Here is a 72,089-nt window from a genome sequence, read left to right on the forward strand (position 1 = left end):
AAGACATTGGCTGTTGGTGTCTACTTGACACCCCTTGTCATATATGTCCCTGACTCTTGGTGGCTCAATGACACCCCATCCTCGATCATATGGCCCTGGCTGTTGGTGGCTCAATGACACCTGTCCCCATAAGACCCTGGCTGTTGGTGTCTCCTTGACACCAATGCCCATAAGACCCTGGCTGTTGGTGTCTCCTTGACACCCGTCCCATAAGACATTGTCTGTTTGTGTCTCCTTGACACCTAGCTATCCCCATAAGACCCCGGCTGTTGGCGTCTCCTTGACACCTGTCCCCATAAGACCCTGGCTGTTGGCGTCTCCTTGACCCCGTCCCATAAGACCCTGGCTGTTTGTGTCTCCTTGACACCCATCCCCATATCACCCTGGCTGTTAATGTCTCCATGAGACCCGTCCCATAAGACCCTGACTATTGGCGTCTCATTGACACCCGTCCCCATAAGACCCTGGCTGTTGGTGTCTCCTTGACACCAATGCCCATAAGACCCTGGCTGTTGGTGTCTCCTTGACACCCGTCCCATAAGATATTGTCTGTTTGTGTCTCCTTGACACCTATCCCCATAAGACCCCGGCTGTTGGCGTCTCCTTGACCCCCGTCCCATAAGATCCTTGCTGTTTGTGTCTCCTTGACACCCATCCACATATGACCCTGGCTGTTAGTGTCTCCTTGACACCCATCCCCATATCACCCTGGCTGTAAGTGTCTCCATGACACCCGTCCCATAAGACCCTGACTATTGGCGTCTCATTGACACCCGTCCCCATAAGATCCTTGCTGTTGGTGTCTCCTTGACACCTGTCATCATATGACCCTGGCTGCTGGTGTCTCCTTGACACCCATCCCATAAGACCCTCGTTTTAGTGCCTCCTAGACACCAATTTCCATAATACCCTGGCTGTTGGTGTCTCATTGACACCTGTCCCCATAAGACCCTGGCTTTAGGTCTCCCCATAAGACTGGTTGTTGGAGTCTAAGCTTTGACACTCTTCCTCATAAGACCCTGACTATCGGTGTCTTATTTACACCTGTCCTCATAAGACCCTAACACCTAAAACTAAACCCAACTAGAGCCCAAAAATATTTCAAGCTATATATATAGCTGTACATACTTAACGGGCATGTAAATCATTATTACATCAATTATGAAAATATGAATAACACACAGCACAAATGTCAAGGCATGAAAGAAGAGCATCAGTGACCAGGTAGCTCAATTGGTAGAGCATCCGGCTAGTGTTCGGAGGGTCCCGGGTTCGAACCCCGCTCTAGCCGCTACATTTTCAGGGCATCCAGTTGACCCTTGACTTTCAGCAATTTCAGAAGTCAAATCACTATTTCTGAGAAATCTGAAGGGTCAAAACATATGTCAAATAGACATGTCCCTTCAAACCCAAGAGTCAGATCTCAATTTGGGGAGTCAAAAACATACTCTCAAGGGTCTACTGGATGCCCTGATTTTCTCCTCTCCTGTTACATTTCTTATTTTGCTTTGGTAACAATTCAAGAATCACCATAACTCCCTGTTAATGCCTAATATATAAATGCTGACTCACAATAAAAAATTTAAAAAAAAAATATCAAAAAATAAACAAAATTTTATATCCTCATGCATGTACCATAATAAGGAATTCAATAAATTACATGTACAACAAAAAAATTAACACTGCATGAAAAGAGATCAACGGCGTAGTTGATGAAATTGGATGTCGTTATTTTGTTAAATTTAATTTCATGTAATTCAGATCCATATATTTGATTGGCATTAGATCTAGAACAAGCAATATTTTAATTCACATGATTACAGAATAAGCATTTTGGATTGTATCCATTTACATGCTTTGTATGCATATGCTTGTATAGTTAAAGATATTGTAATGAGAAAGAGGAATTACACAGTACTTTCACATAAATAGTGATAAAATTGTCAAAATCCAAGTTGGCTGCCTGTTGGCCATTTGTTTTCATCATTATAGTTTCAAAATTGATCGCCAATGCCAAGTATTTATCTTTTGATAAGGGACCAATCACTGGGAACAAACTTTCAATCAAAATAGATATCATATATACCATATACATGTGTAAAAGTTCAAGGAGAAGTAGTGTGCAGCCAGCCAGGATCGAACCCGCGACCCACGGCTTACTGGTCCCCAACTCTACTGACTGAACTAAAGGGAAATTCCCCCTAGCCCGAAACTAGAAGGCGACCATACAACTATGTACAGTATTTACAATTAAAACCCTGCCCGCTACACATGGAAATAAATTACAGGACCAGAGAACCTTATAATGGATGATCATTGAAATTACCAATCATCAAACAATACCAAGCAATCAGTTTTAAACAGTAAAACATGCATGTCCATTAGATTGGGTTTTTTTCTGGAAGGAAACAAGTTAGCATCAATTTTTCACAAGACTGACAAATGTGCTGCATCTATATATAAATGTACTAGAAGTATATATTTCACATGTCCAAACAAATTTTTATTCCTCAATGCACCCCCACCACCATCCGGACCCTATACCTTTAGCCCACTGTGTTCACCCCATACACTATCTTATATCCGTAAATTGTAACTCAAATGTAAAAGGAACGTGTCTGTGTTATTAAATAAAAAAAGTACAGGCTCTATCACTCGGCTCACAGAGCTTGCTTGATTTTGACACAGGAGGTAGAGCCAGGGATTCAGGCCCCGGATATGACGCGACAGGTGCACGTGGCATTACTGGTCAAGATGTATGTGATTGCATGGGCAATGTAGCGGTAAATGCAAAATGCAGATACAGAAATGTATGCAGTTAAAAATGAATCAAAGTTAAGATTGAATGCAAGCTGAATAAGCGGATATATATATCTTTTTAAATAACATATTAATAAAATTATATATTCCTTATTCAAATGCAGTCTTATTATCACCAAAAATGATTCAAACTAGTATAAATTTGTTATCCGAGCTAAAACGCATTAGCGCGTTAATTAATTTCACCAGCAGTTTTACAGCATGAAAACTATGCCACTTATTTTTCTTAAAGATATTTCATGTTTTCCATGCTCTTTTATACCCATACAAATTTATGGCATCAACAAAATTGACTTACCAATATTTATTTCTTATCTCTCAATAAAGATAAATTATTTATGTTAGCAAATTATTCATATCCATAGATCAATGAAGATATTTATGGATATGCATATCGTATATTCATTTGCAAACAAACACATTTAAGTGTAAAAATTTACATAAAATTGATTTGGACTAGTGCAGTTACAATCTAGTCTATATTACAAACAGTCATTCTTAATCCCAGCAGATCCCAGGTATTATACCTCATCAATTATCATACAAAACCCGAATATATGAATATTAGTTATGACAGTAGCAGCACAGGGGCTCTTTACAAATTACAGGATATACAAGATGGGTTGCACATAAGTGCAGGGATATGTACGACCCATTAGTAACGAACCCCTGTGGTTGCAGCGGGCCGATTCACTCGCTCAGTACCGGATTTGTACTGTTGCACAAAACATGGTTTAATGAAAATTGCTGTAGCAATATGATATGACACACACATGTTACACCAGAATCGCATGCATACAATGAAGCTGTCTATTACTGTTCTTTTTTTTCTGCCGAAATGTGTACTTACCTTCGCTTATTGTGTACGGGCAAACAGCTGTCTGCTATGTTTTGACATGTGTTTGTAAGTGGCGCCACCTTGTAATACACACACTAAATCTTGGAATGCAACACTCGATTTGATTGGTTCAAAGTATTCCATGTAACCAATCAGAAATTGTTTTGTATAGGAAGTTTGTAGTTTGATCATGTGATATACAAAATGGCAGACGTCTGAAGTGCACAACAGATTTTGGTACATCTGTTTAGCTTAGTATTTTTGTTACTTGTAGATATTGTCATGTAATTCTAAAACAATGGTTAAAGTGTACAAGTGCCATAATTTCAAGTCTCAAAGTGTTGTTCCAGTTGACGGCGAACCAGTGGCAGTGTTTTCATCAAACAGAGAGTTCATCTTATATGCAGACTTAAAAATTTTAAATAAAAATTATCAAAAACTAAATAAAATTTCATTTTCTTATGTGCCATAAGGAAATCAACAAACTACATATGTATACATCAACAGAATTAAACACTGCATGAAAGGAGATCAACAGTGTGGTCAATTGGATGTTGTTATTTTGTTGAATTTGATTTCATGTGATTCAGATCTTTATTTGATTGGCATATACATTAGAACAAGCAATATTTTCACATTATAGACAATAAAAAAAAGCAGTTTTGGATTGTACCCTGCATTTACATGTAAATCTATGAAAGCTTTGTATGAATATTATTATATATAAATTGTAACGGGAAAGAGGAATTATACAGTACTTTCTTATAAATAGTGATAACATTCTTCAACTGTAAAAATTCAACATGGCTTCCTGTCGACCATTTGTTTTCATCATTAGTTTCAAAATTGATCCCAATTGCAAGTATTCATCTTTTTTATTAAGGGACCGATCACTGGGTACAAACTTTCAGTCAAAATAGATATCATATACCTGGCAATAAATTACAGGACCATGGGTGATCATTGAAATTACCAATCATCAAACAATACCAAGCAATCAGTTGTAAACAGTAAAACATATATAGCATGTCCATTAGATTGTTTTTTCTGGAAGAAAAGAAGTTATATATAAAGCATCAATTTTTCAAAAGACTGACAAATGTGTTGCATCTATATAAATGTACTAGAAGTATATACTGTATTTCACATGTACATGTCTAAACACATTGATTGGCATATAATTTTTATTCTCCAATGTACCCCCACCACCATCCCGACCCTGTCCACTGTATATATATGTGTTCACCCCATACACTATTTTATATCCGTAAATTGTAACTCAAATGTAAAAGAAAGTATGTCTCTGTATTATCAAATAAAAAAAGTACAGGCTCTAAGTCTATCACTCAGCTCACAGAGCTTGCTTGATTTTGACACAGGAGGTAGAGCCAGGGATTCAGGCCCCGGATATGACGCGACAGGTGGCGTTACTGGTCAAGATGAAGTATGTGATTGCATGGGCAATGTAGCGGTAAATGCAAAATGCAGATATGGAGTTAAAAACAAAACAAAGTTAGGATTGAATGCAAGCTGAATAAGTGGACGTTTTTTTCAAATGACACATTAATAAAATTATATTCCTGATTCAAATGCAGTCTTATTATCACCAAAAATGATTCAAACTTATATGATTTTGTTATCCATGCTAAAACGCATTAACACATTAATTTATTTCACCAGCAGTTTTACATTTAACTACCAGCATGAAAACTATGCTGTTTATCTTTTTTAAAGATATTTCTTGTTTTCCATGCTCTAACAAATGACTTACATGTACCAAAATTTATTTTTTATCTATAAATAAAGATGAATTATTGTTTGCAAATTATTCATATCCATAGATCGATGAAGGTATTTATGGATATGCATATCGTATATTCATTTGCAAACAAACACATTTAAGTGTAAAAATGTACATAAAATTGATTTGGACTAGTGCAGTTACAATGTAGTCTATTACAAACAGTCTACATTCTTAATCCCAGGTGTCTACAATATATACCTGACCAATTATCATACAAAACCCGTAATTGAATATATGAATATTAGTCATGACAGTAGCAGCACAGGGGCTCGTTACAAATTATAGGATATACAAGATGGGTTGCACATAAGTGTAGGGATATGTACGACCCATTAGTAACGAACCCCTGTGGTTGCAGCGGGCCGATTCACTCGCTCAGTACCGGATTTGTACTGTTGCACAAAACATGGTTTAATGAAAATTGCTGTAGCAATATGATATGACACACACATGTTACACCAGAATCGCATGCATACAATGAAGCTGTCTATTACTGTTCTTTTTTTTCTGCCGAAATGTGTACTTACCTTCGCTTATTGTGTACGGGCAAACAGCTGTCTGCTATGTTTTGACATGTGTTTGTAAGTGGCGCCACCTTGTAATACACACACTAAATCTTGGAATGCAACACTCGATTTGATTGGTTCAAAGTATTCCATGTAACCAATCAGAAATTGTTTTGTATAGGAAGTTTGAAGTTTGATCATGTGATATACAAAATGGCAGACGTCTGAAGTGCACAACAGATTTTGGTACATCTGTTTAGCTTAGTATTTTTGTTACTTGTAGATATTGTCATGTAATTCTAAAACAATGGTTAAAGTGTACAAGTGCCATAATTTCAAGTCTCAAAGTGTTGTTCCAGTTGACGGCGAACCAGTGGCAGTGTTTTCATCAAAACAGAGAGTTTTTGTGGCAACACAACAATGTGTTATCGAGGTTTTTGTACTCGACGAACACGATCCTTCTGGGTCAAAATATTTGAAGGCAAACTCGTTTTCGACGGAGGCACCGATCGAGCAGCTATTGTATAACGAAACAGGTACATTTATCCACTGCATAACAGGTCCACGCTCATTTATACGCAAAGTCCCAAAATGAGGTGTACAGTTGAGTGTAAGCTAACCGTTACACCTAGTGCACTACATTTAAACTACAGGTAAATTAGTAGGTAGTGCACTACACCCTAAGAGGTGATGAACAGCAAAAACCCCATACAGGTAATGGGTAGTACCCAAGGCTACCTGTACTGTATATATAAGGCTATCTAGCAGTTATATTCAGAACTCGTCAGCTGAAAGGCCGTAATAGCAGACGTAAAACCCATAAATAAATAAATGAAATTCAGAGTTATTAAAAAGGTTTTGGAAGTTTAGTTTGATGTTATATTTCAACCTTTCTTTTCTTGTTAATTAACTAAGTTAAGACAGATTTACTCTATAAATCCTTTAACTAAGTTAAATTGTTCAAGCCAAGTTTCATTTATCTTTTGGTACTTTATATTTTGTATTGATTAATCAGTTATATATTTTACATGTGTAATTCCAGTAAGTTTGTTTTCATCACATGAAAGTATACAATTAAACATTTGAAAACAAATCGTTACTTGAACATTTTCAATTTGATACATTTAATTTATATTGTAGTTTAATTTCAGATTAAATTAAGCAGCATATTCATAATTTCATTTTTGATGTGATATTATGCTTATTAAAACCTAATTCAGCCCATAATATATGTTGTACATTCTATGTGTATACATCCAATGCTTAAAGTCAGAAACCTGAACACATAATCAAATTAATTAAACCTTGATGTAACATGTAAAGAAAGAGATTATTTGAATGTACTGGAATTGATCATAACAGTTCTACATTTCAAAATTTTAAGTTTATAAAAGGTATATGTTACTTGTACAAATATGTTATATACACATGTGGACCTTAAGCCAAAGTTTTTTTGAACAGTTCACGCTAACATGTTTTTCCATATTGTTTAAAAACAAAATTTTGGGATACATTTTGATCAGCATTTAAGTGTTTCCCTATTGCAGTAATAAAATTATTAATTGTTCTTTACCTTAAAATGTATAACTGAGGAGGATTTTACCTCTTCTTATAATTAAAGACAATCAGCATATAAACTTTATTTATTGAATATCTTTACTGTGAAGAAAAATGTATACAAAAATTAATTATTTTTTGTTGATTCGCAAAAAAAAAACTATAAATTTTTGAAAAACATCCACAGGTAGATACTATATATGGGTAGTGTTAGATGCTAATTACAGGTAGGTAAGGCAGAGGAGCCTGGCACAGCATGCTATAGATGGACCCCTGGGGGGAGGTTATTGTGGGCTTGACAAAACTATAGCCAGGTGTTAAAACAGGCATACCTTAAGAATGATCCTCATTTGATACATATATATATAGGTAATGTCTTATGGAGGTCCATAAGGTGGTGGTAAGGTGGGGTTTGGGCCCTGGGGCCCAGGTGGCCATGACAACAGGCATGTCCTGAGAGTACCAATTATACATACAGGTACATGTACATAACTTGTAGTGTAGATAGTATATGTCTGAGACTTACAGAACATAAATGAGAATATACGGAACTTCTGATTCTTGATTATGTACTATGAAATGATTTCATGGTTGAATTAACAGATATTAGTAAAGTAACATTATATTGAATTTTAGAATATTTTTGTCTGATAAAATAATAAATATTAAAATATATGTACATATACAGTGTACTTGAGAAAAAAAATCTACATACAGTCATCAAGGCCTATAAGGTAGAATTAATCATGAATATAAAATGTATATATATTAATTACAGCTAAAAAAAAATGAAAAAGCATCAAAATTTTGAAATCAGGAGATAAACCTTAATTTTACACTATAATCAGAGACCTATATACTAAATTAATATAGGTCTCTGCTATAATGAAATCTTTTTAAAAAAAAATAATGATAAAAAACCCCACTACAAATCCAATTGATAGAGTTTTAATTTCTCTTGTATAATATATCATATAAGAACCAATTTTATTTTGAGTTGATATTAGATAAAATTGTATCAACATTTAAATATACCTGGTAAAGTCAGGATGGCAGATATAATTCAATTACAGGTATCTAACACAGGTGTCCAGTGGCACTGTCCATTACCTGTATAGGGGGATTTGTGGTCACACCTGACTGGACGTAGTGCACTACTAGTTTACCTGTAGCTTAAATGTAGTGCACTAGGGTGTAAAGGTTAGCTTACACTCAACTGTAGCTTTTATACGCTTACTACGTACAACTAGCCAAAATAACTTAAAACTTCTTCTCTTTTTTTTTCATTTTTTTTTCTTCGTCCAAGTCGTTTATATTTATAGTCCTGAAACATCATACAAATATAAAAATAAATTTATTTGCACATGGGAAAGCACCACTGCCAAAAATTGATGAATACTTCCGTTGGAACAAGATCAAGTTTTTAAGTTAAACTAACACTTTCAGTAAACATCTTTAAGTACAATTTTATTAAATACCCTGTCATCAATCAATTTCGCTAGTGAATTATTAAATATATTGCAAAATTTACTAGATAAATAAATTTTGCAATGTTAAGTAACAAATCCATACTCCAACTGGCATATAAAAGGTGAGTTTGCGTATGATACAATGCATGTTATTTTCTCACTGGTTTGGAATGGGGCATTTTTGTTTCATTTTGGGAAGAAAATTGATGAATTGTTAAAGAAGTTTTCAGGAATAAACGGTCAATTTTGGGAATTTGGCTTAAATACAAAATACTTTCATTTGGGAATTGAGCCTATTAATGGCCCCCAAAAAAGCCCTGCAATATATATTTACTTATGAATTTGAAATGACATATGCTATCATATTTAAGTACAGTGTATTATCACGCTGTCTTTGCAAGTGTACAGTTTGGAATGACCCTTACACAGGGGCCGCGGTGGCCGAGTGGTTAAGGTGTCCCGACACTTCAACACTAGCCCTCCACCTCTGGGTTGCGAGTTCGAAACCTACGTGGGGCAGTTGCCAGGTACTGACCGTAGGTCGGTGGTTTTTCTCCGGGTACTCCGGCTTTCCTCCACCTCCAAAACCTGGCACGTCCTTAAATGACCCTGGCTGTTAATAGGCCGTTAAACAAAAACAAACAAACAAAAGACTGAATCACAACGAATTATCTTCGGTAGACATTGTACAAGTAACCCTAGGACGTTAAACAAAAACAAACCAAAACCCTTACACAGTGTACATGTAATTGTCTTATAAAAAAACTTACCTGTTAATTAATATTTGTTGTGCTTATTCTGTTTTAGGTTGCTATGTTGCAACAATAGAATGCAAGGTGTCCAGGAGGCAGACATTTTATTCAGTGAAAATCTATTTAAACTGGGATGTGTGTACTGAAGACAGTCGTCCAATAGCCCATGTTCGTCTAGCTGGGGGAAATCAGAGTATAAAACCATCTAACACTGAATGCATTTGGATGGATGTGATTGACATTCCATGTAAACAAAAAGTTTCTTGCATATCAACATGCAGCAGAACCGGTAACCTTGCTATTGCTTCTGAAGAAGTGATATTCCTATATCATCTAGTGGAAAAAACGGTGCCAAATTCCGACAATACCTTTTTGGATGTTGTGCTATTTCTTCAGCTAGACTGGAGCATTTCTGTGAATCAGGTCTCACTGTGTGAGGATTTTGTAGGTGTTTTATCAGAGAAAGAAATCCAAGTCACACGGATTTTGTATTCGGATAAACCCTATGGACAGTTTGCAGTTGATGAAGCTGAAACTAACCGACCATCTAGAAGTATCAGTACAGAGAGTTTTCGAATAGCAAACAGGAAGACTTCATCCTCAATCATTAACCCTTCTTTTTCACATGAAAGAGATTCATCCGTTGTCAGTCAGTTTTCAAATGTAGGATCGCGAAGTTCATCAACTCCAAGTCCTGCTCTTTCTAACTCTTCAATCACAAAATCTGTAGCGGATTCTTTCAGTTGCATTCTTGATGATGAAAACTTTGTTCATTGGAAATTTGAAGAGTCAGATTTGCCTAGAAATGAGCCTTCAGGTTAGTGTCTTAGATGCATGTATATAAGTTAGTATTTAAGCAATAATTTTCAAATTGCCAATTTGTAAATTTAAGACATCTAGAGAAATATTAGTTATGAATATTAAGGGAGAATTATGAAAAATTTCTGAAAATCTAACAGATCTGTCTTAAATACATCTCTGATATTTTCTATATATTGTAATATGTTTTATTGTAATGTAATGCTATGATGTCTACAGGTATATTCAAATGATCCAATCTAGTATTGTTCTGACTGGAACTAGTTAAAGCAAAAGACTGTTGTTACTTCATTTTCATGAACAGATGGCTATTATAATTACTTTTGCAGGTAATAAGAGAAGACAACTCTTCCGTGATAGCAAAACTGTTCATCTGAAGGGGCTCCAAGATTTGTTGTGTAGGGATCTCCTATTGGCTGACCCTCCAAAGGTCAAAGATTTGAGAGGTATAACTAGTATTCTACGAATGAGTTGATGTGACAGTGCATCATAAATTTATCTAGTTTGAACTTTATTGCCTATGATATAAGTAAAAAAAAAAAAAAAAAAAAAAAAAATTTGATAACTAAATGAAACTGCCTAGGCCAAACCTTCCTTAAGATTGGGCTCTTAGTCAGAGACTCAGTTTGTTCAAGGCTCAGTTGATAGAGCTGTATATATACCAGATCACACCGGAGACCTGACTTTGAGTGAGTCCTGTCCAGAAATGCTTTTTTACCTATTGCAATAACTTTATTCCTCAACTTTTGTATACATGATTAATGATTTCTGTATCATTCTTTTAACATTTTGAAATTCCAATTTGCAACTATTACATTAATTTTGATTTTTCAACAGCCAGCCTTGAAGGTAAGAATGGTATATAGCCAATAGTTGGATGTGGAAATTATATATAGGCTTAAGTTTGCATTTAAATTTATTGTATACATTATAGTAGATTTTGCTGCTTTGATATTAATTGCCTTCATGGTTTACCTGGTCAGCTAGACTTAAATTAAGATTGTGGATTCTTTCTGTTGGATTCCATGGACCATTCTCTAGATGATTCTCTGCTTTTCAGTGCCGACCCAATTATGAAAGCAATTTCAATCTTTACATTTAGACATATCTTGGTATTTGTTGCTTGTAATTACAGAGCAAAACTACTTTTGGCTCGACTGCATGTTAAATTTGCATCTTGAATATGCTTTTCATGCTTTTTAGGCTGTGGTTATATAGATATGTAGAAACATCATAATGGTATCTCTTTATTAAAAGCTTTTGCATGAAAATAATGTCCAAGTTAATTGCATCTTTTAATATCCTCAGATTGATGCCTGAATTATTGTATACTTAACCAGTTTCATTATATAACCGTATATACATGTACATTTGCATATATATTTTTACTTTTGAAAACAAATAAATTTAGTTGAATGATTATGATGATTGATTTATTAGTGAGATCAAAATTCAAAAGAAATTGATGCATTATATATATTTAAATTTTTGGGAAAAAGCGTTTGAAAAAAATGTATTAGAACCAGGAGAATCTTCAATGTTGTAAAAGGAAATGAAGTTGTCTAAAAATGTTCTGGAGGAGAAAGGAGTTTTATTACATTTTTACCAGTGAAATATCAAAAATTATTCATTCTATAAAAGTGATATTTTTCACTAGTGAAAAAAATCACTTTTGCTGATTTGACCAATCAAATTAATGATTAGAAAATACCAAAATAATTGACCAATCAGAAAGCCCGACATATATGTCAGCACCTGGACAGGGGAAACTACTTTTTTGTTTACAAATTATCGCTGTAGGCCTAGTTAGCATACGGGGTAGGTTTTTCGTTGATAAAAAATGTAATAAACAGAATATCTAACAGTGTCTTCAGTAATACCAAATATATTTCACTCGTGTGGCTAATATTTTGATATTTTTCACTCGTGCTGCGCACTCGTGAAAAATATCAAAATATTAGCCCCACTCGTGAAATATATTTGGTATTACTGAAGACACTGTTAGATATCCTCTATGTACTTTGACTACTGTTATACATATTACGCACACAAGCAAACTTGAACTGTTTTCATAATGAAACTTAATAATTCATGTTTAATTATTTGAACGATGTTTTAGGAGGTGGTCACGTGACCTTTGGGGAGGTGAAGGTTGAGACTGTTCTGTATAAACGGTGGAACATTCAGGATATCGATGGCGGCTGGCGACACATACAAATTGTTCCCACATATGTGGCTAGTAAGTTTCTAGTACAATACTTCATTTCAGGTGACTGATAATGAATATTATAATTATACTTGTACAAAATTAATATATTATTATCTAAGATTTTGCATGAATTTAGTAAAACATAAATTTATGAAAGGTATATGTTTGTATTAATGGTTTGATAGACATAAATATATATTATACTAAATTCTGTACAGTAGTAGAGGCCACAATAGCTCGGTTGAGAGAGCATCTGACCAAGACAACCTCATGTGAAAATCTGAAGTTTGTTGTTCGATCCCTACCCTTGAGACAGTTTTTGTTTCTCTGGAATTTGAGATCAAAGCCTGACTTGTGCTGTGGTTGAGTCTTTTGATAAGACATTTCATCCCAATTGCTCTGGATGTCATGCCGCAGGCCTCCTGTGTGTTGTTCAATGACCTGGCAGCCACAAGCTACTACAATGTAAAAGGAAACCCTGCCTCAAAATGGCCCTTGGTGTTCATGGGACAATAAACCCTTAAACAAACTAACTTAAATTTGTTGCAATTACTCTTAGTCTAATTATATGTAAATTATTCTAATTACAATGTATATCAAATTAGTCTAATTATATGTAAGTTAGTCTGATTATATGTAAATTAGTCTAATTATATGTAAATTACTCTTATTGTATGTAAGTTTGTCTAATTATATGTAAATTAGTCTATTTATATGTAAATAGTCTGATTATATGTAAATTAGTCTAATTATATGTAAATTAGTCTATATGTAAATTAGTCTGAGTATATGTAAATTAGTCTGATTATATGTAAATTAGTCTATTTATATGTAAATTAGTCTGATTATATGTAAATTCCTCTTATTGTATGTAAGTTTGTCTAATTATATGTAAATTAGTCTATTTATATGTACATATGTCTTACATCATGAGATGAAGAGATTCTTTTCCAAAGTTATGATAATTTATGAAAAAGCTATTGATTTTAAGAGAGAACCATCTGCATTACTTCCTTTTTATACTTTTCTAGAAAATGAGCGGTTCAGTGTTGGAGACAGAATGGGGACAATCCCTGTCCACTCCTCCAGCTTCAGCGACCTACTTGGCATGTCCGTTTTGATCAGTGGCGATACCACAGGGTTCCTGCACAGTTTGTGGCCCCACAACTTTCTGTTGTCCGAGTACAAGTACACTATGCCGGCCAAACAGGTGACATATGTTAAAGTCATGTTATACATTCTATTACGGGTGATATTGCTTAAAGTCAACTTTACCTTCAAAATTCAAGGGTTCTGGTTATATCTACCTTAGAATATGCTCTTGTCAACTTATGTATGATATGGCTATTAACTGGTTATGCTAACATCATGATCTGTCTGTGATCTATTTGATATCAGGTGGAAGGAACCATGCTAAAGTATTAAGGTAAAATTGATCAGTTTTGGGTGTATAGATTCTCTATAATCCTCTGATAAGTACTTGAACATTTTTATGTTTTTGACTCCCCAAAATGAGATTTTGACTCTTGAGATTAAAGAGACATGTCTCTATGTTTTGACCTTCAGATTTCTGAGAAATTGAGATTTGACTTCTGAAATTTCAAAAGTCAAGGGTCATATTATAGCTTATTTGACATGCTGTATATTGAGGTGGTATATCTTCTGTTACAGATTTGGGCAGAAGGAGAGCTGATATATGTTCTGACAGACAATGGACTAGAAATTTATACCTGTCGGGCATCGGCTGCGGCTGTATTCAGTATGGAGGATTATGCCTCGCCTCTAAAAGTATGAACATTAAACTTCATCTACAGTCAACAATCACTGTGAAATAGTGGATTAAAATGTCAGTCGTTATAGGTATCTAGTTTAAGACTGTGTTTAAGCAAAGCCATTAGCAGATGCAAATGGTGGGGCCGTTTAAAGCATCCGTGATACCATTTTAAATTTAGACAGTTAAATCTGCTTCAGCTATTTCTCTGAGAGTACTTGTTCTTGGCTGTTTCTCATATTTCATATGTAGATTAAATTCCTCTTGGTCCTTAGCTTGTTGTACATGTGAAATGATAATAAGCAGAAAACAAAATGGCTGACAGACTGCCATTTTGAATTTTGACACTTGAAATTTGTTACCGCTATTTCTCAGAAAGGAATTAATGAATCTCTCTCAAATTTCATATGTAGGTGCCCATTGGTGCTACATATGAACTAGGTAAACAGAATTTCCAATTTAAAAAAAAAATCTGTACACCAATTGAAAACAGTTTACAGGTAATATTCAGGTCTGTGTATACACATTAAAACAAAAATCTAATGAAATGAAATCTCAAAATTATCTGAAATTGTAATTAAAACATTTCCTTTTTACAACAAGGAATCGTTTCGTCCCTTACTCTGGTAATATCCATGTTATGCCTTGTTGAAGGTGTTTCCATCTGTCAAACGGGAGGTGTGTCTGTGTGGTATACACCCATTTATAGGCCCTAAGAAGGTGACCGTATCAGAGAACCATGTCATTCTCCTCGCCATGGTGGATAGTGGTACCAAGTAGGTATTTTGTGACTTTGTCTTTTTAAAAAGTATTTGTTCGATAAAGTTTTTATGTCACATCACCATACAGGGTGACAGAGTTTGAAATTTATCATTATCTTTATTTTGTTTACATATGCAGTTAAACCTCATTTTAATATCAATGACTAACTTGTAAAGACATTCTGCAAAATCCCACTATACATGTCCATGTGTCGCTGTCATTGCCGACACGGGGCCACAGTTGTTGAGTGGTTAAGGTGTCCCGACACTTTATCACTAGCTCTCTACCTCTGGGTTGTGAGTTCGAAACATACGTGGGGCAGTTGCCAGGTACTGACCATAGGTCAGTGGTTTTTCTCTGGGTACTCCGGCTTTCCTCAACCCCCAAAACCTGACGCATCCTTAAATGACCCTGGCTGTTAATAGGACGTTAAACAAAAACAAACCAAAGTCATTGCCGACACTGACTTTACCGACACACTGTCACATCTGACACATCGACTCAGTCCCATACATTGTCGGTAAAGCCAGGTGTCACTGTACCTGAATGTTTAAGATTCTTTTCTTATAAATAAAGTTTTAACATATGATTTTAATGATTTTAATATATCTATGATGTGGTTTTATTTAATGTAACAGTTTTGTGCTGACAATTTAAAGTTCAGGTCTATACTTTTACGTGGACAATGTATAGTTGTATACACTATTTACCATCTGTGTAATCAAACAATTAGTCTGAGGCTGCAAAAGAAAATCCCCCCCCCAGTATGTTTGTAATGTGTAAGTTTGATTTGGTGTCTTTATGTGTGCGAGTGAGTGAGTAAAGACATATAGAATGGTTACATGTATGAATATATATAACACTATATCTAAATGAATATGATGTATGCTTGTAAGTTTGAATGGACATGTATTGTATTTGTAATGTGTTGTTGATAAAATTAAAATTGAATAAAAAAAAAAAAAAAAAAAAAAAAAAAAAGTTTTAGGACGTCATGATTTACCCAAATTATGATTATTATTTAACTTAATATACAATTTATTTCTGAAATGACAACAAATCAATGATAATTAATGATCTTGCTCCAACTCTGAATCTGAAAGAGAATTCTCCTCATCTAATTTAGGTGAATAGTAGCTGTTTTTCGAAGGTAGAATAAAATCATGATAGATAGATACCGTGTAAACAAAATCTGCAGATAAATCTGTATCACACTTTCTGAAGAAAATATATCTGCATCGTTTTTTAAGCCTTTGAAAGTTTAACATTTTTGTAAAGAACAGGAAAATGTGGAAATAACAATCTTGCCTTAAGTATTGATGAATATCAGGTTATTTATTAACTCTAGAAATGTTATATTTATCTCTCATTCATAGTGGTCAATATAACAATTTTAGTGTTGATAAATATCTATATTCCCCTCAATCAAAGTGAATAATTGTATAATATATGGGGAAAATCTTGTGTCTATACATTGTAGTTATGTCTTTTCAGACAAGACGACTACCTTTGGAGTCTGTACGCCCTGAAGAAATATTCTCATGGGGAGTTATATAAGGAAATGGTAAGCACTTCTAGAGGAGAAGTTTTTTGAGACACACAGTTAGACTTTGATATAATGCCGTCTATTTTATTGCCTCGACACTCTAAAGTAAGCTAAAGGCTGTAGACTTACCAATATATTTGTTTACTAGCCGATCTGTCAAAAAAAAAATCCAATAAAAGCTAAAGGATTAAGAATTTGTAAGGAATTGTAATTTATGCACCAATGTAATTTGCGCAGGTACTTTTTAGGGCTGAAAATGCCGGATAAAAAATTTCTATCAGTATATTTTGCACATGAAAATTTTTGACCAAAAACGATGTCCAAGAGGTCCTGAAATTGATTTATGAAAATGACACTAACACAGATTAGTACAAAACTTTGCTTAAAATCATTTTACTAGCTAGTCTGTCAAAATCAGTCAGATTTTAAATGTTGTGTTTTGATTTAGTTTCTTTTAAAGTAAAAATGCTCTAGTAACAGATATGTAGGATATATGTATAACTAAAGACATAAGAAACATAGGGCCTTGGATCCAGTTTTTTGGTAAATAGGAATTTTTTGTAAAATTTGAGAATATTTGCAATAATTCCATTAAAATATGTATTAGGTTCTAGTGAAGTAATAGTGACAGAATGGTCCAATGCTGCTACTGGATCTGAAAAACACATATTTGCTTGATGCGTAGTGTATTACTAAAAATTGATATATAATCAGTGAAGATATTATCAAGGCAGTATGCCTCTTTGCCAAGACAATTTATTTGTGTCTTGATAAAGGGTAGTTGTCTAAACTATTTACTTATGTCTTGTTCAGCAAATCTATTTTTGTTAATTTATCATCCATTTCTTTTGACATCTTCACAGATAGCCTTTGGGTCACGCTTTCAGCAGAAGAACCCGGACACCTACATTAGCCTGTTGGAGGAAGGTCACATGATTCTCCGCAGCACCATGGTAACGGGAAGCCCTGGTGACGGATCACAAGATTCAGATTTACTCCAGGAGTCTGCCGCTCTGCTTGGAGAGTTCTATTCAATGTAAGTTACATAATTAAAGAAACAAAATGTACCGTAATTACCTGGTAAAAGCCTAGCCCCTACCTTGGTCCCAATTTTAGGTACTGTATCCCAGGGCTTATTGCCAGATATTAATGGTACCCTACTGTGGGCCATGATTTTAGGTATTGGACCCCAGGGCTTATTGCCAGATATTAATGGTACCCTACCTTGGTCCTGAGTTTAGGTACTTGATCCCAGAGCTTATTGCCAGATATTAATGGTACCCTACTTTTGGCCATGATTTTAGGTATTGGATCCCAGGGCTTATTGCCAGATATTAATGGAACCCTACTTTGGGCCATGATTTTAGGTACTGAATCCTAGAGCTTATTTCCCGATATCAATGGTACATGTTCATATAGAAATAATTCAGTTACCAATTCTTTAGTACAGTTACATGTATTTGTTTAGATAATGTGATATTTACTCCATTTTACTGTAGAAACAACAGATTGAACGATTTATGTTGCCAGTTTGGTCAATGGCAAAGTGGTACTTCCTAGAAGACATTTGCCTTCCACATGTTGGATGTGAAAATGTGTGGAGGTCACCTGCTTGACCAAGTAGATTTTCTTGGGGTGTTTCGCTTCCTCACATGTTTCCAACTGCACAAATAGGAATGCTTGATTTATGTTAATACACAAAATGTAACTCAATGTTTAGCAATTGTTCTGAAATAAAGTTGATATTTGAAAAATTACCCCTAAAATACCCATTCTAGTAGTATTTTTAATTGTTTTGCTGTAATATTGAATTGTTATGGACTGTTTTTGTTTTCTGTTTTGAAGGCCGGGGAATTCTCAGTGGCACTTAGGTTTACCATACTACCTGATGTCAGGTCTGAGTTTGGCCTATGTAGTGAGACAAGCCCTCCAGTATAAACAGCACACCAAAAGTGTAAGTTTTTACAGTATAAACAGCACACCAAAAGTGTAAGTATACAGTATAAACAGCTCACCAATAGTGTAAGTTTTACAGCATATACAGTATGGTTAGCTCACCAAAAGTGTAAGTTTTTACAGTATAAACAGCACACCAAAAGTGTAAGTTTTACAGTATGGTCAGCTCACCAAAAGTGTAAGTTTTACAGTATAAACAGCTCACCAAAAGTGCAAGTTTTACAGTATAATCACTCACCAAAAGTGTAAGTTTTACAGTATAAACAGCTCACAAAAAGTGTAAGTTTTACAGTATGGTCAGCTCACCAAAAGTGTAAGTATACAGTATAAACAGCTCACCAATAGTGTAAGTTTTACAGCATATACAGTATGGTTAGCTCACCAAAAGTGTAAGTTTTACAGTATAAATAGCTCATCAATAGTGTAAGTTTTACAGTATAAACAGCTCACCAAAAGTGTAAGTTTTACAGTATGGTTAGCTCACCAAAAGTGTAAGTTTTACAGTATAAATAGCTCACCAAAAGTGTAAGTTTTACAGTATAAACAGCTCACCAAAAGTGTAAGTTTTACAGTATAAACAGCTCACCAAAAGTGTAAGTTTTACAGTATAAACAGCTCACCAAAAGTGTAAGTTTTACAGTATAAACAGCACACCAAAAGTGTAAGTTTTGCAGTATAAACAGCTCACCAAAAGTGTAAGTTTTACAATATAAACAGCTCACCAAAAGTGTAAGTTTTGCAGTATAAACAGCACACCAAAAGCGTAAGTTTTACAATATAAACAGCTCACCAAAAGTGTAAGTTTTACAGTATAAACAGCTCACCAATAGTGTAAGTTTTGCAGTATAAACAGCTCACCAAAAGTGTAAGTTTTACAGTATAAGCAGCACACCAAAAATGTAAGTTTTACAGTATAAACAACTCACCAATAGTGTAAATTTTACAGTATAAACAGCTCACCAAAAGTGTAAGTTTTACAGTATAAACAGCTCACCAAAAGTGTAAGTTTTACAGTATAAACAGCTCACCAATAGTGTAAGTTTTGCAGTATAAACAGCTCACTAAAAGTGTAAGTTTTACAGTATAAGCAGCTCACCAAAAATGTAAGTTTTACAGTATAAACAACTCACCAATAGTGTAAATTTTACAGTATAAACAGCTCACCAAAAGTGTAAGTTTTACAGTTTAGACAGCTCACCAAAAGCATAAGTTTTATGGTATAAACAGCCCTCCAAAAGTGTAAGTTTTACAGTATAAACAGCTCACCCAAAGTGTAAGTTTTACAGTATAAACAGCTCACCAAAAGTGTAAGTTTTGCAGTATAAACAGCACACCAAAAGTGTAAGTTTTACAATATAAACAGCTCACCAAAAGTGTAAGTTTTACAGTATAAACAGCTCACCAAAAGTGTAAGTTTTACAATATAAACAGCTCACCAAAAGTGTAAGTTTTACAGTATAAACAGCTCACCAAAAGTGTAAGTTTTACAGTATAAACAGCACACCAAAAGTGTAAGTTTTACAGTATAAACAGCTCACCAAAAGTGTAAGTTTTACAGTATAAACAGCTCACCAAAAGTGTAAGTTTTACAGTATAAACAGCTCACCAAAAGTGTAAGTTTTACAGTATAAACAGCACACCAAAAGTGTAAGTTTTGCAGTATAAACAGCTCACCAAAAGTGTAAGTTTTACAATATAAACAGCTCACCAAAAGTGTAAGTTTTGCAGTATAAACAGCACACCAAAAGCGTAAGTTTTACAATATAAACAGCTCACCAAAAGTGTAAGTTTTACAGTATAAACAGCTCACCAATAGTGTAAGTTTTGCAGTATAAACAGCTCACCAAAAGTGTAAGTTTTACAGTATAAGCAGCACACCAAAAATGTAAGTTTTACAGTATAAACAACTCACCAATAGTGTAAATTTTACAGTATAAACAGCTCACCAAAAGTGTAAGTTTTACAGTTTAGACAGCTCACCAAAAGTGTAAGTTTTACAGTATAAACAGCTCACCCAAAGTGTAAGTTTTACAGTATAAACAGCTCACCAAAAGTGTAAGTTTTACAGTATAAACAGCTCACCAATAGTGTAAGTTTTGCAGTATAAACAGCTCACTAAAAGTGTAAGTTTTACAGTATAAGCAGCTCACCAAAAGTGTAAGTTTTACAGTATAAACAGCACACCAAAAGTGTAAGTTTTACAGTATAAACAGCTCACCAAAAGTGTAAGTTTTACAGTATAAACAGCTCACCAAAAGTGTAAGTTTTACAGTATAAACAGCTCACCAAAAGTGTAAGTTTTACAGTATAAACAGCACACCAAAAGTGTAAGTTTTGCAGTATAAACAGCTCACCAAAAGTGTAAGTTTTACAATATAAACAGCTCACCAAAAGTGTAAGTTTTGCAGTATAAACAGCACACCAAAAGCGTAAGTTTTACAATATAAACAGCTCACCAAAAGTGTAAGTTTTACAGTATAAACAGCTCACCAATAGTGTAAGTTTTGCAGTATAAACAGCTCACCAAAAGTGTAAGTTTTACAGTATAAGCAGCACACCAAAAATGTAAGTTTTACAGTATAAACAACTCACCAATAGTGTAAATTTTACAGTATAAACAGCTCACCAAAAGTGTAAGTTTTACAGTTTAGACAGCTCACCAAAAGTGTAAGTTTTACAGTATAAACAGCTCACCCAAAGTGTAAGTTTTACAGTATAAACAGCTCACCAAAAGTGTAAGTTTTACAGTATAAACAGCTCACCAATAGTGTAAGTTTTGCAGTATAAACAGCTCACTAAAAGTGTAAGTTTTACAGTATAAGCAGCTCACCAAAAATGTAAGTTTTACAGTATAAACAACTCACCAATAGTGTAAATTTTACAGTATAAACAGCTCACCAAAAGTGTAAGTTTTACAGTTTAGACAGCTCACCAAAAGCATAAGTTTTATGGTATAAACAGCCCTCCAAAAGTGTAAGTTTTACAGTATAAACAGCTCACCCAAAGTGTAAGTTTTACAGTATAAACAGCTCACCAAAAGTGTAAGTTTTGCAGTATAAACAGCACACCAAAAGTGTAAGTTTTACAATATAAACAGCTCACCAAAAGTGTAAGTTTTACAGTATAAACAGCTCACCAAAAGTGTAAGTTTTACAATATAAACAGCTCACCAAAAGTGTAAGTTTTACAGTATAAACAGCTCACCAAAAGTGTAAGTTTTACAGTATAAACAGCACACCAAAAGTGTAAGTTTTACAGTATAAACAGCTCACCAAAAGTGTAAGTTTTACAGTATAAACAGCTCACCAAAAGTGTAAGTTTTACAGTATAAACAGCTCACCAAAAGTGTAAGTTTTACAGTATAAACAGCACACCAAAAGTGTAAGTTTTGCAGTATAAACAGCTCACCAAAAGTGTAAGTTTTACAATATAAACAGCTCACCAAAAGTGTAAGTTTTGCAGTATAAACAGCACACCAAAAGCGTAAGTTTTACAATATAAACAGCTCACCAAAAGTGTAAGTTTTACAGTATAAACAGCTCACCAATAGTGTAAGTTTTGCAGTATAAACAGCTCACCAAAAGTGTAAGTTTTACAGTATAAGCAGCACACCAAAAATGTAAGTTTTACAGTATAAACAACTCACCAATAGTGTAAATTTTACAGTATAAACAGCTCACCAAAAGTGTAAGTTTTACAGTTTAGACAGCTCACCAAAAGTGTAAGTTTTACAGTATAAACAGCTCACCCAAAGTGTAAGTTTTACAGTATAAACAGCTCACCAAAAGTGTAAGTTTTACAGTATAAACAGCTCACCAATAGTGTAAGTTTTGCAGTATAAACAGCTCACTAAAAGTGTAAGTTTTACAGTATAAGCAGCTCACCAAAAATGTAAGTTTTACAGTATAAACAACTCACCAATAGTGTAAATTTTACAGTATAAACAGCTCACCAAAAGTGTAAGTTTTACAGTTTAGACAGCTCACCAAAAGCATAAGTTTTATGGTATAAACAGCCCTCCAAAAGTGTAAGTTTTACAGTATAAACAGCTCACCCAAAGTGTAAGTTTTACAGTATAAACAGCTCACCAAAAGTGTAAGTTTTGCAGTATAAACAGCACACCAAAAGTGTAAGTTTTACAATATAAACAGCTCACCAAAAGTGTAAGTTTTACAGTATAAACAGCTCACCAATAGTGTAAGTTTTGCAGTATAAACAGCTCACCAAAAGTGTAAGTTTTACAGTATAAGCAACACACCAAAAATGTAAGTTTTACAGTATAAACAACTCACCAATAGTGTAAATTTTACAGTATAAACAGCTCACCAAAAGTGTAAGTTTTACAGTTTAGACAGCTCACCAAAAGCATAAGTTTTATGGTATAAACAGCTCACCAAAAGTGTAAGTTTTACAGTATAAACAGCTCACCCAAAGTGTAAGTTTTACAGTATAAACAGCTCACCAAAAGTGTAAGTTTTACAGTATAAACAGCTCACCCAAAGTGTAAGTTTTACGGTATAAACAGCTCACCAAAAGTGTAAGTTTTACAGTATAAGCAGCACACCAAAAATGGAAGTTTTACAGTATAAACAACTCACCTATAGTGTAAATTTTACAGTATAAACAGCTCACCAATAGTGTAAGTTTTACAGTTTAGACAGCTCACCAAAAGCATAAGTTTTATGGTATAAACAGCCCTCCAAAAGTGTAAGTTTTGCAGTATAAACAGCTCATCAATAGTGTAAGTTTTACGATATAAATAGCTCGCCAAAAGTGTTAGTTTTACAGTATAAACTGCTCGCCAAAAGTGTTAGTTTTACAGTATAAAAAGCTCACCAAAAGTGTAAGTTTTGCAGTATAAACAGCTCACCAAAAGTGTAAGTTTTACAGTATAAACAGCTCGACACCAAAAGTGTAGGTTTTACAGTATAAACAGCTCACCAAAAGTGTAAGTTTTACAGTATAAACAGCTCGACACCAAAAGTGTAAGTTTTACAGTATAAACAGCTCACCAAATGTGTAAGTTTTACAGTATAAACAGCTCGCCAAAAGTGTAAGTTTTACAGTATAAAAAACTCACCAAAAGTGTAAGTTTTACGGTATAAACAGCTCAACAAATATCTACCAAATCAGCATCTTGCTTCCTTCCATATATAAATTCTTTCAAATGTGAGAAATCCCCAGTATACAAACAGGATAAATATTTTCAAAGCTAGACTTTCATGTTCCATTTCTGCATCAGTGATTGTTTCAAGATGCTGATTTTTTTGCACTGTGGTTTTTAGTTCTGAAACAGAACATGTTGAGCTGAGCTTTTGTTTTATGGTTGACCTGTTTGGATTAAATTCAGAGGGTTTTATTTTTAGATCTTCAATTCCATCAAAGCATAGTAGGGGTTTAAACATTTGTCACATATTTTCTATCAATTCTCATAGTCTACACGTACATGTATTTTAGGGGACACGTTAGCTCATTCGGTTCGAGTGCCAGCCGCAAAACCTCAGATCCCAGGTGTGTGGTTCAATGCTCCTTACCCATGTCAGTTTGTGTTTCTCCAGAAGCATAAAAACAAACTGGTTTGTGCTGTCATGGATGTGTCCTTGGGCAAGACACTTTACCTTTATTGCTGTTGATGCATGCAACGGGCCTCCTGTATGTTCTTCAGTGAGGTAGTCACTAACTACTACTTAAATACTACAAGGAGACCCGCCTAAAAAATGACCCTGGCTTTTCATGGGGCGATAAACCCAGCTAGCAAACTAACTAACTACATGTATTTAGGTCCTTTTCTCATTTTACAAATCATATTGATCATATTAATGATAATTCAAGAAATTTTGTTTTTTAAATTTGAATTATAAATATTAACTGATTTATATGATTTTCTGCTCTATTACAGACTTTAGCATACTGTTATGGACAAGGATTTCTGCACTACCTAAACTACGTCCTCTTCCAAGACGACGAACCATTTCAACTGAAAGAGGTTTGGCTTGAGTAGGGTATATTGAAGAATGAAAGCATGTCAATGTATAATCATTAATGATTGACAGACAATGGTACTGATATCAGTGGCAGTGTATAGATTTTACCATTAGTTTCTAATGTAGATACACTATATTGTCAAGTCAAGCCATTGTTTTCTAAATGTCAATTAAATGGAATTGCAGATTTTTTTGAGTTTTAGATTATGTTCATGTATTAGCGATTAAGTCAAGTAGTTTTATGTTAGCGTTAGCGTTAAATTTTTCTTAAATTTACCAAATTACCGTATTTTTCTAAAAAAAAATAAAAGCACATATGAGAGCCATTTTACCTGGCCTGGAGAAATGTTTAAAGTCTTTACAGTTAAAGTGGTAGCAATACAAAGCCTTTTCTATTTATTACATAATATCCACAAAAAAAAAATAAAACACATATTCATGAAAAATTAAGCGAAAACTTCAATATTTTTGTTGTTTAAATGGGCTAACTCCAACTTGATTGGCAGGTTTTTCACCACCAAAACAATCGTATGCCATCATCACGCCACCACTAATCATTTAATGTATTTACGCATATTTCCTCTTCAGCTAAGAGTTTCTAATATTAAAGAGTAGATACAAAAATGACTGTGTTCCTTTCTGTAGGAGGAGGGTGACAAGGTGCTGGAAGTCTGCGCTGAAGCAATGCCCGACAAGCTATCACGAATAATCCTGTTCTCTCGTCTTCAGACATATACTCAAGGTACATGTCTACTACGTAAACTACAAATTTGTCTCAAAGATATAAAATTTACTGTATTTGGTCTTTTGTATCAATATATATCATTATAAAATATTAAAGATAAATTTTTCTTTAATAATATTGAAGTTGGAAATCAGACTTTTAACTGACGTCTTATGTGTAAAATAATGAAATCTTGAGGGTGTGACAAAAATATTCCAACCAGATGGGATGACATTCTTAAAAGTCCTGCTGAGGATTTTCCTTAAGGTTAATTACTTACAAACTTCACCCCAGTGAGTATTTTTTGGTGAATTAATGAATATGTAAAATCTGATGATTTTAAAAATGTGAGATAGTTTTGTTATTCATAAGAGTTATGTCCCTTGTTTTAGAGAAGACCCTCAATCTACTAAAACATGCCTTACAACAGAAATACAAACCAGACGAAGCTAGAAGGTGAGTGTCTCTACAAATCAGGATTAAATGAGGATTATTGTTACCATTAATTCTACATGAAACCAATATATTATCCAGCAACAAGCCCAGGAGGCCAACACATATAACCTCCGACTCGAGAGCAAGAGATAAATTTATCACAGGGCAATGAGAATATATTTGTTGGTTAATCTACTGAACAAGAATATAGTCATGTGTTTGGGATAATAATTTTTATACGCCCGACGAAAGACGGGACGTATTATGTTATGTTGGCGGGCGGGTGGGCACATATGGTGTCCGGACCATAACTCCAATACTACTCGACCCAGGCTCTCCATACTTGACACAAATATACATCTTGATGAGCCGGAGTGTCGCATACCAAATTCATGCCCCTTACCCCCGTATTTGTGGAGTTATTCCCCTTTGATGATTTTACTTGTCCGGACCATAACTCCAGTACTACTCGACCCAGGCTCTCCATACTTGACACAAATATACATATTGATGAGCCAGAGTGTTGCATACCAAAATCATGCCTCTTACCCCCTTATTTGTGGAGTTATTCCCCTTTGATGATTTTACTTCGGGCACATTTGGTGTCCGGACCATATCTCCAGTACTACTCGACCCTGGAGGCTCTCCATACTTGACACAAATATACATCTTGATGAGCCGAAGTGTCCCATACTAAAATCATGACCCTTACCCCCTTATTTGTGGAGTTATTCCCCTTTGATAATTTTACTTGTCTGGTTAAAATTTTGTAATTGCTCATCATTCACTTAATAATGGTATTAGGAGGCTGATTCTTTGCAAAGAGGTTCTTTTAATGTATATATTCTGTATATAAACATGTGAACTAATTTTTGGGTTGTTGTGTCTAAACCAAGGTTTCCCATATTTGCAACATATATACATCTCATCATTTAAAGTTGCCCTTCGGTTTCGACTACACACCATTATGTGTATCAATATCTCCTTCCAACTTTCCAACAATGATACTTCATTTTAAAGCAGTACAACCTGTGAAACTACCCCCTTCCAAGTGTCAAATATTGTGGCGGGCATATGTTGTGGCCCTCCAACGGGCCCCTTGTTTATTTTATTTTATTTTATTTTTTTATTTATTTTTTTTCGCAGTGGTACCGATATGTTGGCACTTTCCTTGCTTCAACTGAAATCATGTGACCCAGAGTCGGCCCGTCTAGCACTGGCAGCTGTCAGTCAGGTATGTGTGAAGGACACAAGAGGTCTATTATACCTGTATATTGTATCATTATATATAGGTCTGCATCATCGAACAAGGTGATATTAGTTTCACATTTTAAATACATGTACAAGTATTTATTGCCAGGTAAACAATCGTGGCCTAGACCTACTGTGTAGGCCAACAAAATGAGATTTTCTGCACACTAATACACTTACCACAAAACTTGTTTATGGCAAATTTGACAGGAAAAATAGAAATAGTTTGTTAAATCCTTCTTCTTCTTTATAAGATTTTAGAACAAATATGGTTGGACAAAATTCAGGAATTTTGATTTACATTGTTATAACCTGATGGCATGGGTAGATGTACATTTGTATAAAGGTATGTGGAATAGCAAACTAATTTCATGTGAAATAATGCAAGATCCTCTATTTACACCACCAGATGGAGCTACAGCAGTTTTGTGTCAACCACCACCAGTTGTTACATGAGGACTTTCAACAATTATCTCCCCTTTCTCAGGTGTGTGTGTTATATATATTTCCAGGGTATGTGCAATGATTATCTCCCCTTTCACAAGTCAGCTTGCTGTATGTATGGTCCATATATTAGTTATCTCCCCTTTCACAATAGGGGCCGCGGTGGCCGAGTGGTTAAGGTGTCCCGACACTTTAACACTAGCCCTCCACCTCTGGGTTGCGAGTTCGAAACCTACGTGGGGCAGTTGCCAGGTACTGACTGTAGGCCGGTGGTTTTTCTCCGGGTACTCCGGCTTTCCTCCACCTTCAAAACCTGGCACGTCCTTAAAATGACCCTGGCTGTTAATAGGACGTTAAGCATAAACAAACCAAACCCCTTTCACAAGTCAGCATGTTGTATGTATGGTCCATGTATTAATAATCTTCCCTTTCACAAGTCAATGTTGGAAAGTGGTCTCTGCATTAATTATCTCCCCTTTCACAAGTCGGCGTGTTGTATGTATGGTCCATGTATTAATTATCTCCCCTTTCACAAGTCGGCATGTTGTATGTATGGTCCATGTATTAATTATCTCCCCTTTCACAAGTCGGCATGTTGTATGTGTGGTATATGCATTAATTATCTCCCCTTGCACAATTCAACTGACATCCTTTCTGTTTTCCTTCAGCTGATGCGTAGACACTGCCCAGAGGTCCTAATCCAGTGTCTCATAGCACTACATGACATTGGTACTATTCCTCTGGATCTTGCCATCAAACTTTTACAGGTAAAATCCAACTGGACTATGAATTTCTACAGGTACACCTTAACATGTCTAACACCTTGTTAGAAACAAAAATGTAGTCCCTTTTTAAGTGTGTCAGGGCTTTTACAGTAAAACATCTACTCAGGACTCCAGGTTTGGTTAGGGGTACCACCTATATAATTTATTTAACAAATTACACAAAGTAATAGTAAGGCAATCCAACCATATATAGAAAGAATTTATTGTGGAGTCCTGGGGTCAGGTAGATATTTTAATGGAAAAGACATCAGCAGTTTGATACACCATTACTGTTAACATTGTATGTCCATTAAATTCCATTTTGTACAGAGAAGAATTAAGGTGCTGGAGATTCAGTGATTAGAATCTTCTCCTACCTTGAGAGCATGATAGATTAATCTCCAACTCGAGGGGTGATATTCTGGTTTTCAAACCGGAGGCTCTGCCAGGGGTTACTTAGACAATCGAGAATATCACCCCAGGGTTGGAGGCTTGTCAGTCACGTCCCCAAAGTAGGGAATGATTATTTTTCCCCTATGAGACTTTTAATTACATATGGTCGAGTTAAAATATTAAGTATTTTGCGATGCACACAATTTTGACGTGATGTTATTGTATCGTTGCCAGAATATGTTATCCGTCATACCCTAAGTGTTGACTGAAATTCACTCTCAAAGTGGTGAGGGAAAAGTTACTCTCTAAGAGGTGACTGAAAAATATTGAACATGCAAAACAAGAGATAAATCTGTAAATGATGGAGAAAATCCAATCTATCCCTGTAGATCTGTAGGACAATTTAACTTAACTTTCAGGGACCCAGTGGATATGATGAAATCCATCAGAATGCACATCTCAAGGAATACCTAGAGCTACTCATCAACGGTAAGTTAGATTTAATACTGTTTTAGGCATAAATGAAAATATAGTTGGTTTAGCATAACCCACCCAACCCAGAAGAAATGCCCTCACTCAAAAGATTTTATTGTGAAAAATAAAACATTTATTTTTTAACGATTTGACCATGGATATTTATGTCCGGAAGTTGCTGTGCAGGTTTGAAACTACATCTCCCAAACCCAAATAAGGTTGGTGTGTTTCTTTTGTTTAAGAACACAAAATTAAAAATGATTTCCATATTCTGGTTTGTTTTCCTATTGGAGGTTGAAAATCTGTTTTCCGACTGAATAAAAAAAAATTTCAGCCCTACCTACCTACCCATATGTAAGACCTCCTGGTTGGGTTACAGAAAACCAAGATGATTTTAAGGGTGGCCTTACAGTAATGGTTAACGGAATAGCAATGGTACTGTTCTCGGCAAGGATTGCTAGAGACACAGTTCGTAGCTGTCACTTTGTTTGTCAGATCAACAGACCCGTTTCCATTTTGGCCCCTTAAGTCCTTTTAGACGCCACATATGTCAATGAAAACTAGCAAATCAGTTTTTTAGTTGCATTCTCTTCTTTCACTTTTTATACACCCGATTGAAGAGAGAAAATCTTTAGATTTTATGTTATGTATTCCTTAAAATCTAAAAAATATCATGTATGATTCTGAATTTTAACATTTCAGACGAACAAAGAAAGTATGTGTTTGAAGATGCAGTGGTAAGTGTCACCATTGTTGTTAATGGTCATGTTGGATATTGAATAATTCGGTCTGTAATAGATTTTGGATGATGACCTTGGGGGGAAAAAGATCAGCTAATTGGTGATATGTCAAAACATTCTATAAACATCTCGCAGGAGTTTTTGATGATAAAATTTACCTTTTGAAACACCCTGTCATTTTTAGCTCACCGGTTACGAGTAACCAAGAGCTAATGCTGTCACCCCGGCGTCCGCGTCAGAGTCCGCGTCCCACTCCAAAACTTTAAAGTTTTTGGAGTAAGTTTTTGGAAAGCTTGTAAGTCCAAAAGTATACACCTCATGCCCTTCTTATTTAGTTTATACATTCATTAGAGGACTAGGAGTGATGTTATGGCAAAATTATGCAGAAAAAAATTGGCATTTTACTATTTAGTGGACTTACTTTTTTTGACACAAAAAACTCACTTTAAAGATTTTGGCGGTTAGTTTTGAAAAGCTTGTATGTCCACACCCTTCTTATTTGGTTTATACATCCATTAGAGGTCTAGGAGCGATATTATGTGACATACAATTTCAAAATGACATGCTTATACATACATAAAAAATGAATGCAAAGTGTGATTGCTGCCACCTGTGAGCTTTCGCAATCATTGATTGCACTTGTTCAAACTTTGATCTGGGGATGAGTGTAAATCTGCCTCAGAAGATTTTGAAGATTTGGTTATCTGATCTAGAAATCACAGGTCGTTAATGGCTACTCTCTACCGTTGCAGGTCTTACTCTGTGAGATCTACATGAAATGCCTGGTCCAGTGGCGACCTCCTACGGCCTCTCTACCGGTCAGTCTGGGCAGCTCGGCCATCGGACACCTGGTCAGAATCTCATATTTTAATTTACTGTTCGAGCCATTCATGGCCTCTTTTGATTAAACTGTCTACTCGACATGTGGTAGTAACAGATAAGGAAAAAGCGAAAATCTGATGTTCTGAAATAGAAATATGTAAAAATGTTGTTATACTAATATTTGAATAGTCCTGAAGCCTTCATCCAGAGGTAAAATTAGTCGACATCAAAAGAAAAATAAATACTTACCTGAATACCAGTAATTTTTATGTTGTAAGTTCTGATTTGAAAATGCACTTTTAGAAAATAAGCTTGATTTAATTTGTTAACAACCATGCATCTTGTTGGCTGGGAGTGATGTGTGTTGTGGTCTTATTGGTGAAAAAAACAAAACGACTAAGAAAAATCCATTTGGCATTTCACCTCATAGAGTCAAAATTCTTTTGTTTTTCAGCCCAGAGGTGATGGTCACTTTGGCCAACGCTATGCCTGGCTTGACCACATACCTCCCCTCCAGGGTCCTAAGTCTACTAGACAACCCTGTCAGTACATCATGACAACTAACCCCGCCTCCGCACGTCGATCTGGGGGTACGCCCTGTACACAGGTCAAGGCCAATGTGTTGTGTTCCTGCTTCAGATGTCGCGAGGACCTGCTCAAATTACAGGTGTGTATTTATCAGTCAAATATTAGGTGTGTGTGATAATGTTTCAGGAATATCCTATTTATTTTAATTGATTCGAGTTCCCTCCTCATCAACACACACATACAGCAATACATGCCTGCTAATAAGCCTGCCAATGTGTATTGTATGTCAGTAAAACTGTTATAAATGCTATGCTATTGTTAACCATCTCAACTTTGAGTCATTATAATATCTATGTTGGCCCCTTGGGCTTATTTCAGGATAAATATGGTACGTTTTGTTAAATGTGTAGGTATATATATGTAGGTATAAATAATTTCTTTCATTTCCTAGTCTATGCTGTGCTCCGGCCCCTTTTATGACCTTGACCTTAGTTGATATATATATATATATCTTGAATACAATGTAGGTAGCTGTAAGATATTTCAGGATAAATGTGGTATGTTTTGGTAAATCTGTAGATTAATATGGTATATTTACATTTGTATGGTATTGTCACTATAAAGCCTTTTTGAGAGTTGTGTCGTTGATGTTTGTTTATGTGCCATGCATCACGCGACAGTATCAGCGTAGTAATACAACACAGACCTGCGCAATATTTTGTTTCGGGCCAATATACTGAAAGCATTGTTATAGATAAATTTGAGCAAAAATACATATTTTTGTCAAATAATTTATTATGAGAAAACATGCCATATACTTTGTTTGTAATAAATGTAGAATATAATAAATTGTTGGGGTTTTTTTTCAAGCACTATTTTGTTGCCGATTTTGTTTGCCAATCTGCACGAGACATGAAGGCTGTTCCAGTTAACGACTAAAATTTGTGTTGCCTGTCGGTAACGCGGGAATTATGAATTTTTTTAATATGATCTGTCAAAGGAAAAAAATTCAAATCGTTGGAAATGTAAATATAAACGTTAAACTGTTTTTGTATGGTATTTATGATCTATTTGAACGACAGAGCTTTGCAAGCAAACAAATCATAATGCGCTAGCGTGCATTATGTTGTTTGCTTGCAAAGCTCTGTCGTTCAAATAGATCATAAATACCATACAAAAACAGTTCAATGCTTAAATAAATAACTTCTTCCATTTCCTAGTCTATTCTGTGCTCCCCCTTCACGACCTTGACCTTAGTTGAGAAGGTCGTGACCTTGCTGGAGGAGGGGATACAGGGCTATGAATCACTGTGGATCCTGTGTATGCTGAAGAAGGACCCAGAAAGGGCCACTGAAGTTGTGATGGAAAAGTACCCATCCATACTGGCTGACTATAGCATCTCTATAATGCAGAGAGACTTTCCTAAGGTATCGGTGTACTCTTCAGATATAAATATACTAGTGATAGCTAGGGGTGAAACGGTACACTTTAATCACAGTTTGGTACGTATGCGGTATAGTATTGACGGTTCGTTTTTTTTTTGGTTCGGTTAATTTTAAGATATATAAATCAAAATACAAATAGATAAATAGCTGACGTTGAATATATGTAAAACAAATTGGGCAAGTACCTGTCGTTGCATCCTTTATCGGAAACCAAAATGTTTCTATACGAAAGATTGATAGAAAGCCTGGGAATCTCTCAGCACTAGCGACATTTTCCCATCAAAATATCACTTTAATGTAAGGCCTTGTCCGATTGGGGCTCATCAAATTCACTTGACCAATCAGAAACCAGCTTTTGTATATATCGTCCTTCGGCGCATAGTGAAATAGACACCCATATAAAAATGTACCACTGGCACTCACGGTGCATGTACCGTAATTTGCCATTGCTATACTGAAGTATGTTTCACTCCTAGTGATAGCCTAATTAGGTAAGGGCTTTTCCAGGTAAACTTGTATGGGACGGAGGAAGGCACTTTAATAAATTACATGTGGTGGGGTGGGTTCAAATTAAAATCGTATCTATGGGTTGGTGGTGTTTGAAATAAATTGATTCTGTTATTTGGTGTATGTGATGTGTTTGTACGATTTTTACATTAAAATTGCTTCTATACCAGGGTACCGTTCACAAAAAAGTGGGTATGTGGGAGGCTCATCAAAATTTTAAATCACTTCTATAAGTATGGCCCCTAATTTCAAAGTGCATCCCCACGTCCTATATATATTTTCCTGGAACAGCCCTTAGTAACATAGTAACACAAAGACCAGTGAAAACAATTTTATGACTCGTGCCCTAACTAGCCAGACCTTGAACTCACGATCTACGGCAAACATGCTGTCATAATTAGTCATAATAATAAGTGATGGGAATCGGTTTCACTTTCAGAATCAATATTAAAGGGAAATAATGAGATCAATCAGTTATTGATTATAATTGATTTTCTAAATAATTAAGCACAGAAGAATTTATGTACATCTCAATTTGAAATACTTTTATTACACATCATAGCATTTGTTATCAGTATTTATAATACTGAATGCAAACAAAGAATTTAGCAGTTGTTAATATATTTAAATCTACTTAATTGCTGGTAAATGTCCAATAGATATAAGGGTAAAATATAAAACCAACTCCTTTTTGGTCTAATGATATTAAAAAAATTTGCAAAGCCGAAGATTTTACGAACACTTCCTGAAATTTCCGATTAATTGCTTTTTCAAAATCATCATTGATGATCAGTTTTATTATATTTTTTGTTTTTCGACTAATTTTCGATCATCTGCCCTCCCCCCCCCCCCCCCCCCCCACACACACACACACACACACACACACACACACACAAGTAATTATGTTTTTACAAAGGTTAATCTCAGATTGTTAACAAAAGGCTTTTCTTCATTTATAACAAGTTTCCCCTCACTAACGTGAAAATCTGTAGAAGAATGACATAGTTTGGAGTTAAGGGCTTACGCATAACTCCAGTATAGGTGATATATATACACTGCATGTGTCTTATCTTAATTCACATTATTTCTATTGCTTCAGTGGAAAGTGTTTCTGAACATTCTGATGGACAAACTACAGCTACAGGTGGAAAACCCTGACCACAGAGAACTGATATACTTAGAAGGCTTGAAAGGTCAATATCTTACACTTTGTGTTCTAAAACGCTCATAAATTGAAGTTTCAATCTTAGAAGATGACAAGTGGAAAATAGATAAAATTTCATGTACATGTTGAAACAGGGTCATGCAGTCTTTAAAAGTCCTTATGTTTTTCTAAATGACCTTGAAAAACGTGGATTTAAGCCTTGAATTCTGGCTTGTGGCCTTCAAATGTCCTTAGATATGTAATTCATTATATCATAATAACGCTGAGACATGATCTTATCGGAAAATGTTCATTATTTTTATCCAAATTGGAAGAGCTACTCTTGTGTCATGGAATTTCCAGGACACAGTTCAAAGCTGATTTACATTTTGTGTCTCAAAGTAGTAGATCTTGTCATGAGAAATTTGGTGAATTAGTGCTGAAACCATGTACATGTATATGATTAAAAAGTGTGAAGCATCAGTTGTACATGTAACTGTTAATGTTATATGTCTTTCATTGTTGAAAAAATAATTGTTGAAAGAGTTCTAGTTTTTTCTTTAAAAAGATCTTCTAATGACCTTGAATTAGGTTTGGCCAGATTATGAGATATACATGTACTATGAGGAATATTGTGACTCTAGCTTATAAAGAATTTTACATTGGCAAATATTTCTAGTTGGAAAGGGAGTTAAAAGTAACAGCTAATATTTCTAACTGGAAAGGGAGTTAAAAGTAATGGCTAATATTTCTAATTGAAAGGGAGTTAAAAGTAATGGCTAATATTTCTAATTGGAAAGGGAGTTAAAAGTAATGGCTAATATTTCTAATTGAAAGGGAGTTAAAAGTAATGGCTAATATTTCTAATTGAAAGGGAGTTAAAAGTAATGGCTAATATTTCTAATTGAAAGGGAGTAAAAAGTAATGGCTAATATTTCTAATTGAAAGGGAGTAAAAAGTAATGGCTAATATTTCTAATTGAAAGGGAGTTAAAAGTAATCACTCATATTTCTTATTGGAAAGGGAGTTAAAAGTAATGGCTAATATTTCTAATTGGAAAGGGAGTTAAAAGTAATGGCTAATATTTCTAATTGAAAGGGACTTAAAAGTTCTTTTAGAATGGGATTTTAAAGTAGACATGGAATAAATCACAATTATTACTTTTTGAAATGCTACATGTGGAATGTTTTATAAATTTTAAAATTCTATTCACAGGTGTGTTCTCCTGGTTGGCGAATGTTATGGATCCCGAAGATTTCCTGAATTTGTTGCCTGGCAACGGAAATGCCATGTTTTTTCTACCTTACATAGGCACTTGTTACAAGAAACAGCAATCTCGCAAGCTGCTGTCCAATATTGTTACCAAGGGAGAGAACCTAAAAAAGTTGGCATCATAAAAAAGGGAAAACTTCTAATCATTAATACCAGTACTTTGCCTTATATTAATATCGGCCTGTTTCATTTCTCTTTCATGATGTGACTTTTTGATGGTAAGAAATATTAATACATGGTGCTAAAAACTTTAATGAATCACAAAATTAGATATCTATTTGTGTACATAATCTGCAAAAAGTGATACACAAAACAGTGATATCGATTAAGTATGCATCATAGTAGGGGCCAAAAGTGTTAAATTGAAGTTCAGGAAGAACAAAATTGGCCAAAATGAATGATTCATTGTAGAAGGGAAAGTGCAATAGTTCAATAATTTTATCAATTTTGTATTTTTTCATAATTTACATTTTACAATCTTCTGACATCAGATTAGCTACTTTACATGAAGAGAGATTTCCTTTCATAATTAGCTTACTGCTTACAACAAATTAGCAACTTTACACAAAAAGAAAGATTTTCTTTGCATAGTTAGCCTACTTCTGACATCAGATTAGCAACTGTACATGAAGAAAAACTTTTCTTTGCATAATAAGCTTACTGCTTGCAACAAATTAGCAATGTTTCATGAAAAAAAAAGATTTTCTTTGCATAATTAGCTTACTTTTGACATCAAATTAGCAACTTTAATATACTTGAAGAAAGATTTCTTTGCATAATTAGCCTACTTCTGGCATCAAATTAGCAAATTTACATGAAGAAAGATTCTCATAATTAGCCTACACATCAACCATCAAAGGAAGTGACTATGGTCTAACAGTCTAACTGAAGTAGAAGCAAACTCACTTTGGGGGGTGACATCTACCGTGCATGTGTAGAGAAAAGGGGATGAGGTGGCCGAGTGGTTAAGGTGTCCCGACACTTTATCACTAGCCCTCCACCTCTGGGTTGCAAGCTCGAAACCCACATGGGGCAGTTGCCTAGTACTGACCGTAGGCCGGTGGTTTTTCTCCAGGTACTCCAGTATCCTCCACCTCCAAAACCTGGCACGTCCTTAAATGACCCTGGCTGTTAATAGGACGTTAAACAAAATAAACAAAACTAAATCAAGTGTAGAGAAACAAGAAGTAAAGATGCACATCATGGGAGGAAATAAATGACTTGAAAATAAGGGAGATTTTGTCTCACGCCGGGAGGTATGGCATGTATGCACATGTCTTCTTGTTTTTGTCTCAGCTACTGATTCACTTTAGTACAACTACAACATCTAGACTTCATTTACACATGCCTGACCATTTGGAAACACTTAATATGAGTGGATACTGTTATATATAGACAAGTGCTGCACAACACTGCCAAATCTAAACAAAATGCTTCATTAAAACAGATTATATATGTATGAAGAATTCTAGTCTGTGATATTAGTACATGTACATGTGTATGATCAATGTTTGAGCACTTGGTGCACAAGTTTTACATGTACGAGTGTCCATACCAAGTACATGTGATTACAACATTTATATATGTTATGTTATCTACATTAAATATTTCTTATAAGAAATGCTAAATTCATTGTCTTTTGTTCATCTACCAGTATTAGACGTATGGTCCTGTATTACCTGATTGTAGTCATGGACCATTAAGACTACTGTGTGGCCATGTATGACGTTATTGTGTTGATGGACCGTTAAGACTACAATGTGATCCTGTATGACGTTATTGTGTTGATGGACCGTTAAGACTACCATGTGGCCCTGTATGACCTTATTGTAATGATGGACCGTTAAGACTACCGTGTGACCCTGTATGACGTTATTGTGCTGATGGACCGTTAAGACTACCGTGTGGCCCTGTATGACGTTATTGTGTTGGTGGACCGTTAAGACAACCGTGTGACCCTGTATGACGTTATTGTGTTGATGGACCGTTAAGACTACAATGTGGCCCTGTATGACGTTATTGTGTTGATGGACCGTTAACACTACCGTGTGGCCCTGTATGACGTTATTGTGTTGATGGGCCGTTAAGACTACCGTGTCGCCCTGTATGACGTTATTGTGTTGATGGACCGTTAAGACTACCGTGTGGCCCTGTATGACATTATTGTGTTGGTGGACCGTTAAGACTACCGTGTGACCTTGTATGACCTTATTGTGTTGGTGGACCGTTATGACTACCGTGTGACCTTGTATGACCTTATTGTGTTGATGGACCGTTAAGCCTACCGTGTGGCCCTGTATGACGTTATTGTGTTGATGGACCGTTAAGACTATCGTGTGACCCTGTATGACCTTGTTATGTTGATGGACCGTTAAGACTACCATGTGGCCCTGTATGTCGTTGTGTTGATGGACCGTTAAGACTATCGTGTGACCCTGTATGACGTTATTGTGTTGATGGGCCGTTAAGACTACTGTGTGACCCTGTATGACGTTATTGTGTTGATGGACCGTTAAGACTACCGTGTGATCCTGTATGACATTATTGTGTTGGTGGACCGTTAAGACTACCGTGTGACCATGTATGACGTTATTGTGTTGATAGACGGTTAAGACTACCGTGTGGCCCTGTATGACGTTATCGTGTTGATGGACCGTTAAGACTACCGTGTGACCCTGTATGACGTTATTGTGTTGGTGGACCGTTAAGACTACCGTGTGACCCTGTATGACGTTATTGTGTTGATGGGCCGTTAAGACTACCGCGTGGCCCTGTATGACGTTATTGTGTTGATGGGCCGTTAAGACTACCGCGTGGCCATGTATGACGTTATTGTGTTGATGGACCATTAAGACTACTGTGTAGCCCTGTATGACGTTATTGTGTTGATGGACCGTTAAGACTACCGTGTGGCCCTGTATGACGTTATTGTGTTGATGGACCGTTAAGACTACCGTGTGGCCAGGTATGACGTTATTGTGTTGATGGGCCGTTAAGACTACTGTGTGACCCTTTATGACATTATTGTGTTGATGGACCGTTAAGACTATCGTGTGGCCCTGTATGACCTTATGGTGTTGATGGACCGTTAATACTACCGTGTGATGATGATGATGTGTCCGGATGAAAGATGATGATGTGTTTGAATAATGATGATGATAATGATGATGATGTGTTTTTTGGACGATGATGATGTGTCCGGATGAAAGATGATGATGATGATGATGATGTGTTTGGATAATAATGATGATAAAGATGATGATGTGTTTTGGATGATGATGATGTGTCCGGATGGAAGATGGTTAAGACCTGCAACGATTGACAGACGGGGTCCTATTTAGGGAGGTACGCATAGAATACAATATGACTTTGCAAAAATTAAGTGGACATATTTTAAAACCTCATTTCCATTACATCACGAATTTGATCCTCGCCACTTACGCCTTGCCTTATATGCACTTTTTTTCGAAACACTTTAACTTTTCTCAAAGCTACGCTCATATTTCTTCTTTATAAGTCAATCCCTGGTCACTTCTCACTTCAATACAAAACATACTTCTGCTTAAGATCTTAAGTGCAAATATATCGGCCAATTACGAAAGAAAGTTAAGTGCTAATTGTACGGAAGACACACGTGTATGGGTGTACCAGTAGATGGCTTGAACAAGAACTTTATACGGAAGTAACGTGAAGTGGTTAAGGCCCGTTCTCTTCCGACACAAGATGAGTCGGCCGTACTGGGTGTTAGTAATGTGACTGTTGACCCCACTTGTAGTTTAGTTTAATTAATATCCCCGTGTAGTTTGATAATACTATTTGAGAACAATTGTAGTCTGATCCCTTGAAGCTTCCGGTTGAGGCTAGGATGAGCCCGGGTCCGCATTGTGGTGTACATAATGCATTTTATACTCAAGCGCTGAACTAGTATCACCAGAAAGGACAATTATTTTACACCGGGAACAATGGCCTGTGGGATTTTCTTCACGATATGGTATTGAATGAGACATATCTCTCCCTGAGGTTACACATAACCAAAAACTTCAAAGACGCACATGAATCCTATTACAACCCATTGGTAGTTTTATATGTATGGTACGTGAATTTTAAACTCTCAAATATGCAAAACTACAGTGAAACTGACCAAGTTTTCAACATTTCTCTTGAAGATGAAGAGCGGATTAATTTTCTTTCAAGAGGAATACCAGTGGTCGTGTTTCTTGCGTTTCTTTGTTTCTTCGGCACGTTCGGGAACGCTTTGACAATCCTTGTGTACGCAATACGATTTAAACCCAGTATCCATCGGACGTTCATTCTGTGGCTGGGCAGTGTGGACCTTGTAGCGTGTTCTGTAAGCATACCTTATGTTATATACGACTCCATTCATCCGTATACCTTCACGTCCGAGTGGCCTTGCAGGATTTTTGTGTTTATAAACTTCGTTTTCTCGATGTATTCTCCACTTCTCTTAGATGTTATCGCTATCGAACGATATAGACGAATTTGCAAAGCGACCGACCGGCAGCTCACAAGGTCAGAAGCCAGAATCATCAGTGGTTTAATGGGTTTAGTGGTTGTTGCTGCATGCAGTCCTATTATGGCAATGTATGGAAGCACGCATGTCATTACACCTATTTACATGCTGCACGGATTTGAGTGCAATGTTGTTGAGAAGTTCAGTGCGTCACTTTTCGAATCAGTCTATTTTGGTATATTATTCGCGGCCTATATTATTCTTTTTGTGCTGTGTATTGTGTTTTATTCACTAATTGGACAGAAACTTATGAAAAGTGAAAGATTTAGAAGAGCTACAAAAGTGGCTAAACGCATTCGACGCCAGAAGTCAATGAAGCGACAAATTGAACGAACGAAACAGAAATCTGTCAAATTCGCTGCAGTTGTAAACCTAGAACCTTCGCCGAAACAGGAGGACCCGCCCGCCGAGGAGAATGAAGTCGATAATGAACCAACAATGTCTGCCGAGAGTGAAGTCAGCATCACATCCGTGAGCGGTACATGTGAACTGCAACCAAATTGCTCAAGTGACAATATTCTTGATAAAGATATTCCAATTCGCAGTGACCAGCTTTGTCAACAAAATACCGTCTTAAACGGAAATGGACAGATCGTTGAGACTGCTAGATCCGCAGATCCTGTGGTAACAACGTCACATCCGGAATCGCCTTCTGAACAAAACGACACGTTTAAGAATGAAAACAATAATGAAGATGATTTGGAATTAAATGCATGTAACGAATCAGGCAAAGAAACAGACGCTGTTGTGAAAAAGAGTTCCAAAAAAGCGCAGAAATCAGTGAAGCGTTTCGTGGATCACAGAGTATCAAAGAAAAAAGTCAGTCAGCTGATCAGTAAGAGTAAAAGAGTGACGCTAATGTTTCTTGTAGTTTCGGTTCTTTCCTTCGGTGGTTATCTCCCTTACTTTGCGCACGTCATTATGAGGAATGCTGATGACGTCACGCGAAGGAATGTTGCCAGCGCTTTTGGCTTCATTGGGCCAATAATGAGATATTCATTCTTCATTAACAATGCCGTGAACCCACTCGTGTATGGTTTTATGGATCGACATTTTAGAGACCAATTCAAACGTCTGATTAAAAAGTGTAGACGAAATAGGATAGATTTCTCATGACCCTGTATACTAAAATCTGTGTAGAGATGAAGGTCGAGTGCTTTTCAAATGGCAGTAAAGAAATTACACGTGTACATCACGTGTACATCACACGACTATCGTCTGACAGAAACACTTGCAACATAACAAAATCATGTTATATAATTGTTTCATGTCCATAGTATCAATCACGCTGTTATGATTTTGACGTGACGTTGATATTAAACGGAAAACAGTAAATGTCATTAATATATAAGGTCTATTCATTTGTGAAATTTATACCTGTGATATTAAGCGGAAACTCATTAAATTCCATCGATTCAATCACGGCACTTCTGTTATTTATAACTGTGTGTGATATTAAAAGTAAAATTAATATATATAATTTATAAGATCATGGCACTTGTGAAATTGATACCTGTGTGTGATATTAAACGGAAAATCATTAAATGTAATCGATAAGGTCACGGCACTTGTTAAATGTATACATATGTGTGATATTAAACGGAAAATCATTAAATGTAATTGATAAGATCACGGCACTTGTAAAATTTATACTTGTGTATGGTATTAAACGGAATATCATTAAATATCCATTATTAGGTTACGTTCATTTGGTAGCCAACATACATGTACAGTAGCACATATCTCAGACTCTCCGTAATTCAAGGGCCCGCGATCGGTTTGAACTTTGTCCCTGCCCTATCATGCTATACGATGACAATATCAAAAAAAAAAAAAAAAACTCTGTACGTGCCACCTTGCAGACGGAAAGAGTTTACTACTGGATATAACAACATTCAGCATGTAGCTGTTTCTTTTTGAAAAGTATTCAAGGAAAACATCCACACACTCGTCTAAAGTTTTTGATTTTGATATTATTTCCTAGTGGGACATATAAGTTCAGTGCTTGGCTAGTTTTGTTGTTGTATTTTTTTACCATCCAAATAGGTACATCTGTACCTTTGATTTTGCTATAAATTTCGAACAATGAACTGTTGTATATCTGCAGACTTTAAGACCAACCACCAAACTTTCAAGAAAACTCAAACAGTCGATACCAACAAAAATATTCCTCTGCGTCAAACATGCTTTGTATGTATCTCTCTTTTGGTTTTATTTCTTTATCATTGTTTTATTTTATTTATGAGCAATATATTTAAAACTATTCAACAAGATTAATTAATTGCTCACATCTTTGCTTGTGTGTTTGGTTGCTGGGTTTATCGCCAAAATGAGCAACCTGGATCGTCCTGAAGTGGGGTTTCCTTGTAGTAGCTGGTAGCTACCTATATGAACGACGAACGGCAGACCCGTTGCATGTATTTGGCGTAAAACGTCTTACCCAAGGACACGACAATAACAGCAAAGCTGATCCGTGGTATTACATGCCATGAGAAACTTAAACTTCCCTTGGTTTAGTTCGAACCAACCACCCCGGTTAATGAAAAAAAAACATGCATAGAAAATATAAATAATTTTCTATTTCAAAAAGCGTTAATGTTGGATGTCAATTTGTATTTTTTTTTAATCGAAATAACATCTTTATGTCTTTAATAAGGTTTTGAATGGCCTTGAACCCTAGGTAGGGCAATTGGCATGTGCATGATTAAATTTTGTTATACTCCTCACTTGGATGATAGAGTTTCCTCCCGGAGATGGATTACTTCCGCTCCTACTATCTTACAACAACGATGGCCCGCTTGTCATTGTGTACCGGTAAATTAAAGGCATCTATCATACAAGGGGCACTAGAGTATCGTGTCAAGAAGCGTGAGGACAACAGCACAAGACCGGATGGCATTTAATCAATTTACAACCACTCACCTCAGAACAGCCAATCGCAACCACTCCAAACACACACACACACTACCACTCCCAACGCAAACCCACAACACCTCGCAACACCCAGCCACAACACCTCACAACACCTACCCACAACATCTCACAACACCTACCAACAACACCTCACAACACCCACCAACAACACACCCACAACACCTCACAACACCCCACAACACCCACCCACAACACCCGCAACACCCACCCACAACACCTCGCAACACCCACCAACAACACCTCACAACACCCACCTCACAACACCCCACAACACCCACCCACAACACCCCACAACACCCACCCACAACACCCCACAACACCCACCCACAACACCTCACAACACCCACCAACAACACCTCACAACACCCACCTCACAACACCCCACAACACCTACCCACAACACCTCCAAAAACACACCCACCACAACACTCACACCCACCTACCACACCACCACAACACCCACAACACACCAACCCACAACACCTCACAACACCACCAACAACACCCACCCACAACACCTCACAACACCCCACAACACCTCACCCACAACTACCAAACCAAGAAACAAAAAACCAAAAAACAAAACCTCAAAAACAACAAAAAAACCAAAACAACAAATAACTAAACACACCACAAACCAAAAACCCACCCACAACACTCACAAACACAAACAAAAACACCCCAAACACCTACAAACCCCAAAACCGAAAAAAAAAAATAACAATAAAAAACCAACACCTCCAAAAACAACCCACAAACACCACCCACAACACCCACTCCACAAAACACACCACACCCAACAACACCAATAACCCCTTAAACAAGAAACTACAAAAACAAACACAACCTCACAAACCACCCAAAACACCAAAAACCCACCACAAAACCTCAACACAACCACCCAAACACACCCAACTACCACACCACAAAACACCACAACCCAAACCCACACAACATCCAAACACCTACCCAACACTCCACAACACCAACCCACCTACACATCACAACAAACCCCAACCACCTCACAACCAAACCCCGAACCCCAACACCAAAACCACAACACCTCGCAACACCCACCCACAACCCCCCACAACACCACAACACCCACCCAACCCCAACCCAACACCAACCCAACACCAACACCAACCCAACACCCAAAACCAACCAAACACCTCAACACCCACCCACAACACCCAAAAACACACCAACACCTACCACACAACACCGTACAACACCAACCACCACAAACAACCCACACACCCACCACAACACCTCACAACACCCACCCACAACACCCACAACACCCACCCACAACACCTCCAAACCCAACCCACACACATTCCAACACCACCACACCAGCCCAACACCCCAACACACCACACCCCCAACACCCCCACCCCACCCAAACACCCACCCAACACAAACCCACAAACCCCAAACACCCAACCAATCTCAACAACCACAAACCCAACAACACCCTAAAACAAACAAAAACAACCAAACACCTAAACCAACCAAACTTACAACACCTACACAACACCCACAAAACCAACCACACCAACAACACCACAAAACCAAACCCACCACACACTCAAACACCCACCCACAAAAAACACCATCACACTCCGAACCACACACCCACAACCCATCCCAACATCCACAAACAACATCTCCCAACACCCCACCCACAACACCAACCCGTAACACCTCTTAACACACCCGTAACACCTACAAAAACCAATCCACAACACCTCACAACACCCACCCACAACACCTCCAAAAAACAATCTACAACACCTCACAACACCTACCCACAACAGCGACAAACACCGACCAACAACACACGCACAACACCCCCACACAAACACCGCACAACACCACCCACAAACACAGCACAACAACCCAAACCCATCAACACTGCCAACACCCAACCCACAAAAACCGCACAACACCAACCCGGGAAACAAACGCACAACACCCACCACACACGGCACAACACTCCAACCCACAAACACCCACAACACCCACCCCACAACATCTCCCAACACCCACCCACAACACCTCCAAAAAACAATCTACAACACCTCACAACACCTACCCACAACATATCACAACACCTACCAACAACACATCACAACACCCACCCACAACACCTCACAACACCCACCCACAACACATCACAACACCCACCCTCAACACCTCACAACACCCACCCACAACACCTCACAACACCTTCCCACAACACCTCACAACACCCACCCACAACACCTCAAAACACCCACCCGTAACACCTCACAACACCCACCCACAACATTTCACAACACCCACCCACAACACCTCACAACACCCACCCACAACACCTCACAACACCCACCCACAACACCTCACAACACCCACCCACAACACCTCACAACACCCACCCCAACACCTCACAACACCCACCCACAACACCTCACAACACCCACCCACAACATCTCCCAACACCTACCAACAACACCTCACAACACCCACCCACAACACATCACAACACCCACCCTCAACACCTCACAACACCTACCCACAACACCTCACAACACCTTCCCACAACATCTCCCAACACCCCACCCACATCACCTCACAACACCCACCTGCAGTCCCTCCCAACAATCCCGCACAACACCCCTAGAGCACAGAACACATTATGAGTTACAGCGCTGATACAGGCAAATATCACAAGTCAACCAACAGCCATTGTATCAGAATAATCAAAAACGACAAAACCACTCAGAGCATGTTTTACTCCTTGTTTTATTCTTATTATTTACATACAACTACACATATCATTTACATACACTTATATTATTTACATACACTTATATTATTTACATACAATTATATTATTTACATACATTATTTTCCTCGATATGATTCTTACTGTATAATGGATTATTAAAGCGATATATCATACACAAATTAATATCAAATATGTATCTAATTCATAGTATATTTATTATGGGTTATATTTGTGATAATTCAATGAAATATACAGACAAACCTGTCTATAATGGCCTTTCAAGAGAGCAGAGAGAAACGGCCTCTATAGACAGGTGACCTTTATATACAAGTTTGGTGCATAGGGAACTAAAACAGACGGTCTTTTAAAACTGTTGGCCTTTAAAGGCAGGTTTTCGTGACATACAGGTGATTTCAAGGTAATGACATAGATCGTGAAATACAGATGACCTTTATAGACAGGTTTTGTTACATACAGTCGACCACTATAGGCTTTGTTACATACAGACGACTTGTATAGACGGGTTTTGTTAAGTCGGCTGCTATAGAAAGGTTTTCGTTACATACAGACGAACTTTATAGATATTTTGTGTTACAGTCGACCCCTATAGACAGGCTTTGTTACTTACGACATTTATAGACAGGTTTTCTTTCAGATGACCGCTATATAAAGGTTTTCTTTACATACAGACGACCTTTATAATCAGGTTGCGTTACAGTCGACCGCTATAGACAGATTTTGTTGCATACAGACAACCACTATAGACAGACTTTTGTTACCTAAGGCGGGTTTTATAGACAGGTTTTGTTGATTCAGACAACTCCCGTAGACAAGTGTCTGTTACATAAAGGTGACTTTTATAGACAGGTTTTATTGCATACAGGCGGCCTTTATAGACAGGTATTTGCTATGCATGATACTTCACATGATAATAAATAATACAATATCAATTTGTTTATTGTAACACAATACATTTCAAATAAACAAGCTAAAATAAACACAACGCGATGTTGCGTCATCGTACGGTACAAATTATGCAATTTATAGAATTAATTTCTAATGCCTAAAAAATATTTACAAAAAAATGATAATAATAATAACATATATTATTTTGAAAGTGACTTGGTATTGTTCACAGTTTTGAATAATAAATAAGGCAACAAGGAAGGCAATGAGCGCACAGATGTGGAATTAACAGTCTCCTGTGCATATTAACCATACAAAAATGTACACATGAATTCATTATCAGGTATCAAGCACTTTGGCGGCTATTGGTGTTGCATAGTCTGAGGTTCCTCTTTCCCCAAAGGACATTTAACAGGTATATACCATGTATGTCACGTGACCATTTTGGCCACGTTTTCTCTATTAAATTATCACAACCTCTATGACCTTTGTTACAATCAAAACAGTTCTTCAGACCAACCAATTAGTCGGACATACTTAATGTTTCGAGATTTTCCGGGAATCCCCGAGATGTCAGCCTGTTATCACATGACTTTGATCAGATAAAACACGTGACGTAATTCCAAAACTCCAATCCCATCAGTAGCTGTTCACGAGAAGCTGGAATTCTCCGTAACCGAGAACAACCACGGGTCAGGTAAGTTTCCTTTAGTAGAACTATCATAGTTTTCAAATTTAGATTCGAGGAAGATTGGTCTATCTTATCTACGTTCAATAATTAGAATAATATTTTTTTTACTGAAACATTGCCAAATGACCAAAAGTGCATAATGAAAATGACCAGGTTTAAAATTGCTAAACTGTAACTGAATTTCGGATTTGTTGCATCAGAACTAAGGTCGGGCGTGTTTGAACAGGTCACCGCTCCCGCTTTCTGGTACGAACTGTTGTACCCTGACACCATTACTCCCCATCCATCAAACTGACAGTTGACGAGAGAGGATTCCGTACCCGCGCACTGTAGGTTGTCCATCCATGTTGGCTGTTGACGGTTGTTCTGTCCGTGAAAATGATCAACTGTGTGAGCGGTCCCAGAGCTTTAACCAAAACAAAAAAAAAAAAAGATAATGTTTAGGGTCTTCAATTTGACTTATTCTAATTTTGATTTTATATTAAAGAATTACTGTAAACTTATATATTTAGCGATAATTTCATTTTATCTGTAATTTTATTTCAGTAAGTATCATATTTTAGCGATAGTTTTATTTCATCTTTAATTTTATGTCAGTGATAATCTTATTTTAGAGGTGATTTTATTTCAGTGATAATATAATTTTAGCGATAATCTTATTTTAGCGGTAATTTTATTTCGGTGCTTTTATTATTTTAGCGATCGTGTTAATACTATTTTAGCGGTGATCTTATTTAGTGGTAATCTTATTTTACTGTATTGGATTATTTTGATTAGGTTTTGGATAATTTTCTTTTAAATATTGGTTATTATAGATATGGGTTATTATAAATATGGGATTAAACAAGAATAGCATGTATTTTCTTGGCCTTTGGTTCTATCAACCAGATATAGTGTATAAGATTTTTTCATTAGTTTAGCTTCAATATTAGTATAATGTTAGAATTTATCCTAAAATGATTTAAAAAATATCTCCCTAATGGCGATTATTTACGTACTTGAAGTCAAGCATGACACAGGCGACGTTAGCATCGTCATCGCCCCAGCATTTTCCTCCGACGTACCCCCACTGACCACTGTGGTAGACTTCAACCCGGTCCGAGTCCCCGAGACGAACTGCAAAGTCGCTTGTACCTGTAAAATAAATCAAAGTACTGAAAGTACTCCAATTTTCAAACTGTAGCCGTAAATATGAAATATAATCGGAAACCTTCAACCAATCAGATGACCACTACTGTCCCGATTACAGTCAACCAATCACAACACCGCTACACTGTCTCGATCAAATTCAACCAATCACATCACTACTACTCTCCTGATTACAGTCAACCAATCACACACCGCTAAACTGTCTCGATCAACTTCAACCAATCACATCACCACTACTCTCCTGATTACAGTCAACCAATCACACACCGCTACACTGTCTCGATCAAATTCAACCAATCACATCACTACTGTTTCAATTACTGTCAACCAATCACAGCACCGCTACACTGTCTCGATCAAATTCAACCAATCACATCACTACTGTTTCAATTACTGTCAACCAATCACAGCACCGCTGCACTGTCTCGATCAACTTCAACCAATCACATCACCACTACTGTCCTGATTACTGTCAATCAATCACAACACCGCTACACTGTCCCGGTCATCTCCAACCAATCACATGACCACTACTTGCCTCAATTACCATGTTTATTTATTGATAGTTTGGGTATTTACGATGCCACGAGGATCATTATGTTGTTTTTTTTTTAATTCACGGTATGCTATAAAATTATTAACGAATTGTTTTTAATCCCGATCATTGGCGTGATATTTAACATACTATTCATGCTGACAGTATAATTTTCATCTTGATCATTGGTTTTCCAGAATAGCGTTGAGTTTTCAAACTGCTGTCCTTTTAGATCTTTCAAAAGCTTTATAACACAACAAATATATTACCTCAAATAGCTGGAACAGTCATATACAGACAATCTTGGAAGCATAGAAAAGAAAGATACCAATCATGAGGAAAGAGGGATTCTATCCTTTCTATGACTGATTAGACGAAGTGATGAATCGAGGTGGGGATGTGTTAGGTATTCAGTTAACAAGTGTTTTGCCTACGTATTACTGCCTCCTTCTGATGATATATTTTAATGATTTTTTTTCAATAATTACTCTTTGCCAATATCTTTGCATCCATTCAATGATTTGAATTGTGAATGCCCAATGTGACTTTTAGCATTTATAATTAAGTACATTTATGGAAAAACATCCATCCAAATATCATTTGAAAGCGTACATAATTTGCATACTGTCTCGCATAAAAATAGATGTATTAGGATTCTATAAGAAAGAAACTTTATTGATCATGACATACGTGGTGTACAATTTTACAAGTTATTTTATAGTAAAATATTATAACATATTCTTAGTCCAGTTTATTTTGAATGTACATTTCTACGATGAATTATTTACCAGTTTCGTCGAAGCAAATCGCCCCCGCGTCTTGACTATGGCTGCACGAAGACCCCCAGCCGCTGAAGCTACAGTTTTGTATATATGACTCGGATCCCGTACAGTTGACGTCAGACATCCATACGGTGCCATTCCCTTCTCCGAAAACGGCATGTTGAATGGCGGTACCAGAACTAAAGTAAAGGACAACAGGAAATAACATTACAGCCTTGTCACCGTTTAAAACAAAAGAAAATCGTCACGATCTGGCGATTAAAACAATACATTGTTATTTTTATTTATCGCAATTAATTGATAATCATCAAAATACTGTTGTCGATATTTATAACAATTAATCAGATTTATTTTAAAATAACAAGATCTATTCAAATATATTGGAATATTTTCATTTCTTAAATTTCTTTAAATTTTCCTAATTATTTAAACAATATTTTATTTTATATATATCAGATTTATTTAAACTTGCATGACTTACATAATTTTTTCAGATTTATTTTAGTTTGTCATATTTATTTCAATTTAATACAATACTTACTTATATCCCAGCATCTGACAGACAACCCCGGCATCATTGTTGTCCCAGCCGTCATCACACACCGTCCCCCACGTGTCATTGTGGATCACCTCCACACGCCCAGAAGAGGCGGAGAAACCGCCTACCAGGCGGACGGTGGGAGGTATCAAAGGCGTAGTGGTAAGAGGAATGCTAGTGGTTGTTGTTTCTGGGACTGTAGTAGTTGTAGGAGGCGTTGTAGTAGAAGTTGCAGGTGGCGTTGTAGTAGAAGTTGTAGGTGGCGTTGTAGAAGTTGTAGGCGGTATTGTAGTAGAAGTTGTAGGCGGTATTGTAGTAGAAGTTGTAGGCGGTATTGTAGTAGAAGTTGTAGATGGCGTTGTTGTAGAAGTTGTAGGCGGCGTTGTAGTAGAAGTTGTAGGCGGTATTGTAGTAGAAGTTGTAGGCGGTATTGTAGTAGGTGATGATGACATTGTTGTAGACGATGATGACATTGTAGTAGATGATGTCGGCATTGTAGTAGAAGAAGTCGGCATTGTAGTTGATGATGTAGATGACATTGTAGATGATGATGATGACATTGTAGTAGATGATGTCGGCATTGTAGTTGATGATGTCGGCATTGTAGTAGATGATGATGATGATATTTTAGTAGATGATGTCGGCATTGTAGTTGATGATGTCGGCATTGTAGTTGATGATGATGACATTGTAGTAGATGATGATGATGGCATTGTAGTTGATGATGTCGGCATTGAAGTAGTAGATGTTGGCATTGTAGTAGATGATGTCGGCATTGTAGTAGATGTCGGCATTGAAGTAGATGTCGGCATTGTAGTAGATGATGTCGGCATTGAAGTAGTAGATGTCGGCATTGAAGTAGTAGATGTTGGCATTGTAGTTGATGATGTAGGCATTGTAGTAGTAGATGTAGGCATTGAAGTAGATGATGATGACACTGTCGTTGACGATGATGGCATTGTAGTTGATGATGATGACATTGAAGTAGTAGATGATGGCATTGTCGTTGACGATGATGACATTGTCGTTGACGATGATGGCATTGTCGTGACGATAGGCTTGAAGTATGTAGATGAGCATTGTAGTTGACGATGATGACATAGTGGATTGATTAGTAGAATGTCGGCATTGTCGTTGACGATGATGGCATTGAAGTAGTAGATGTAGGCATTGTCGTTGACGATGATGGCATTGTCGTTGACGATGTTGGCATTGTAGTTGATGATGTTGGCATTGAAGTAGTAGATGTTGGCATTGAAGTAGTAGATGTAGGCATTGTCGTTGACGATGATGGCATTGTCGTTGACGATGATGGCATTGTAGTTGATGATGTTGGCATTGAAGTAGTTAGATGGTCGGCATTGCTTGACGATGATGGCATTGAAGTTGTGATGATGTAGGCATTGTCGTTGACAAGATAATTGTGTGACGATGATGGCATTGAAGTAGTAGATGTAGGCATTGTTTTCGATTGACATTGAAGTGAGCATTGTCGTTGACGATGATGGCATTGAAGTAGTAGATGTGGCATTGTCGTTGACGATGATGGCATTGAAGTAGTAGATGTAGGCATTGTCGTTGACGACTTGATGAGTCATTGTGTAGATGTGGCATTGAGTTAGATGTAGGCATTGTCGTTGACGATGATGGCATTGTCGTGTGATGTCGGCATGTTGACGATGGCATTGAAGTAGTAGATGTAGGCATTGTCGTTGACGATGATGGCATTGTCGTTGACGATGATGGCATTGAAGTAGTAGATATAGGCATTGTCGTTGACGATGATGACATTGTAGTAGATGATGATGGCATTGAAGTAGTAGATGATGGCATTGTAGTAGATGATGGCATTGAAGTAGTAGATGTAGGCATTGTCGTTGACGATGATGGCATTGAAGTAGTAGATGATGGCATTGTCGTTGACGATGATGGCATTGTCGTAGACGATGATGGCATTGAAGTAGTAGATGATGGCATTGTCGTAGACGATGATGGCATTGAAGTAGTAGATGTAGGCATTGTCGTTGACGATGATGGCATTGAAGTAGATAAGGATGTGAGATAGCATTGTCGTGCGATGATGGCATTGAAGTAGTAGATGAGGCATTGTCGTTGACGATGTATGGCATTGAAGTAGTAGATGTAGGCATTGTCGTTGACGATGATGGCATTGAAGTAGTAGATGATGGCATTGTCGTTGACGATGATGGCTTTGAAGTAGTAGATGTAGGCATTGTCGTTGACGATGATGGCATTGAAGTAGTAGATGTGGCATTGAAGTAGTAGACTGTCGGCATTGTAGTTGACGATGATGGCATTGAAGTAGTAGATGTAGGCATTGAAGTAGTTAGATGTCGGCATTGTAGTTAGGACGATGATGGCATTGAAGTAGTAGATGTAGGCATTGTCGTTGACGATGATGACATTGAAGTAGTAGATGTCGGCATTGTCGTTGACGATGATGGCATTGAAGTGGTAGATGTAGGCATTGTCGTTGACGATGATGACATTGTCGTTGACGATGATGGCATTGAAGTAGTAGATGTAGGCATTGTCGTTGACGATGAGGGCATTGTAGTTGACGATGATGGCATTGTCGTTGACGATGATGGCATTGAAGTAGTAGATGTCGGCATTGAGGTAGTAGATGTAGGGCATTGTAGTTGACGATGATGGCATTGTCGTTGACGATGATGGCATTGAAGTAGTAGATGTCGGCATTGAGGTAGTAGATGTAGGCATTGTCGTTGACGATGATGACATTGTAGTTGATGATGTCGGCATTGTAGTTGATGATGTAGGCATTGAAGTAGTAGATGTCGGCATTGTCGTTGACGATGATGGCATTGAAGTAGTAGATGTAGGCATTGTCGTTGACGATGATGGCATTGAAGTAGTAGATGTAGGCATTGTAGTTGACGATGATGGCATTGAAGTAGTAGATGTAGGCATTGTCGTTGACGATGATGGCATTGAAGTAGTAGATGTCGGCATTGAAGTAGTAGATGTCGGCATTGTCGTTGACGATGATGGCATTGAAGTAGTAGATGTAGGCATTGAAGTAGTAGATGTCGGCATTGTCGTTGACGATGATGGCATTGAAGTAGTAGATGTAGGCATTGAAGTAGTAGATGTAGGCATTGTCGTTGAGGATGATGACATTGTCGTTGACGATGATGGCATTGAAGTAGTAGATGTAGGCATTGTCGTTGACGATGATGGCATTGAAGTAGTAGATGTAGGCATTGAAGTAGTAGATGTAGGCATTGAAGTAGTAGATGTCGGCATTGTCGTTGACGATGATGGCATTGAAGTAGTAGATGATGGCATTGTCGTTGATGATGATGGCATTGAAGTAGTAGATGTCGGCATTGTCGTTGACGATGATGGCATTGAAGTAGTAGATGTAGGCATTGAAGTAGTAGATGTAGGCATTGAAGTAGTAGATGTCGGCATTGTCGTTGACGATGATGGCATTGAAGTAGTAGATGTAGGCATTGTCGTTGACGATGATGACATTGTCGTTGACGATGATGGCATTGAAGTAGTAGATGTAGGCATTGTCGTTGACGATGATGACATTGAAGTAGTAGATGTAGGCATTGTCGTTGACGATGATGGCATTGTCGTTGACGATGTTGGCATTGAAGTAGTAGATGTAGGCATTGTCGTTGACGATGATGGCATTGAAGTAGTTGATGTAGGAATTGTCGTTGACGATGATGGCATTGAAGTAGTAGATGTAGGCATTGTCGTTGACGATGATGGCATTGTCGTTGATGATGATGGCATTGTCGTTGATGATGACGACATTTCAGTTGAAGATGTGGACGGCGTTTCAGTTGAAGATGTGGACGGCATTGTCGTAGTCGTAGGCTGATCGGTTGTTGTAGTAGCCACTGTAAAAAGAAATAAACGGACATTGGTCGATATATCTCTCTGTTATGATATCTTTTACGTCATTTCATATACAAATATACTGGTAATTGATCGATGTTCTATTGCACTCGGCTTTTGATTCGATTACCAGTACCTCGTGTCAATTATTCTGAAATATTGTATAGACACCCATGATATACTTGCTTTATTACATAATATAATCGCTTAAACACTATAAGAATCTCTGAAATCTCGATTTTCCTGTAGGCCTGGAAGTCGCCATGACTGCCTGGCAGTGTTGACATCTGATCATGAGTTTCTTAGACGCTTGAAAGGGTAGGACTAAATTCCGAAAAGTCGCAGGTGTTAATCATTTTAGAATAGTTAAACTATAGCTTATGGGTATAGTTAAGGGAAATTAAACGTATTAGGTTCGGTTTGTTTGGTTTGTTTAACGTCCTATTAACAGCCAGGGTCATTTAAGGACGTGCCAGGTTTTGGAGGTGGAGGAAAGCCGGAGTATCCGGAGAAAAACCACCGACCTACGGTCAGTACCAGGCAACTGCCCCACGTAGGTTTCGAACTCACAACCCAGAAGTGGAGGGCTTGTGATAAAGTGTCGGGACACCTTAACCACTCGGCCACCGCGGCCCGCATTAGGAAATACACACACACATATATACGAATATATGTTAATATAAATAATTTTTATGTTCGACTTTAGTATACTGAAAACACGTGTAGATAAAATGTCATATTATAAAATTGACACCTGCAGTCTATTAGTTCTTTTATCATTATCTATCAACGGTTTAAGTGTCTGCTATGACGGCCTTTCTGTCTTTCGGTGGACGAGAACATGCGTTCTCTTCACGGAAAAAGAGAAGTGTGCATTCAGAGAGCATACCGGGTAGTATTAACTCAAACGAACTCGTGTATTTCGTATGTACCGTATTCATATCAGATTCATTCGTTTAATTGAATATTGACGGTAACTATTTCAAAGATGGAAACATTTACTTTCGACTGTAGAATGTCGTGGTTGGGGTAAATTTTGGACGTAGTTGTAACTGTAATCTTGTAGATGACAAAACTCCTTTAAAGAGGCTTACCCGCAGACGGACCGGTAAACGGCACATCTCCGATCACTAAATAAACTTCAGTACACGTTTCTATGTGACAAAATTAGAGGCTTTCCGACTTTATTTCTTGAAAACAATTACAGAATATGTATTTAAAAGACGTTTTAAAACTCAACCTGAGAGGGAAATGTATGGAATATAACGGCAAATCGTCTTTGTAAATCGCCGCTATCTTTAAAGTTATCACTGTGCGGCACTGTGCACGTGCTTGTTTCTTTGATGTGTCAATCAAATTAGACTCCACTTTATAGCGGGGACTTATTGCGGGTTGCGATTAAATAAATAATATTTAAAAAATGAGGTTTTAATATCACTTATCAGCGTTTTATAAGGAAAATAAAATGAAAAACTCAACAATTCCAACAATCTGTCATGTGTAAAAAAATCTTTTTCTATTAGCCAATTTTTCTGATCTCTCTGCGGGCAAGCCTCTTTAAACTTTACTCAAACATATATATATATTTTAAGTTTCTTTTTGCTGATTACTTGATACCGGGTTTAAATACTCATGTACTGTTAGATATAGAACTCTCATTTAAAAAAATATTAAAATGTCGACCCTCGTCATCGGTTTATAAAAGTTTGCCATGTAGACATGACCATATACATCGTATCTTTTAAAAGGACAATAAATTCGTGTTTTATATATTTATATATCCACCCGAAGACTACATGTCGAGAGACTGTTGGATGTACAAAACGTATTTAAATGTCTGTGTTCATCACGCAATCAATTGTGTGAAAAACTCGAACACGTGAAATGGATACGTCACATGTAGTAGCGTACTTCCCCAACTCGACGTTGGGTCATTCTAAAACACGGATCCAAAGCTTTTCAGATCCCGGTCACCACGAAAGAGAATATGTTTATTGCGGTACATGTAAATATCCCGTATAGACCCGTTCTGTCAACACCGTAATATATATATCATTGTTTGTCTATTGTTAAAGTAATATTGGCGAAACATCTATAACGTTATTTGCCGTTTGCTTACTGCGAAGATACAAAGAATGTTTTAAACTTTGTTCAAGATTATAAAGAATCCGGTCTTTGGTCGATTTAAATTTGTAAAATTTCAAATAAAATACTGTACTCTAAAATCCACACCTAAATACCCCACCTAGCTTCCTATTGTTATGGCCTTCATCAAATATTTTAATGATTTTTTGACGTGTACGTTAATGGTAGCGAGTTGTTTAGGATTAGCTAGAATGCCTTAACAGAGGTACTGAAAGAAAGATCTTACACATTTTCTGACACAACAGAAACAAACCTACCAGTGAAATAATATTATACAATTATTGACCTGTTTTCAGGTGAATACGATGATTTATCAACCGGAAACCAGGTTAATATGTACCTCTTTTATCTTATTTCATGATGCGTTTGATTTTCCTTAACTATACACATAACCTATATCTTAAACTAATGCTCGGCTAAAAGGACTATTGCAAGGTCACGTGCGAGCTATTGAACACATGTGACGCTTTGGAATTTTGTCACGTGCGAACTAATGAACACCTGTCACGTTTCGAAATTTCATCCAACCGTTTCAAGCGTCTAAGTCACTCAAGGTGTCAACACTGCCGACGACAGTCATGTTGACTTCAAGGCCTAGAGGAAAGTCGAGATGTCGGTTATTCTAACTGTGTTTTAGTGATTATGTAATCAATCAAGTATAGTATGGATGTCTGTGCAATAGTCCAGAATAGTTTACCCTCGGTACCGGTAAACGACCGATGTTCTATAACACACGGCCATCGGCCTCGTGCAATAGAACATCCGTCTATTACCAGTACCCTCGTGTCAAATATTCTGGACTATTGCACAGGTACCCATTATATATTTGTATAATATAACAAGATGGTTATAATTTTTTACCTGTGAAATGGGCTACAAAATTGTTACATATTTGTTTTGCATTATCATTTGTATTCGAGGCCTTGAGGGGAGGGGTACAATAAAGGAACTGAAATGTATAGCTTTTTAATATCGTATTTTGAAGAAATGAAACATATTTGGTCTGAAGCATCCTTGGGTAAAGGGAAAGGATAACCATTTTTTATAAATCGTGGGCCTAGCGTTTAAGGGGCACGAGGGGTGGGGCCCAATAGAGAAAGGGTATTAAATTCTTTCAAACCCTTCTTCTGTTGGGACGATAAGATTTGGTCTGAATCATTATTGTACGAAGGGGATTCAATTTTCTATACACTGTAGGTCTTGTTCCTAAGATGCTTGATTAGGACCTTGTCGATTCAATTAGTATCTCTGATGTACGTAGCATACGTCCTTAAATGTCCATGCAATGATTATCATGGATATATAGAATACATCTTTATTGTCTATTCAACCCTTTCTCTTTATTTTCCATGTACATGTTAAAATGTAATTAAATGTTCAATGATATATATCCAAATAGCATAAAGTATTGTCAGTACTGTTCCATATCTACTTTATGTCTACAAGGAGACAAATTTACATAAGTACTTTGTACTTGTTTTCGAATACTTTTTGAAATCATATTTGTATATATCATATTGCCATGTATTAATGAATAAGATAACGTTTAAACTAATATCACTTCAATGATTATCACAGAGATGTGGCATAAACCCTTAATGTCAATTAAATGATTTTCACGGCGATGTTGCATACACACTTAAATAAATATCCATTCAATAAGTATCATAAAGGCGTGGCATGAACCCTTAAACGTCCATACGATGGTTGTCACGGAGATGTAGCATATACCATGAAAGAGATGTCAAAGAAATCTTTAAATGTCCATTCAATTATTATCACAGAGATGTTGCATACATTAATACATGTCAATTCAGTAATTTTCAGGATATGGCATACACCCTTAATGTCCATTAAATGAATATCAGGATCCTTGAATGTCAATTCAGTAATTATCAAAATATTGCATACACCCTTAATACCCATTAAATGATAATCAGGATGTGGCATACACCCTTAATGTCCATTCAATGATTCTTAAGATGTGGCATACTTATCTTAATAGATATACACAATTCAGATGGTCAAAGTGCCGGTCGGAAACCGTCTATTTTCAATTTGTCATTGCAGTTGTTTGAATTTCCATTATATTCTTGGCAAATTGTTAATTTTTAAAATCCATCATACATTTTTCATCAATTTACAAGTACATGTATTCGGTTGAAATGAATACAAATATTGAACACAGACATCGATGTTATGGCTTGATTTTAAACACTTACGCCTAATTAGCAGTAATTTATTTTATTTTTTTATCATTTTTGACATTATAATGATATCGGCAGCTACGGTGGTTTTATCATTAACATTAATAGACGCCTAGACCACATACATGTAACTACGTTTCTGTTATGGAAACATAAAAGCTTTTGAAAAAAGACACATTGAATTTTAAAATATGAGTACTCTTACCTCCAACGTCTATGAAACTGTTTGTGATGAACAAAATAATCAGTAATTGCTGAGAAAACATCATGGCGGGATATATTCCTGGGAGCTTACAATAATCACCTGCTGATATTTTACTTCTTGTCAAAAGATTTGATTCATTTTAAATATCTGTCTTAGACACGTTTGTCTTAAAACAAGATCACCGCAACCCCGTACTTCGATAAATGGACCAAAGTGTATGATGCTCGTAGGAATGAAAAATAATCCCCGGGGGTGCGTGTTATGTGACATCATTAATTAGTATTGAATGCGACACATTTAAATGTAAATAACAAACAACAATGTGACACAAACTATCGTCTATATTGACTGGTATCAAGATAATTACATAGGAATTCCAGTGTGTTCAAGGAATCTATCATTCACCTGTGTGTGATTAATATATATATAATTATCTATAGCCAAAAAATGTCCCAGATATTTACGAAATGTTTTCTTCCTTGTTGGGTCACCCATCTATTTATGTGTTGTTGTTGGTTTTTTGTTGTTGTCTTTTTAATTTTTTTTTATATAAACTACCTATATGATTGTTGTATTAACCCCATTAGGGGCCGCGGTGGCCGTGTGGTTAAGGTGTCCCGACACTTCATCACTAGCCCTCCACCTCTGGGGTACGGATTCGAAAACCACGTGGCGCAGTTGCCAGGTACTGACCGTAGACCGGTGGTTTTTCTCCGGATACTCCGGCTTTCCTCCACCTCCAAAACATGGCACATCCTAAATGACCCTGACTATTAATAGGACGCTAAACAAAATAAACCAAACCAAAACCCCATGGGTTCTTTAAAGCGCAATCACACTGAAATATCACGAGCTGTAAAGGATAGTATGACTCTTCCCATCGTCATATTACGTATATACTGACACGATGGGCTAACGAAGGAGTAAAGGAAACGCCACCGGGAATTAAGAGCGAGTAAGAAAGAAAAGTAGATTTTGAAATCAAAATCGTTGCCATGGTGAAGCATTGTCGATGTTGGTCTCTATATTTTCACGTAATGCAATTTACATTGTTCATATGCTTTCTCCATCGTGCAACTCCGGCATACAAAAAATCAACATACAATATGCAATTTAAAACATCAAGTTAAGGCTTCCATTGCATATTATATCATATCTGATAGTATGTAATGGAGGCATAGATTGAGCCTGGCGCAATGTCCTGGGTGTATGCCAGTGGTTGAAAGAAATCGTAATAAACTCCTAATAAACCCGAGTCACTCTTGATATGCCTGATTACCCTAACTCCAACAATGTTTGAGGATAACACGACGAGAAACTTATGACAGGCGTTGTGTAACCTCTAACTTTCAAAGGCGGATTTACACTTCGCAGAATGTCGAATTTAAAGGATTTTGATTTTAACAAACAGCTAAACTACATTTTAACCGTGACATGATATTACCTCTATTTCATGAATCCATCCTTTACTCCACAAAAATAGCTCTCAAAGACACGCAATCACGATAATTACATTTCCAGGATTTACTCCGGTAATAACTTAGATTGAAAAAATGGCGGTCCGGTAAATACAAAAATGGAATATAAGTCAAAAACAAACGAAAAGCTATTTCCAGTCTTTGTACTTTATATTTGTTCCGCTGGATACATACAGTCCGTATTTTTACAACCAATGCCAATGGCGCCATGTTCGAAATATGTCACTTGAAGCGGAGAAATGATGCAGGAAAGTGTTTTGTGTTAAAGTATTATTAATTTGGTGTGAATTAGTAATTGAACTGTTTAAATGGGATATAAAGTACTTGAACTGTAAGTACAGATCGTTGTCATCTTGTTTAGACTTATAAATACTGATATTATTGTCTCAATCCCTCCGCCCCTAAATCACGGCGGAACTTCCGAAGTGTAAAATAGGGTCTACTTCTTATGATTAACTAATTCCGTGACGATTATATTAGCTTTATCGTTGAGCTGTTGGAGGAATTGCGGGGTGTGAGAATTATTAAATACAGTTAATTATTTTTGTTTCAGTTAATGACTTCGTCACGTGACGGACCATGTGACATATTCGGCTTTCCTCGTAATAAACCGAACGTGCTATTATTTACAAACAACACTCAAGATAAACAATGTTCCGAACCTGAAAATCTGTATAAAAATAACAAAGTTGAAGGTGTAGGCGCGTGTATCGCTTAATTATCGATATATCTTATTATTCATAGGCCGAATTCTACAATTCCGGAGATTGAAATCTAAGGTAATAGTCCATTTAAGTGCAGATGAGATAAAAAGGGGTAAACATGATTTCGGTGATAAGTGTTTCTGTGCCTTTAATGATGTCTGCTTTTAGAAAATTAATCATTTGGTCTAGGTCTGGTGTTTTATTTGATATTGATTGAAAATGTATAGTGACTCTGCGTATTGGTCTGGTGAATTTCTTTCATTTTTGTTGTTTTGTTTGATTGGTGAGAAGGATGCTCTGTGTGGTCCTGGACTGGTCGGGTTGTCAATTAGTGCTACGGTCTGTGCTAGAGTTTAAGTGTGAAAATCTGTTTGAGATGTTGATGCTTGTTCTGTCAAATAGTGTTGATAAAAAGTTTGGCAACCCACAGTTCAGACAGTCCCAAGACATCCCGCTGTGGTCCAGGTATTTTCAGGAATGATGGGTTCATTCCTTGGCAGTCAACATGGAACCAGGTGTCACATGAATCACAACAGGTAGCACTGGCTTTCCATCTGACTGCCTTACCTCAGGAGCCATAGGGGTATCTTGGGGCTCTCGGACCGGGATCGAGTTACGTGTCGGATGATATTGAGAGTAGTAATATGTAGAGGTATGTGAAGCCGGGTTTAATTGTTTTATATTTTATTCTTTTTTTGAGAGATTGGTATGCCGCGAAACAGTAGTGGGTTGGCTGTATGTGTTTGCGTGTGGGAACGAGATCATCATGTGTTGTGTGGTCTTTGTCAGTTTTGTATGTTGTCTAGAAAATGAGAAAGGCTGCGATGTACACTTCATTCCGATATGTTGGAGGCTTACCTGTGGAATGAAGGAAGTGTTGTGAGTCGGGAGATGATCTGTGGATGGCGAGAGATTCATTTTGGGGATGAAGATGAAGATGAAGTATTTATATGACCATGTGCGGAAACTCTAAAACGGAAGTAGGTCTAGCTGAATAAGGTGCAAGCATGAACAGACACTGTTATTTTCGCAATAATTGTTTGTTTTACTTAATATGATAGTTATGAATTAAATTAGTGTTACCTTTCGTTGTATTCTAACACATTGATGTCCCAACAAATACGAAAATAATCCAGTAATATTTAATAATCTTTTGCTATTATCATCGTCTGAAAGCATGCGCTTCCGGTTACGTCATCAAATGTCATTTCCCGCTAATATATTGGGAAATGTAAGTTTACTTTTAAAATAAATGAAAGAAATAAAGATTATATAAATAAAAAAACATTTCGATCAGTATTGAGTCGAACATTTCCTTTGTGAATAATTGATACGATTCGTTAACCTCAAGCATAACCAATTAAAACTGAAATGGTCTAAACATAATTTTCGTTTCTTTTATGATCCTAATTTTTTTATCACAAGATCGTTTTGAAGCTTTGCAGTTCTCAATGTTTAAAACGCACAGATGCTCTGATGAGAACAAAGATAGCGACCTGAAGCTGTGGGGCGGTTTGCATTGTAATTAAATTGCGTATTTTTCGGTAAGTAGACATCTTATAATGTACCCGTGTGGTCAGATCATCTAAGTTTTTTTTCAATATGTATGCAGAACAGTTGTTGTTTAGTCGCTACGGTCATTAACGTAATAATTCGAATTATTATATAAATACTTATTTGATTATTATTATTATATTATTTTTCTCCTGTTAATAAACCTGAATCGAACTGATGGAGAGTCTATAGCTGCACTTCTTTTTAAAAATTAAACATCACTTGAAGTAATACAATTATTGAATAAGGAAGATAATAAAAATCATTGACGACTACATGCTCAGAGACTGGTGGTGGTATTTAAATGTCTGTGCTCATCACGAAATCAATTGTGTGGAAACTCGAACACATGAAATGGATACGTCACATAAGTGGCGCACTTCACCCACTCGACGCTGGGTCATTCTAATACACGGATCCAAAGAATGTTTCGATCCCGGTCACCACGACACTGAACATGTCTATTGTTATACCTACAATGGTACAATGCGTATACCATCTCTTTATTACTTCAATACGCCACTCCAAAAGTAGTAGTACGTTTAAGGGTATATGCTATACTTGTGGGATCAATATGTAAAATACAAAATGTATCTCTTTACTATAATTTAGTTTTTTATTTTCATAAAAAAAATACATTAACATTTACTGTTTTATTTCAGCAATCATAAAAGAACCCATCTGATAGAAATTTCTGTCTTGATTTAGTTATATTTTTTATTGCAATAAAAACAAAATTCTAGAAAAATCACACTTTCGCTGTGCACAAATCCTCGAGATGAGTTTTTAGTTTTAATCTCCCGCACATAAAATATACATATTATAAGTGAAGCAAATTCCTTCCGAAGTATAAATGTAAGAAAATTTATACAATAACCTAGATTTACCGCAAGGCGTGTCTACCTTCATAGGCGTCTTTTTTCCGCCTGAAGATGCCGATGAAGGCAGAAATGCCATGCGGTTAATTTTTATATATAGATATATAATATAAAAAAGTATTGGTTCACCTTGAAGCCAAATATTTGTATTAATATTCAATATGAGATAAACCTCATGGCGGTTTCGTCATAGAAATGAAAATACAATCATACCATGTCAAACAATATATTAATATTTTTTGTCACATTGGTAACAAACTACCCTAATGAATAGTATAGTAGGCGGAATCTTACCTCGAACGACAATGAAACTGTTTGTGATAAACAAAATGGCCGTCAATTGCTGAGAGAACATCATGGCGGCAAAATTTCTCCTGTGAGATTACAGCAGTCAGTTGTTACTAACTGCCTATTTTAGAATGATTAAAATCAGTTTAAACATGTGTTTTAGCAGGAAGTGCATGAATGTTTTGCACAGATTCACAGGGTAATCATATACAACATCTTAAGATAGGACTGAAGCATTTAATGATTGAAACAATAGAAATAATCACGTGCAGCTTGACATGCTATTGACAAAATCACTTTATGTTTACATTTAAATGTAAATAAACACCAATGTGATACCTATTGTTTTGTGTCGTGATTCTATTAATTACATGTTTCTATATATAGCATAAAGGTGATAGAGGACAAATTATTTGTCTTAATTTCATTATCCAGCCGTACATGGATATCCTATGATGTGCTTTCAATATAAAAAAAATGTCTGCACTTGATGGTCATATTTTTCTGTACCACACCGCGCAGTGATACTGATCAATTCAAACATGGCGAAGTTGAGAGAATATAACAAAATAAAACTACACATTATAAGCATTTCTTTTAATATTATAAATGAACAATGCTACAAAAACAAGTGTTGCAGAAATAACAGTTACGCAAAAAAGACCAGCTTTTTCTAAAATAAAATAGATAATAAATTATTATATCACATATTCGCAAATGTCTTGAATTATTCTCGGTCAACAAACACTGCCAACTTAATATACATACACATGTATTATGAAAGTTGACTTTGATGTTGAAGCCATAACGGAACAGCTTAAAATCCTTCTCTTCATTGAAAATTTATAAACTCATTCACGTGTCACAATAATTCATAAAAAAAAATTATCTGCAAAGAATCTGCAATGCGTATCATCTGAAGGCGAAGATTAAATCAAATATATATATATAATGTACGTGGATGTTAGTAAGTATATCTAACAGAAAATTCTGAAAACATAATGATTATGTAATTTCAAAATGTCCATTTCAACCCGAAATGAAAACAAGATATATGCATATCATGATTTGTACCATAAAATACCGTAAAGTATCCAAAAGGTCACCAATTAAATTTAACCATTTATAACAACAGTGGACATACATATTATTTATAGAAAAAAGGGTGGTAATATATAGGTATATATATTTAATGAATTGTGTATTTTCTAATAAAAGTAACATTTAAACCAACAAAAATTTAAAGGTGTCATTATACATGTAATTAAGATAATAAGTTTATATCTTTAGAATTTGGTAAAAAAAAATGTAATTCGGATACAACTGTACAAGCTGACTACTGACTATGAATTTAAATTTTGATTTCATTTTCATTGTAACATAAAAACTGAGGCCTTTCCGACCCATTGATTTTGAATGAAATAAAAAATTTGGTCATGGCTGTATCTGATGATGAATATGATAGTACATGCGGCGTCATGGTAGTTATTGATGGAATAGTTTAAATTGTCCCGGGCTTAATTAGCCACAGTCGTTTCAATATTAGGACACAATATGAAGTACATGTGTTATAATCCTTATAAAGGTAAACAAAATCATATTAAACGCAATAAAATGCTGTTTAAATAGTCGTATGCAATCTCGTAATTATATCTATTTGAGATAGTATTACATTAAAACCCTTATCAAAAGGATCTAACAGAAAGATTTTGCAAATTACTTCTAGAACGAACATCTCTCGTAGTACGTAGATATTCAGTGTTATATTAAATAAACGAAATAAGATTTTCTATCAAATATACAACTTTTTGACCAAAGACACAATGATTGATTGTAATACTGTCAATCACTCCAAATCTTACTTACTACAAAGCATCTCCACTAGCCCCAACATTACTGAACTGGATGGTTTACCTTCAAACACCAAAGTCCCCGAATGTAATAACTCTGTTTGTCAGAAAACAGGACATAGTTGTAGCAATGTCTGTTATTGCGCTTCAGACAGTATTCGAAAACGGACCATAGATATGACTATGTTTGTTATAAACGCTTACAGGAGTATTAAAAAAACAGAACATAAATATGGCTTTGTCTGTTAATATGCTTCAGACAGTATTTGAAAACAGAACATAGATCTGACTATGTTTGTTGTAACGCTTAGGGGAATATTAAAAAACAGAACGTAGATATGGCTATGTCTGTTAATATGCTTTAGACATTATTCGAAAACAGAACATAGATGTGACTATGTCTGCTAATGTGCTTCAGACAGTACATAGGTCTGACTATGTTTGCTGTAACGCTAAGTGAAATTTTCGAAAACAGAACATAGATATGGCTATACATGTCTCTTAATATGCTTCAAACAGTATGATAAACCAGAACATATATATATGTATGTCTGTGAATGTGCTTCAGACAGTATTCGAAAACAGACCATATGTCTGATTATGTTTGTTTTAACGCCATATACAAAAGGTTTCTGGAAGAAGCAATTATCTCTGCTTCTGTATACCGAGTTGTATAATATTGAAGAACTTCATTCTTCCGAAAATTGATATTTGGGAAATTTATCTCGACGTCTATCTGAATTTACTGTAGTAATATAGTGACAAATTAAGCTATCGTACGTGTTTCAATAGTAACACGCTCATGCTTCCTCTATGTCCAAAGTTTAATTTCTTAAGATATTAAAAAACCCTGAAACTTTGTTACAGAAGCAGTGACGAAGGACAATAGCAGAAAGCAAGGAAATATCCCAAGATTACTATAATCCAGCTGAATTGAGGACTTGTAGCTCCGGAATCAAAATCAGGTTGGTCTGAACAGTTGACTGCTGCCGCGTTCTGATACGAACTGTTGTAGCCTGACACCATTACTCCCCATCCGTCAAACTGACAGTTGACGAGAGAGGATTCCGTACCCCCACACTGTAAGTTGTCCATCCATGTTGGCTGTTGACGGTTGTTCTGTCCGTGAAAGTGGTCAACTGTTGAAGCCGTCCCTGAGCTGAAAAATATATATCATAAATGTTTCTCACTCATTTTGTTTGGAATAACTTAATTGATAAACAAATAATCGTCAACATTACTACTGGTAGTCTCTGATTTAGGAAATTTATTCGTGAGAGAGCTATTGTAGAATCTGGAGAAAAAAACCCTATATCCAATAACTGATAAGGAAAAATTCTGATGTATCAATTTAAGTTTAAAGGTATATTATTGTTAGTCTTCAGTAAATTCGAGATTATGATAGTCACCAGGAACTACCCTCCCAAGGGAGATAACACTGAATCATGTTTTCGACAATTTTTTAAACTGTCCTAGACAGATTATCCTTAATTACTGTCCGGACCTAGTTGTTCAAAGGGCTGTTAGCTTAATCACTTGACTAGTGAAAATCTGATTTCTCCTTTACTTAAAATCCTATGTGTGTATATTCTTCAAAATAAGTCAGAAATTATTTTATCATGATTTTGATATTGTTGTTAAACTGTGATTAACCTTTTGAACAACTAGGACCTAGTGATTAGTAAATCGTAATCCTTTTAATAGAGGTTAATTGCACTCAATAGTAGTTCATGGAGATTAATTACTCTGACTCTCTTTATTGTCGGTTATTTTGTTATATTTACATTTACACTGCAGTCCCACTATATAACTTTACCAAGCTCACTTGGAAGTTATGAGTCCATAACTTCCAAATCTTCATCATGACGTCATTATTATAGTGACGTCATAATTGTCACGTCGCCGATAACGAAAGATGGCTGTTGAAAAGGCTGTTCCGTCTTTGACGATAATAAGTTGTTCATTCATTATCAGAGTAAAATTCCTGGATATAGTCTTTCAAATTCGTTGTCAAATGTAAATATAAGCATTGAACTGCTTTCATTTGGAAGTTATGGGCTGATGAATACCAACTGAACAAAGGCAAATTCAACATGAAGCGCTAGCACGCTTCATTAAATTTGCCTTTGTCCAGTTGGCATTCATCAGCCCATAACTTCCAAATGAAAGCAGTTCAATGCTGAAATATACTTGGTGTGTTAAACATGAAGGGAAATAACTTTTCTCGTTTAATATCGTCATATGTTAATGTCGGTTACTGTTTGTAGAGATTACCTGATATTCTTGCAATTGTTACATAATGTTTAGATAATGGGAATTGACCTCCACACTCTGACTAATGTTAAAAAAATCAAGGGATATTATTCCTAGGTGTGATAATTCCCATTTGCCTAAATAAAGAACCAGTGAAATAGGTTTAAAAAAATTAAATCCCATACTATTTATAAATGCATAGTTTTATATTAAGCGAACAATTTTGATATTTCTTTAATTATGGAAGCGCTTTGTTCAAACGATTTCTATGTACGTACATGAAGTTTAGCATGACGCAGACAACGTTTGCATCGTCATCGTCCCATGACCATCCTCCGACGTAGCCCCACCGACCACTGTGGTATACTTCAACGCGATTCGAGTCCCCACGACGTACTTCAAAATCGCTTGTGTCTGTGAAATGAAAATCAGTATGAAATACCCATTTTAGCAAATATAACCCTACTTTAAGATAAATGCACTAGTTTGCTTAAATCATTATTTTTGAAAAACAAACACAAAAACAACCAAACAAACAAGAAATAAATAAAAAAAAAATGAATAAATAAATAAAAAAAGAAATACGAATTTAAAAATGACCATGTGGTTTTGACAATTTTGATTCCATTGTGTTATCACTTAATTCTTTTTCAATTTTCTGTTTCATTTTTCCCTGAGGATGTGACTTGCATTTCATGTGTTGTAGATGAGGTTGAATACCTTTATTCTCCCGTTACACGTGGTCTTGTTTTATTTTTTACATTTTAAAGTGTTTCTTTATAGACCTCCAATCTGCTCCTGCTTCACCCTCGTTTTATCGATATGGAGCGTGCAAATCGTTATTCTTATTTTTTCCCCCAAACATAATTATCAAGGTCGCAAATGGCAGCATCAACGACATTAACCTCAGAAAATATTACACAGTAGAGTATTGTTGAATGGAATTCGGGATGTTTGAAATATTTTACAAAAGTCACACAAGCAGTATATAACTATTTACCAGTGCTGTCGAAGCAAATGGCGCCCGCATCCTGGCTATGGCTGCACGAAGACCCCCATCCGTTGAAGTTACAGTTTTGTATATATGACTCGGACCCCGCACAATTGACGTCTGACATCCATACAGTGCCATTTCCTTCTCCGAAAACGCCAAATTTAATGGCAGTACCATAACTGAAATTAAAAAAATAAAACATTCAGTAATCATCGCACGTGAGGGCCACCTATTACAGACGACGGGGACACGTGTGCGATAACACATATATACGTGTACTCACAGCTCAGTATTCGTAATAGTGAAGATACAACATTGATTAGTTGGGATCTACAATATTCACGTGAGAAATATATGATCAGTTTCAGGGAAATGACTCTTAATTTGAATAAATGAATTCAAAAAATACCTTACACTTTTTTTGTTTTTAATGTTCATAATTATAATTAAGGCGATGTTGATGATTTTTTTTCTGCTAACTTACCAATCATAATTACCTACTGATCGTCAACATTCAAAAAATATACATTATAAAGTCATATCACTTTAAACAGACGCTTTTTACGAGGAAATATCGAAGGCCCTATGAGTTATTACGTTTAAGTAATAATGACGGCTCACCATCTCCAGTGTTATTACTTAACTGATGCCTTTTGAATATTCATGCTATGAATATTCTGTTGTTTAACTGATGAATATTCATTGAGTCGATACTATATTGACTCAACATAAAGTATACATCAAATGTATTAACAGTGATCATATTTATTTGACTCAATCCACATTTATATCACGGGAATAGTATGTGAACTAGAAGACGCTGACCATCTGAAACACCTGGGCCCATATTAATGAAATCATTCTCATGCTCAAGCGTTAACATTTTGTTCACGCTCATCCTTACTTCCTTTTAACACGCTTAAATAATGAAATAGCAGTTTAATAGAAAAACAATAATACCGAAAATGGTATCACGTGTTTGTCCTCTTTCCAATATTTCTTCAAATCTTGTTAAAATATTAAACCACCAAATTGTGATCACAAAATGTATCCAGTTTCATGAATACGTGTTAAAATATTATTTCCATGTGTTTTTAAGTCTATATCATCTTTGATCGCTTTTTAATGCGAATACCGCTTTAGGTTTTACGTTGTCTGTTTTTATTTACAAATCATAACTGCATCCCAATATACATTAATACTTACTTGTATCCAAGCATCCGACAGACAACCCCGGCATCATTGTTGTCCCAGCCGTCATCACACACCGTCCCCCACGTGTCATTGTGGATCACCTCCACGCGACCAGAAGAGGCGGAGAAACCGTTTACCAGGCGGACAGTGGGAGGTAACGCGGCTGTAGTTGTTGGTAATGTAATTGTAGTAGTAGTAGTGGTAGCAGGTGGAGTTGTAGTAGTTGTTGGATTAGTGGTGGTAGATGTTAATTCAGTTGTATCAGTTGTTGTTGTCGAGGTAGTTGTAGTACTGATCTCAGTTATCGTAGTTGTCGACTGTGGAGTTGTAGTAGTTGTTGGAGTTATCGTAGTTGTCGACTGAGTTGTAGAAGTGGTTGGAGTTGTCGTAGTTGTCGACTGGGTTGTAGTAATTGTTGGAATTGTCGCAGTTATGAACGAACTTGTACTAATGGTTGGAGTCGTTATTGTTGTCGACGGAGTTGAAGAAGTGGTTGATTCAGTTGTACCAGTTACTGTAGTTGTATATAGAGTAGTTGTTGGAATTGAGATAGTCATCGACGGAGTTGTAATAGTAGTCTGAGTTGTAGTAGTAGTTGCGGTTGGGATTGTGTAAGTGTTTGTTGTTGTTATTGGAGTTGTAAGTGTTGATGCGGTTGTCGATATTGTTGGGGTTGCATCAGTACTTGTAGATGTAGCTACCTGTGCCGAGGCGGATGCGCCAGGTGAGGTAGTTTCTGTCGGGGAAATTGTAGCAGATTCAAGGTTGTTGGTTAGGAAAGAATTTGAAGGAAGGTTAACATTGGATTGGAAGATATTCGAAGAGAATTCAGTGTTCGTTGCGAGGAGATAAGATTGTGGATGACTATTTGATGGTAAGACAACTGAAAGAAAATCAGTGTATGTTGTTTGAAAATCGGAGTTGGTAAGCAACAGATCGGAAGGAAAGTCTGTGGTTGATGGTAAAATATTTGTTAAAAGATCAGTGTTGGAGCGTAAAACATTAGAGGAAAGATCGAGGTTCGTTGAGAATAGATTTGAAGTAAAGTGTGTGTTTGTTTGTAAGGTATTAAAGGGAAGGTCGGTATACATTGTGAAAACATTTGTGGGAAGATCAGTGTTTGATGGTAGGATATTTGTAAGATGATCAGTGTTTGCGGTTAAGATATTAGAGGGAAGATCGGTATTCATTGTGAAAATATTTGAAGAATAATCAGTGTTTGATGGAAAGACATTTAAAGGAAAATCGGTGTTCATTGTGAAAAGGTTTGAAGAAAGATCAGTATTTGATTGCAAACTATTTGAAGGAATATCAGTGTTGATAGAGAAATGATTTGAAGGAAGTGCAGTGTTTGATGGGAAACTATTCGAGGGAATATCGGTGTTCATAGAGAAATGATTTGACGGAAGACCAGTGTCTGATGGTAGAATATTTGAAAGACCAGTGTTTGATGGAAAGAAATTCGAAGGAATATCGGTGTTAATAGAGAAATGATTTGAAGGAAGATCAGTGTTTGATGGAAAGACATTTGAAGTAAAATCGGTATTGATAGAGAAATGATTTGAAGGAAGTGCAGTATCTGATGGTAAAATACTTGAAGGAAGTGCACTGTTTGATGGAAAGATATTCGAAGGGAAATCGGTGTTCATTGTGAAAGGGTTTGATGTAAGATCAGTGTTCGATGGGAAAATATCGGTGTGCATAGAGAAATGATTTGAAGGAAGACCAGTGTCTGACGGAAATACATATGAAGGATAATCGGTGTACATTGTGAAAGGGTTTGAAGGAAGATCAGTACTTGATGGGAAAATATCAGAAGGAATATCGGTGTTGATAGAGAAATGATTTGAATGAAGTGCAGTGTCTG

At 36.3% G+C, this 72,089-nt stretch overlaps 6 protein-coding genes across 7 annotated transcripts in view; 3 read left to right on the forward strand and 3 right to left on the reverse strand.

The window, feature by feature from the left end:
* LOC117344824 (voltage-gated potassium channel subunit beta-2-like) overlaps nt 1–3,762 on the reverse strand; it is a 77,721-nt gene extending 73,959 nt beyond the window's left edge. The window contains exon 1 of the mRNA XM_033907654.1: nt 3,671–3,762. The gene's annotated coding sequence lies outside the window, so the exon portion shown is untranslated. The remainder of the gene's footprint in view (nt 1–3,670) is intronic.
* A 2,415-nt stretch (nt 3,763–6,177) lies between these two features.
* On the forward strand, nt 6,178–37,357 carry LOC117345139 (Hermansky-Pudlak syndrome 3 protein homolog). Of its 2 annotated transcripts, XM_033908131.1 has the most exons (24): nt 6,178–6,504; nt 9,802–10,563; nt 10,895–11,011; nt 11,403–11,414; nt 12,685–12,804; nt 13,806–13,984; nt 14,446–14,562; nt 15,200–15,321; nt 16,802–16,871; nt 17,717–17,889; nt 18,699–18,807; nt 24,709–24,795; nt 25,439–25,535; nt 25,910–25,973; nt 27,099–27,186; nt 27,613–27,690; nt 28,316–28,414; nt 29,224–29,293; nt 29,981–30,015; nt 30,771–30,869; nt 31,295–31,507; nt 32,589–32,795; nt 34,420–34,513; nt 35,680–37,357. In XM_033908131.1, exons 1-24 carry the CDS (start codon nt 6,276–6,278, stop codon nt 35,859–35,861), a joined length of 3,423 nt encoding a protein of 1,140 aa, XP_033764022.1. In that variant the 5' UTR covers nt 6,178–6,275; the 3' UTR covers nt 35,862–37,357. The 2 variants fall into 2 exon arrangements, with proteins under 2 accessions (XP_033764022.1, XP_033764023.1); XM_033908132.1 differs by lacking the exon at nt 11,403–11,414.
* Nucleotides 37,358–39,549: 2,192 nt separating this feature from the next.
* LOC117345059 lies at nt 39,550–41,686 on the forward strand. The gene has a single exon (XM_033908001.1). It carries the CDS (start codon nt 39,725–39,727, stop codon nt 41,381–41,383), a length of 1,659 nt encoding a protein of 552 aa, XP_033763892.1. The 5' UTR covers nt 39,550–39,724; the 3' UTR covers nt 41,384–41,686.
* Nucleotides 41,687–43,020: 1,334 nt separating this feature from the next.
* On the forward strand, nt 43,021–45,489 carry LOC117344785 (proteoglycan 4-like). The gene is made up of 2 exons (XM_033907610.1): nt 43,021–43,135; nt 44,027–45,489. Exons 1-2 carry the CDS (start codon nt 43,021–43,023, stop codon nt 45,487–45,489), a joined length of 1,578 nt encoding a protein of 525 aa, XP_033763501.1.
* A 6,433-nt stretch (nt 45,490–51,922) lies between these two features.
* LOC117344786 (mucin-5AC-like) lies at nt 51,923–54,436 on the reverse strand. Its single transcript, XM_033907611.1, has one exon. It carries the CDS (start codon nt 54,434–54,436, stop codon nt 51,923–51,925), a length of 2,514 nt encoding a protein of 837 aa, XP_033763502.1.
* A 10,071-nt stretch (nt 54,437–64,507) lies between these two features.
* Nucleotides 64,508–71,708, reverse strand: LOC117345060 (soluble scavenger receptor cysteine-rich domain-containing protein SSC5D-like). Its single transcript, XM_033908002.1, has 4 exons — nt 70,235–71,708; nt 69,035–69,207; nt 68,313–68,448; nt 64,508–66,940 (listed from the first exon to the last, which is right to left on the reverse strand). Exons 1-4 carry the CDS (start codon nt 71,608–71,610, stop codon nt 66,643–66,645), a joined length of 1,983 nt encoding a protein of 660 aa, XP_033763893.1. The 5' UTR covers nt 71,611–71,708; the 3' UTR covers nt 64,508–66,642.
* Nucleotides 71,709–72,089: the final 381 nt, after the last annotated feature.

Source organism: Pecten maximus, chromosome 16 (genome assembly GCF_902652985.1).
Source record: "Pecten maximus chromosome 16, xPecMax1.1, whole genome shotgun sequence".
Classification (NCBI taxonomy): Eukaryota; Metazoa; Mollusca; class Bivalvia; order Pectinida; family Pectinidae; genus Pecten; species Pecten maximus.

Bases quoted from the DNA above. Each gene is read 5' to 3' on its own strand.
- LOC117345059 (XM_033908001.1), top strand. From the start codon at position 39,725: ATGGTATTGAATGAGACATATCTCTCCCTGAGGTTACACATAACCAAA.
- LOC117345060 (XM_033908002.1), bottom strand. From the start codon at position 71,610: ATGAACACCGATATTCCCTCGAATAGTTTCCCATCAAACACTGCACTT. The intron at 69,208-70,234 runs GTAAGTATTAAT...TTTTAATTTCAG, and splicing joins TGTCGGATGCTTGGATACAA to TTATGGTACTGCCATTAAAT. The intron at 68,449-69,034 runs GTAAATAGTTAT...TTCATTTCACAG, and splicing joins CATTTGCTTCGACAGCACTG to ACACAAGCGATTTTGAAGTA.
- LOC117345139 (XM_033908131.1), top strand. From the start codon at position 6,276: ATGGTTAAAGTGTACAAGTGCCATAATTTCAAGTCTCAAAGTGTTGTT. The intron at 17,890-18,698 runs GTAAGTTACATA...TCTGTTTTGAAG, and splicing joins CTTGGAGAGTTCTATTCAAT to GCCGGGGAATTCTCAGTGGC. The intron at 30,870-31,294 runs GTCAGAATCTCA...TTTGTTTTTCAG, and splicing joins GCTCGGCCATCGGACACCTG to CCCAGAGGTGATGGTCACTT.
- LOC117344786 (XM_033907611.1), bottom strand. From the start codon at position 54,436: ATGCCGTCCACATCTTCAACTGAAACGCCGTCCACATCTTCAACTGAA.
- LOC117344785 (XM_033907610.1), top strand. From the start codon at position 43,021: ATGGATTACTTCCGCTCCTACTATCTTACAACAACGATGGCCCGCTTG. The intron at 43,136-44,026 runs GTGAGGACAACA...CCCTTAAACAAG, and splicing joins AGAGTATCGTGTCAAGAAGC to AAACTACAAAAACAAACACA.